Raw genomic sequence first — 72089 nt, 5'->3', positions numbered from 1 at the left:
CGGAAGACGCGAATGGTATTGAGTTATCTGCATTGAACTTGTAGTTTCTCGATTAAACAACTTGATTTTTGTTCTTTCTAAAGCTTCAGCTCATATATCAGAAATCAAACGTTTTTTGACAGCTTGCACCTAGAATATAAAGATGCATCAACTTCTCTTTGTTTACTTTAAACCTCTTTTGGTTCCATTAAATTGTTCGTTGATGAACGAGTAATTGAGCTGAATCTTTAGAACTGAAAGATAATTGAACTGAATCTTTAGAAAGAACAAAATCAAGTTGTCGTTTAAAATAGAAACTACAATTTCTTTAAATTTTTTCAATAATATTTTTTGATCAGTGTTTGAAAAAATTCTAAATGAATGTCGAAGAATTCAATAAAACATTGCTGATAGCAAAAAGCTCGGCGAATGGAAGAGATTGTCCGCTGAATGTCACAACAAGCACTTATGAAAGAAAACAAATGCAATTACTGGAAGCGATTATCCACGACGTCATAAAAATCTATATTCTATTCAAATGTTTGTCTTTTATACCAGGATCATATGGAAGTGGTTTACAGGAAGTGCTTATCCGCTGAAAGTTTGCGGCAATTATCAGAATTGAGAACCAATGAGTTGCTTAACGGATATAAAGAAGAGAGTTGATGTTTGTTAAACCCGTATAATAGCAAACTGAGTTAATTTGACGGTCACCAAATAGAGGTGAGAAACTCAATTAAAGAAAATTAGAACTAAAGAAAAATATAACTAAAGACCTTGAATTTTTGCAGGGAAATAAAAAATTAGATGCATAAAGCTTTTCTGTTGCAGATCGTTCTTTCAATGGGAGCAAATATTTATGTGCCTATACGGAAACACAAAATCAATCAAGTATATTGGCTCTGACCGAAACTTTTTTGGAAACGAAGTCTAGCTTGTTTGTTTTTTGCGAAACTAAATACAAAAATATCGTTAGATGTAATGCGGGAGATTAAATGAATGGAGGGGAGTGGCCCTAATGTATTCAGAGTGTAATCAATTGAAATTAGAGCATCAGACATACTGGAAGATCTTACAAACTCTCACTGTTAGGATCCTAACAGAAAAAAAGGGGTCTTTCCCATTATAGCCCCCCCCCAGCTTTGTGGTCAGATAACCTATAGCCCCCCCCAATCATGGTAAATATACCATAATGGGGGGGGGGCTATATTTTCATGGGGGGCTATAATGGGAAAGAACCAAAAAAGGCTTATTAGTAACTGTATTGTACAAGTCACCTTAATTAGAAGGTTCATGTTTTTTCGTGCACTTATGAATCATTTGATTGTTGTGGGAAAACCAAACGCAGATCCTATTTTATGTGGCGACTTTAAAATCAATGTAGCAACAAAGTCGAAAAAGAAAGGGAACTCATTGAACCGTTGCGAACCTTGAACTTTACACTGGTAAACGACAAATCATGAAGCACTAGGGGAATGAAATAATAGATCTTATTTTCTTCAATTTCAACACATTTTAGAGTGCCCAGGTCTCAAAAATAGCCATAAGTAATCATTATAGTATCATTTTTAACTATGGTCTGTTTTCAAGTGTTAAAGCTAAGAAAAGGGGGAGGGGACTCAGGCCAGGCAATGGAGAAAAATTGATTGTAGAGAGTTTCGACTGGACTTCAACTGGGAGCTATACAAAAAATAAAAGCTGATGAGCAGCAATTGAAATACCTTCCAATTGAAGAAGCATTTGCAGCACTTCATAACCAAATCACAGTCGTTCTTGGTCAATTTGTACCTCAAGAAAATGGTGAATAGGAAGTAAGTTGAAAAAAACATGGCTAACAAACTAAAAGAAATCAAAACCATGGGAAAGTATATGAAATAAGAAAATCGTATATAAAAATAACTATATAAAAAAATTTGGTCAAATCATTTTTGAGGAAAGCTCAAGCAAGTTTTTACGAAAGTTCATTTGGCAAAAGTAAAGACGATAACAAACAAAATTTTCATAGTTATCAAGACGATACGACAAAAAATGAAGATCGCACAGGAAGCCAAGATTTAACCATTGAGGTAGAACAACTGAAAGCATTTTTTGTTGGAATAGGACTTAGCCTATCATCAAACTTAAAATCACGTGGTTGCCATTCTAAAATGCCATAAAGCCTCAATTCAATTACTTTTTCTGGAAGCAATTCAAGTGAAGTCTAGAATATATCAAAAAATCTGAAAAACAAAATTTCCTGTGATAAAAAAGGGCTTTCGAACAAATTTCTAAAGGTCATTAGTTTTGTGGTGTTTGCATTGGAGAAAGTTTTTCCCTTAGTGCCTGTTCTTGGAAAACCTTGAAAATTTTTTACAAAATATAACGCAGTACGTTCAAATCAGAGATGAATGGTCAACTGAAAAAAAACACTCTGTTGTTCATCATCTATATCAACGATCTACTTGACGTGCCTGAAAACAATCAAGCTGTGCTATTTGCCGATAATACAAACGAATTCGGACAATTTGTTGAAACCGAACTAGAATCAGATGTGTAAAATATCAAAATGCACGTGTAGTTTTTGAACGTGAAGTTTTAAACAGCTCAAATTGTGCAAAGTGTTTCGGTATGAGGCTAAACTCTGAATTAAGTTTGAAAGAAGACGTCTCTTCTGTGAAAACTAAGTGTAATAGGTTTGAGTCATCCAAGATCCCATCTCAATTTAAGTATCCTAATAAAAATCTGTAAACAGGACATACAACCGCTGTATAAATATGGTCTATTGATTTACAGAGTAGCAAATAAAAATCATTGGAGTCGTACAAAATCAGCAAAACGTTCTCCTGAGAATTATCTTTCGTAAAAAAAATGAGAAGAGGTTGGAAGCTTAGGAAGTTAAAACCAAAATTGCCTCAATTTTTGAACTTAACAAACTATCTTCATCTTAACAAACTATCAAAATCATTAGCGCGCGTGCTTAGACAAAATAATCAAAGTGACTTAGTAAACGATTTCATCACACAAAGAGATTTATAAAAATCACTCTTAAAAGAAAAAAGTGTGAGGGAATTGACATCTTTATGTAAACTTAAATAAACAACAGTAAAGGAATCTGTGTTAGAATTCGAATAATATAAAATAGATTCATCGAACAGGATAACCGAAAGTTTGATAGAGATTCAAACAACTGATTCTCAAATGAACAGCATTTTGCATAATCTACGAGACAAATATATCATTTTCTTCAAAATTGTTTTGGAAGGAATTGAAGCTTGTTTTATTGGATAAGTGACTGAGTGGTGTTTCTTGTCTGGTTGCGGGGTATATCCCTTATTTGAAATGAACTGGAATATCGAACGGAAAATCTGTCCTCGCGACACAAGAATCAGGCTGCATAGTCTTATTGTGCTTGCTCAAATTTAGTGCTCAAAAATTAATTGATTATTACCTTAACAGAAAAAAAAACTCTTGAGCCGCTCTGAGAACAAATTTATTATCTTCGAAATTTATTAATTTCGAAACGCTAATGCCCATGAAATTTGCAAAGTAATACTTTGTAAATATTTTTAAGTGCTTTGATGTAGCCATGTCTTCATAAGACTGGCGCGATTGGTTTTGTTTGTTTCTCTCAATTTATCAAGCTGACGAGCCAGAAATATACACTCATTGAAAAGAAGATATCGTAAGCGCTTTTGTCTTTTATGAACGGCAGAGATTTTGCCAATTCAAGAACTGTTTTCAATAAAAGAAAGTTTTAAGTTTAAAAGTCGAGAAAAAAATCATATCTCGAAAAGAGAACAAACCGCTACAAATCTGCAGAGGTTTGTTCAGAATTATTGAAGGCACTTGACTTATCGAAAAATCAATTGTCCAATATCCCATGCTGGGGTACTTAGAAATTGAAAAGCCCATTATTGTAAACATCGTTCTTTGCCTTTTTAGCAGAAGAATTAGCGTTTAGGTTTTTCACTATTCATCCGCTGCTTTAGCTTTTCTTTTGGACCAAATTTTTTTGGACAAAATACAATAAAAAAGATTCATCAAACAGGTAACAGTATAACCAAAAGGTTAAAAGAGATTCATACAACTCAATCTCAAATGAAGAGCATTTTGCATAATCTACGAGACAAATATATAATTTTCTTCAAAAGTGTTTTGGAAAAAAATTAAGCTTGTTTTATTGGATAAGTGACTGAGTGGTGTTTCCTGTCTGGTTGCGGGGTATATCCTTTATTTGAAATGAACTGGAATATCGAACGACAATCTGTCCTCGCGACACAAGAATTAGGCTGCATAGCCTTATTGTGCTTGCTCAAATTTGGTGCTCAAAAATTAATTGATTATTACGTTAATAGAAAAAAAAGCCTCTTAAGCCGCTCTGAGAACAAATTTAATTTTTTGAAACGCTATTGCCCTTGAAATTTGCAATGTAATACATTGTAAATATTTTTAAGTGCTTTGATGTAGCCATGTCTTCATAAGACTGGCGCGATTGGTTTTGTTTGTTTCTCTCAATTTATCAAGCTGACGAGCCAGAAATATACACTCAATGAGGAGAAGATATTGAAAGCGCTTTTTTCTTTTATGAACCGTAGAGATTTTTCCAATTCGAGAATTGTTTTTAAAAAAAGGAAGTTTTAAGTTTAAAAGTCGAAAAAATAATCATATTTTGGAAAGAGAACAAAACGCTACAAAGTTGCAGACGTTTGTTCAGAATTATTGAAGGCACTTGATTTATCGAAAAATCAATTGTCCAATATCCTATGCTGGGGTACTGAGTAATTGAAAAGCCCATTATTGTAAAAATCGTTTTTTTGCCTTTTTAGAAGAAGAATTAGCGTTGAGGTTTTTCACTATACATCCGCTGCTTTAGCTTTTCTTTTGGACCAGATACCTTTGGACAAAATACTGTAAAAAAGATTCATCAAACAGGTAAAAGTATAACCAAAAGGTTGAAAGAGATTCATACAACTCAATCTCAAATGAAGAGCATTTTGCATAATCTACGAGACAAATATATAATTTTCTCCAAAAGTGTTTTGGAAGAAAATTAAGCTTGTTTTATTGGATAAGTGACTGAGTGGTGTTTCTAGTCTGGTTGCGGGGTATATCCCTTATTTGAAATGAACTGGAATATCGAACGGAAAATCTGTCCTCGCGACACAAGAATTAGGCTGCATAGCTTTATTGTGCTTGCTCAAATTTAGTGCTCAAAAATAATTGATTATTACGTTAATAGAAAAAAAAACTCTTGAGCCGCTCTGAGAACAAATTTATTATTCTTTTCGAAACGCTAATGCCCATGAAATTTGCAATGTAAAACTTTGTAAATATTGTTAAGTGCTTTGATGTAGCCATGTCTTCATAAGACTGGCGCAATTGGTTTTGTTTGTTTCTCTCAATTTATCAAGCTGACGAGCCAGAAATATACACTCAATGAGGAGAAGATATTGAAAGCGCTTTTGTCTTTAATGAACCGCAGAGATTTTTCCAATTCGAGAACTGTTTTTAGTAAAAGCAAGTTTTAAGTTTAAAAGTCGAGAAAATAATCATATTTTGGAAAGAGAACAAAACGCTACAAAGTTGCAGAGGTTTGTTCAGAATTATTGAAGGCACTTGATTTATCGAAAAATCAATTGTCCAATATCCCATGCTGGGGTACTTAGAAATTGAAAAGCCCATTATTGTAAACATCGTTCTTTGCCTTTTTAGCAGAAGAATTAGCGTTTAGGTTTTTCACTATTCATCCGCTGCTTTAGCTTTTCTTTTGGACCAAATTTTTTTGGACAAAATACAATAAAAAAGATTCATCAAACAGGTAACAGTATAACCAAAAGGTTAAAAGAGATTCATACAACTCAATCTCAAATGAAGAGCATTTTGCATAATCTACGAGACAAATATATAATTTTCTTCAAAAGTGTTTTGGAAAAAAATTAAGCTTGTTTTATTGGATAAGTGACTGAGTGGTGTTTCCTGTCTGGTTGCGGGGTATATCCTTTATTTGAAATGAACTGGAATATCGAACGACAATCTGTCCTCGCGACACAAGAATTAGGCTGCATAGCCTTATTGTGCTTGCTCAAATTTGGTGCTCAAAAATTAATTGATTATTACGTTAATAGAAAAAAAAGCCTCTTAAGCCGCTCTGAGAACAAATTTAATTTTTTGAAACGCTATTGCCCTTGAAATTTGCAATGTAATACATTGTAAATATTTTTAAGTGCTTTGATGTAGCCATGTCTTCATAAGACTGGCGCGATTGGTTTTGTTTGTTTCTCTCAATTTATCAAGCTGACGAGCCAGAAATATACACTCAATGAGGAGAAGATATTGAAAGCGCTTTTTTCTTTTATGAACCGTAGAGATTTTTCCAATTCGAGAATTGTTTTTAAAAAAAGGAAGTTTTAAGTTTAAAAGTCGAAAAAATAATCATATTTTGGAAAGAGAACAAAACGCTACAAAGTTGCAGAGGTTTGTTCAGAATTATTGAAGGCACTTGATTTATCGAAAAATCAATTGTCCAATATCCTATGCTGGGGTACTGAGTAATTGAAAAGCCCATTATTGTAAAAATCGTTTTTTTGCCTTTTTAGAAGAAGAATTAGCGTTGAGGTTTTTCACTATACATCCGCTGCTTTAGCTTTTCTTTTGGACCAGATACCTTTGGACAAAATACTGTAAAAAAGATTCATCAAACAGGTAAAAGTATAACCAAAAGGTTGAAAGAGATTCATACAACTCAATCTCAAATGAAGAGCATTTTGCATAATCTACGAGACAAATATATAATTTTCTCCAAAAGTGTTTTGGAAGAAAATTAAGCTTGTTTTATTGGATAAGTGACTGAGTGGTGTTTCTAGTCTGGTTGCGGGGTATATCCCTTATTTGAAATGAACTGGAATATCGAACGGAAAATCTGTCCTCGCGACACAAGAATTAGGCTGCATAGCTTTATTGTGCTTGCTCAAATTTAGTGCTCAAAAATAATTGATTATTACGTTAATAGAAAAAAAAACTCTTGAGCCGCTCTGAGAACAAATTTATTATTCTTTTCGAAACGCTAATGCCCATGAAATTTGCAATGTAAAACTTTGTAAATATTGTTAAGTGCTTTGATGTAGCCATGTCTTCATAAGACTGGCGCAATTGGTTTTGTTTGTTTCTCTCAATTTATCAAGCTGACGAGCCAGAAATATACACTCAATGAGGAGAAGATATTGAAAGCGCTTTTGTCTTTAATGAACCGCAGATTTTTCCAATTCGAGAACTGTTTTTAGTAAAAGCAAGTTTTAAGTTTAAAAGTCGAGAAAATAATCATATTTTGGAAAGAGAACAAAACGCTACAAAGTTGCAGAGGTTTGTTCAGAATTATTGAAGGCACTTGATTTATCGAAAAATCAATTGTCCAATATCCTATGCTGAGGTACTGAGTAATTGAAAAGCCCATTATTGTGAAAATCGTTTTTTTTGCCTTTTTAGCAGAAGAATTAGCGTTGAGGTTTTTCACTATACATCCGCTGCTTTAGCTTTTCTTTTGGACCAGATACCTTTGGACAAAATACTATAAAAAAGATTCATCAAACAGGTAAATGTATAACCAAAAGGTTGAAAGAGATTCATACAACTCAATCTCAAATGAAGAGCATTTTGCATAATCTAGGAGACAAATATATAATTTTCTTCAAATGTGTTTTGGAAGAAAATTAAGCTTGTTTTATTGGATAAGTGACTGAGTGGTGTTTCTTGTCTGGTTGCGGGGTATATCCCTTATGTGGAATGAACTGGAATATCGAACGAAAAATCTGTCCTCGCGACACAAGAATCAGGCTGCTTAGCCTTATTGTGCTTGCTCAAATTTAGAGCTCAAAAATTAATTGATTATTACCTTAACAGAAAAAAAAACTCTTGAGCCGCTCTGAGAACAAATTTATTATCTTCGAAATTTATTAATTTCGAAACGCTAATGCCCATGAAATTTGCAAAGTAATACTTTGTAAATATTTTTAAGTGCTTTGATGTAGCCATGTCTTTATAAGACTGGCGCGATTGTTTTTTTTTTGTTTCTCTCAATTTATCAAGCTGACGAGCCAGAAATATACACTCAATGAGGAGAAGATATTGAAAGCGCTTTTGTCTTTTATGAACCGTAGAGATTTTTCCAATTCGAGAACAGTTTTTAAAAAAAGGAAGTTTTAAGTTTAAAAGTCGAAAAAATAATCATATTTTGGAAAGAGAACAAAACGCTACAAAGTCGCAGAGGTTTGTTCAGAATTATTGAAGGCACTTGACTTATCGAAAAATCAATTGTCCAATATCCCATGCTGGGGTACTTAGTAATGGAAAAGCCCATTATTGTAAAAATCGTTTTTTTGCCTTTTCAGAAGAAGAATTAGCGTTGAGGTTTTTCACTATACATCCGCTGCTTTAGCTTTTCGTTTGGACCAGATACCTTTGGACAAAATACTATAAAAAAGATTCATCAAACAGGTAAAAGTATAACCAAAAGGTTGAAAGAGATTCATATAACTCAATCTCAAATGAAGAGCATTTTGCATAATCTAGGAGACAAATATATAATTTTCTTCAAAAGTGTTTTGGAAGAAAATTAAGCTTGTTTTATTGGATAAGTGACTGAGTGGTGTTTCTTGTCTGGTTGCGGGGTATATCCCTTATTTGAAATGAACTGGAATATCGAACGGAAAATCTGTCCTCGCGACACAAGAATTAGGCTGCATAGCTTTATTGTGCTTGCTCAAATTTAGTGCTGAAAAATAATTGATTATTACGTTAATAGAAAAAAAAAACTCTTGAGCCGCTCTGAGAACAAATTTATTATTCTTTTCGAAACGCTAATGCCCATGAAATTTGCAATGTAAAACTTTGTAAATATTGTTAAGTGCTTTGATGTAGCCATGTCTTCATAAGACTGGCGCAATTGGTTTTGTTTGTTTCTCTCAATTTATCAAGCTGACGAGCCAGAAATATACACTCAATGAAAACAAGATATTGAAAGCGCTTTTGTCTTTAATGAACCGCAGAGGTTTTTCCAATTCGAGAACTGTTTTTAGTAAAAGCAAGTTTTAAGTTTAAAAGTCGAAAAAATAATCATATTTTGGAAAGAGAACAAAACGCTACAAAGTTGCAGAGGTTTGTTCAGAATTATTGAAGGCACTTGATTTATCGAAAAATCAATTGTCCAATATCCTATGCTGGGGTACTGAGTAATTGAAAAGCCCATTATTGTAAAAATCGTTTTTTTGCCTTTTTAGCAGAAGAATTAGCGTTGAGGTTTTTCACTATACATCCGCTGCTTTAGCTTTTCTTTTGGACCAGATACCTTTGGACAAAACACTATAAAAAAGATTCATCAAACAGGTAAATGTATAACCAAAAGGTTGAAAGAGATTCATACAACTCAATCTCAAATGAAGAGCATTTTGCATAATCTAGGAGACAAATATATAATTTTCTTCAAATGTGTTTTGGAAGAAAGTTAAGCTTGTTTTATTGGATAAGTGACTGAGTGGTGTTTCTTGTCTGGTTGCGGGGTATATCCCTTATTTGGAATGAACTGGAATATCGAACGAAAAATCTGTCCTCGCGACACAAGAATCAGGCTGCTTAGCCTTATTGTGCTTGCTCAAATTTAGAGCTCAAAAATTAATTGATTATTACGTTAACAGAAAAAAAACTCTTGAGCTGCTCTGAGAACAAATTTATTATTCTTTTCGAAACGCTAATGCCCATGAAATTTGCAATGTAATACTTTGTAAATATTTTTAAGTGCTTTGATGTAGCCATGTCTTCATAAGACTGGCTCGATTGGTTTTGTTTGCTTCTCTCAATTTATCAAGCTGACGAGCCAGAAATATACATTCAATGAGGAGAAGATATTGAAAGCGCTTTTGTCTTTTATGAACCGTAGAGATTTTTCCAATTCGAGAACTGTTTTTAAAAAAAGGAAGTTTTAAGTTTAAAAGTCGAGAAAAAAATCATATCTCGAAAAGAGAACAAACCTCTACAAAGTCGCAGAGGTTTGTTTAGAATTTTGAAGGCACTTGAATTATCAAAAAATCAATTGTCCAAGATCCCATGCTGGGGTATTTAGTAATTGAAAAGCCCATTATTTTAAACATTGTTTTTTGCTTTTTTAGCAGAAGAATTAGCGTTCAGGTTTTTCACTATACATCCGCTGCTTTAGCTTTTCTTTTGAACAAAATACCTTTGTTTTTTTAATTTATGGTTGATAGTTATGATTTTTTTTAATAACTAACCTGTTTTACAGTAAGTAATGCCAAAAATGAAAGTCCGATTTTTTTTATGAAGACAAAAAGTATCTCGAAGTAGTGAACTTAGGATCTTAAGTTGAAACGGCGATATTTATGAAGAAAACTTTGTAAAAGTTTTTGGTGAAGTGCTACTGTTAAATAATTGTCCCTCATTTGAATTTAGTCGTTGCTTCAAGTTTGTTCAAACCACAAATTTTTGTCTGTGTATAAAAATCACAAATCTGGGTACAAATTCAACCTTCCCATCATTAATGATGATCATAAACCAACTCGCCAATCCTCCCAGTAGACATCAATCACGCTCTCAGGTTGGAAAACAATGTATTAAGTGCAGAAGACTGCACTAGTTCTTACCATATATGGAAAGGGGAAAGAGTTATTCATTACAAACTCAAATCAGCTAATGTATATTTAGAGGGATCTGTAAGTTTTCATACTGATACGGACTACAAATACGTGTGAATTTTTGTCCATTGAGGCCATTCTGATTTCAACTTTTCAATAATTAAAGTTTTTGTGACTCATGCTCGAGACCACGACGTAACTTCTTTCACAGAATAATGCAAGAAATGACAGTTCGAGGTGTTATGAAGACAACAAATTGTCGCGTAGAGAAGAAAATGGTCAAAGTCAACACAGACGGCATCATCGAGGACCTATAAGTAACAAATCTCTTTTTTATTATGTGTGGCCAAAACTGCACTTCTGAGGAATTTTATTAGCCCTAAGCAGCTATTAGATTTTCCTTTCAAAGAATTTAGAATAAGGATTCAAAACCACATTTTTCCTAAAAGATGGAGTACAACGGCAGAAAGGGCAAAATTTCTGTCCGTTATCCAAGGCGTAGGAGAGTCTGATGACGATTCCTCAGAGCGTTTTAGAGATGAAGCACGCTACTGTGACTTTGAAACACTTAAAACAGCAACCAACACCGTTATGTTTGTAAAGATAAGGTTTAACGTAGGATTGAGACCCTGAGGCAAAATTAAGACTTCTAGTGGGCATTAGAAAATCAACGGCGTCTCTTTCTGAAGTGACAGAAAATCTACAGTTCAAAATTCAAGGAATGCCTTCTGCAAGTTCTTCACTAGGTAAAAAACCGCAAATAATGTAATGGGATGCAACTTCAAAAAGACCTTAAGAAAACCAAATGAGAAACTCACTGGTAATAAAAGCAACGGTACCTTGTACGGACTCCGAATTAAAGACACACCAAGACAGCAGATTTCACATGCTGATGTTTTGAGCAGACTTGACTTTGACAATGGCCAAGGCAGTGGTCGAGTCTGTTTTGCCTGAACCATATCTATTTTGTTATGTTCTCTATTTTGTCATCTATTTCGTCATGAAAGTTTTAAATTATTAATTCATGTAAGCTGATAAATATTTGGACGCATTTGTAAGTTTTCATACTGATGCGGACTATAAATGCCCGTGATTTTTGTACATTGAGGCTATTTTAATTTCAATTTTTTAAAAGTTAAAGTATTTGTGACTCGTGCTCGAGACCACCACGTAACCTGTTTTACAGTATAATGCAAGAAGGTACAGTTCTAGGTTTTATGAAGACAACGAAATGTTGCGCAGAGAAAAAACATGCGCAAAGTCAACACAGACGGCACCGTAGAGGACTTATAATTTACAAATCTCTTTCTTAGTATGTGTGACGAAAACGACACTTCTGTGGAAAACAGCTACTAGATACTCCTTTCAACGAGGTTAGAATAGAATTTCAAAATTACGTTTTTCCTAAAGAGGAAGTTAAACGGCAAAAAAGTCCAATTTTGTGTCCGTTATCCAAGGCGTAGGAGAGTCTGATGACAATTTTTGAGATTGTTTTGGAGATGAAGCACGCTACCGTGACTTTGAAACACGTAAAACGGCAACCAACACCGATTAGTTGGTAAAGATAGGGTTTAACTTAGGATTGAGACCCTCAGGCAAAATTAAGACTTCTAGTGGGCATTAGAAAATCAACGGCGTCTCTTTCTGAAATGACAGAAAATCTACAGTTCAAAAGTCAAGGAAAGCCTTCTACAAGTTCTTCACTCAGTAAAAAAAGGCAAAAAAAGACCTTAAGAAAACCAAATGAGAAGTTCACTTGTAATAAAGGCAGTAGTACCTTGTGCAATAGATGTAAAGGCAAGCCACTCAGCAACAAGTCATGTCCAGTTTTGAACAAGAAATCTAGGGGCACGTTGCTAAAATGTGCAGATGTAAATCCCGGCTTAAATCAGTTAAATTTGGCCTACACAAAACTGCGAGGAAGGAGGGAAGCTAGTTGGTCCATAGTTGTTCGAAACGGAGACGGGGACGTACGATACCGGTGCCCATTGTACAGTAATCTCTTCATTCGCTTACTAAACTTTAGTTATATGGGGACAATTAGACGTCTTAAGGCTTATGATGGTCATCAACTAACGCTTTTGGGATCACTAACATGCGATGTTGAGTGAAATGGAAGTAGTGTGGGCAACATCAACTAGCAGTTGTGCAGTCTGACAAAAAATTTGGGTTACATAGGAGAGTCCGAATTTCAACAAAGGTTTGACGAGACACTGCCTGCGTTCAACGGGTACAAATCACACGTGAAACTCATACCGGGATCACCCATCATTCCTCTACCCAGCATGATACTTCTACCCTTACAAAACAGGGTCAACGAGAAACTTAAGAAAATAGTACGACAGGGTATCTGGAGTCAACTGCAACCTGGTGGGGTGACAAAAGCATCACCATTAATGTGACAGTATAAGAAAAATGTATCTCTAAGACTGTTCGTGGACCTGAGGGTTCATCATTATGGCAAAGCTATGGACGAAGATTATCCAGTCCGAGACAAAAGGAGACCATCTTCCATAATCTCTACGGGTCTTCATACTTTGATAAAATCGATCTATCAGACGCATACAATCACTTTGAGATTTGACGAAGCGAAATATGCATAATCAACAAGTCTCAAAAATTGTTTAAGATGGGCTGGCTTTTTCACGGCTTAAACTCTTCATCAATCTTCAAGACTTGTATCGAGTCAACCCTCAAAGGTGTCCAGGTTGTGGTCATTTTTCAAAACAATGTACTGGTATATGGAACAACGAAGGAGCATTATAAGAAAGTGAGCGCTTGCAGTCAAAAATTGACTACCTGATCGAAGTTTTATAATCAACAAAACATGCAACTCAAAACCAGCTCAAGCGTTAGTTTCCTTGGTTGCTCTGTTTCTAAAGAAAGAAAATCACCCAATCCAAAGCATGTTGAGAAAATTAAAAAACGCGAAATCATCATCAAGCGTGAAACAACCTGTGTGTTTTGAGGGCTGACCAATTTCTTTTTGGTCGATTTTTACCAAATATTGCTGCGAAAATGTTACCTTTGAACGATCTTCGAGCAGAGGAGTTTACAAAAGAAGCAGCTGTTAAAAGAGACGCCTCGAAAAAACAAAAGGTTGAGTCTTCTCATATACATGTCCAGAAGAATGTCACCAGCCGATTCCAAGTTCCCCAAAATAAGCGAGCGCAACTTGGAATTGTTTTTGCAGTCACAGGAATTATACAATTCAAGTTCGGAGGGAGTCTCAGTTCACAGGCTGACCAAAATCCTCTGAAATATCTCTTTGCACCAGACCACTTCTTAACGGCATCAGCAAGAATCACGAGATGGACAATAGCGATGATGAGATTCGACTCCGAAATTAAAGACACTCCAAGACAGCAGATTCCCATGCTGATGTTTTGAGCAGACTTTGACAATGGCCAAGTCAGTGATCGAGTCGGCTTTGCCTGAACCATATCTACTTTGCCACGTTCTCAGCTCAGGTTGGAAGAACAATGTGTTAAGTGTAGAAGCACTAGTTCTTGCCATGTATGGAAAGGGGAAAGTTATTAATTAATAACTCATGTAAGCTGAAATATATTTACACGGATCTGTAAGTTTTTGTACTGATACGGACTATAAATGCCCGTGAACTTTTCTACAATGAGGCCATTTTGATTTTATAATACTTAAAGTACTTGTGACTCGTGCTCGAGACCACCACGTAACTTGTTTTACAGTATAATGCAAGAAATGACAGTTCTGGTATTTATGAAGACAACGGAATGTTGCGCAGAGAAGAAAATGCTCAAAGTCAACACAGACGGCACCGTCGAGGACCTATAAGTTACAAATCTCTTTCTTAGTATGTGTGGCCGAAACTGCACTTCTGAGGAAAGCAGCTTTTGGGTACTCCTTTCAAAGAGATTGGAATAGGGATTCAAAACTTCGTTTTTCCTAAAGAGGGAGTAAAACGGCAAAAAAGGCCAAATTTCTGTCCGTTAACCAAGGCGTAGGAAAGTCTGATGACATTTTTTCAGAGTGTTGTGGAGATGAAGCACGCTACCGTGACTTTGAAACACCTAAAACAGCAACCAACACCGATGAGTTGGTACAGATTAGGTTTATCTTAGGCGAAATTAGGACTACTAGTAGGCATTAAAAAATCAATCAATGGCGTTGTTTTCTAAAATGACAAAAGGTTTACAGTTCAAAAGTCAAGCAATGCCTTCCGCAAGTTGTTCTTTTGGTAAAAAACGGCAAATAAAAGTAGTGGGATATAACTTCAAAAATACCTTAAGAAAACCAAAATAGATTTTCACTGGTAATAAGAGCAATGATACCATGTGCAACAGATGTAGAGGCACGCCACACAGCAAGAAGTCAAGTCCGGCTTTGAACAAGAAAAGCAACTCCTGTGAAAAGTAGGGGCACGTTGCTAGAGTGTGCAGATGTAAATCTCGGTTTAAATCCGTATAATTTGGCCTTCGCAAACTTGCGAGGAAGGAGGGAAGCTAGGTAATCCAAAATTGTTCAAAACGGAGACTAGCACGTACGATACCGGTGTCCATTGTACACTAATATCATCATTCGCTTAGTAAACCTTTGTTATAAGGAGGCGCTTATGAGGCTTATGATGGTCATCAACTAACGCTTCTGGGAACGAATCTGTTGCGTGAACCAGAATGACACCTCTACCTTTAGAAAACAGTGTCAAAGAGGACCTGAGGGTTCATATTTGTGGCAAAGTTTTGGACGAGGATTATCCAGTCTGAGACATATGGAGACTATCATCCATAATCTCCACGAGTCTTCATACTTTGACAAAATTGATCTATCAGACGCATACAATCCATTTGCGATTTGGGGATACGAAATATGCACAATTAACACGTTTGTCAAAGATTGTTTAAGATGGGCTGGCTTTTTCACGGCTTGCACTCTTCATCAATCTTCAGGAATTGCATGGAATCAACCCTCAAAGGAGTCAAGGTTGTGGTCATCTTTCAAGACAATTTACTGGTATATGGAACAACGAAAGAGCATTATGAGAAGTGAGCGCTTGCAGTCAAAAGTTGACTACCTGATCAAAATTTTATCAACGAAACTTTCAACCCAAAACCAGCTCAAGCGTTAATTTCCTTGGTTGCTCTGTTTCTAAAGAAAGAAAATCACCCAATCCAAAGCATGTTGAGAAAATTGAAAAAAATGCGAAACCACCATCAAACGTGAAACAACCTGTGTATTTTGAGGGCTGACCAATTATTTTTTGTCAATTTTTACCAGATATTGCTGCGAAAATGTTACCTTTGAACGAAGTTCGAGCAGACGAGTTTACAAAGAAGCAGCTGTTAAAACAGACGCCTCAAAAAAAACAAAAGGTTGAGTCTTCTCATCTACATGTCCAGAAGAATGTCACTAGCCGATTCCAAGTTCCCCAAAATAAGCGAGCGCAACTTGGAATTGTCTTTGCGGTCACAGGAATTATACGATTCAAGTTCGGAGGGAGGTTCAGTTCACAGGCTGACCAAAATCCTCTGAAATATCTCTTTGCACCAGACCAATTCTTAACGGCATCAGCAAGAATCACGAGATGGGCAATAGCGATGATGAGATTCGACTCCGAAATTAAAGACACACCAAGACAGCAGATTCCCATGCTGATGTTTTGAGCAGACTTTGACAATGGCCAAGTCAGTGATCGAGTCGGCTTTGCCTGAACCATATCTACTTTGCCACGTTCTCAGGTTGGAAGATGAGTGTAGAGCAATGTGTTAAGTGTCGAAGCACTAGTTCTTGCCATATATGGAAAGGGAAAGGTTATTAATTATTAACTCATGTAAGCTGAAAAAGTTTTAGACGGATCTGTAAGTTTTCGTACTGATACGGACTATAAATGGCTGTGAATTTTTCTCTAATGAGGCCAATTTGATTTAAGTTTTTTAATGTATAAAGTACTTGTGACTCGTGCTCGAGACAACCACGTAACCTGTTTTACATTATAATGCAAGAAATGACAGTTCTAGTATTTATGAAGACAACGAAATGTTGCGCAGAGAAGAAAATGCTCAAAGTCAACACAGACGGCACCGTCGAGGACCTATAAGTTACAAATCTCTTTCTTAGTATGTGTGGCCGAAACTGCACTTCTGAGGAAAACAGCTTTTGGGTAATCCTTTCAAAGAGATTAGAATAGGGATTCAAAACTACGTTTTTCCTAAAGAGGGAGTAAAGCGTCAACAAAAGGCCAACTTTCGGTCCGTTATACAAGGCGTAGGAAAGTCTGATGACATTTTACAGAGTGTTTTGGAGATGAATCACGCTACCGTGACTTTGATACACTTAAAACGGCAACCAACACCGATGAGTTAGTACAGATTAGGTTTATCTTAAGTTTGAGATCCTCAGGCAAAATTAAGACTACTAGACGGCATTAAAAAATCAATCAATGGCGTCGTTTTCTGAAATGACAAAAAGTTTACAGTTCAAAAGTCGAGCAATGCCTTCCGCAAGTTCCTCTTTTGGTAAAAAAACGCAAATAAAAGTAGTGGGATACAACTTAAAAAAGACCTTAAGAAAACCAAAAGAGAAATTCACTGGTAATAAAAACAATGATACCTTGTGTAACAGATGTAGAGGGACGCCACAGAGCAAGAAGTCAAGTCTGGCTTTGAACAAGAAAAGTAACTCCTGTGAAAAGTAGGGGCACGTTGCTAGAGTGTGCAGATGTAAATCCCGGCTTAAATTTGGCCTACACAAATTTGCGAGGAAGGAGGGAGGCTAGGTGGTCCAAAATCGTTCAAAACGGAAACTGGCGATACCGTGTCCATTGTACACTAATATCATCATTCGCTTAGTAAATCTTTTTTATATGGGGACGCTGATGAGGCTTATGATGGTCATCAACTAACGCTTCTGGGAAAGAATCTGTTCCGTGGAATGGAAGTAGTGTGGGCATCAAAAACTGGCAGATGTGCAGGCTGACAAAGAATTCGAGCTGCTTAGGAGAGTTCGAGGTTCAAAAAGGTGTGATGAGACACTGCCTGCAGTTGAGGGGTACAAGTCACACGTGATACTCGTACCGGGATCACCCATCATTCTTCTACCCAGAATGAAACCTCTACCTTTAGAAAACAGTGTCAAAGAGGACCTGAGGGTTCATATTTGTGGCAAAGTTTTGGACGAGGATTATCCAGTCTGAGACATATGGAGACTATCATCCATAATCTCCACGAGTCTTCATACTTTGACAAAATTGATCTATCAGACGCATACAATCCATTTGCGATTTGGGGATACGAAATATGCACAATTAACACGTTAGTCAAAGATTGTTTAAGATGGGCTGGCTTTTTCACGGCTTGCACTCTTCATCAATCTTCAGGAATTGCATGGAATCAACCCTCAAAGGAGTCAAGGTTGTGGTCATCTTTCAAGACAATTTACTGGTATATGGAACAACGAAAGAGCATTATGAGAAGTGAGCGCTTGCAGTCAAAAGTTGACTACCTGATCAAAATTTTATCAACGAAACTTTCAACCCAAAACCAGCTCAAGCGTTAATTTCCTTGGTTGCTCTGTTTCTAAAGAAAGAAAATCACCCAATCCAAAGCATGTTGAGAAAATTGAAAAAAATGCGAAACCACCATCAAACGTGAAACAACCTGTGTATTTTGAGGGCTGACCAATTATTTTTGGTCAATTTTTACCAGATATTGCTGCGAAAATGTTACCTTTGAACGAAGTTCGAGCAGACGAGTTTACAAAGAAGCAGCTGTTAAAACAGACGCCTCAAAAAAAACAAAAGGTTGAGTCTTCTCATCTACATGTCCAGAAGAATGTCACTAGCCGATTCCAAGTTCCCCAAAATAAGCGAGCGCAACTTGGAATTGTCTTTGCGGTCACAGGAATTATACGATTCAAGTTCGGAGGGAGGTTCAGTTCACAGGCTGACCAAAATCCTCTGAAATATCTCTTTGCACCAGACCAATTCTTAACGGCATCAGCAAGAATCACGAGATGGGCAATAGCGATGATGAGATTCGACTCCGAAATTAAAGACACACCAAGACAGCAGATTCCCATGCTGATGTTTTGAGCAGACTTTGACAATGGCCAAGTCAGTGATCGAGTCGGCTTTGCCTGAACCATATCTACTTTGCCACGTTCTCAGGTTGGAAGATGAGTGTAGAGCAATGTGTTAAGTGTCGAAGCACTAGTTCTTGCCATATATGGAAAGGGAAAGGTTATTAATTATTAACTCATGTAAGCTGAAAAAGTTTTAGACGGATCTGTAAGTTTTCGTACTGATACGGACTATAAATGGCTGTGAATTTTTCTCTAATGAGGCCAATTTGATTTAAGTTTTTTAATGTATAAAGTACTTGTGACTCGTGCTCGAGACAACCACGTAACCTGTTTTACATTATAATGCAAGAAATGACAGTTCTAGTATTTATGAAGACAACGAAATGTTGCGCAGAGAAGAAAATGCTCAAAGTCAACACAGACGGCACCGTCGAGGACCTATAAGTTACAAATCTCTTTCTTAGTATGTGTGGCCGAAACTGCACTTCTGAGGAAAACAGCTTTTGGGTAATCCTTTCAAAGAGATTAGAATAGGGATTCAAAACTACGTTTTTCCTAAAGAGGGAGTAAAGCGTCAACAAAAGGCCAACTTTCGGTCCGTTATACAAGGCGTAGGAAAGTCTGATGACATTTTACAGAGTGTTTTGGAGATGAATCACGCTACCGTGACTTTGAAACACTTAAAACGGCAACCAACACCGATGAGTTAGTACAGATTAGGTTTATCTTAAGTTTGAGATCCTCAGGCAAAATTAAGACTACTAGACGGCATTAAAAAATCAATCAATGGCGTCGTTTTCTGAAATGACAAAAAGTTTACAGTTCAAAAGTCGAGCAATGCCTTCCGCAAGTTCCTCTTTTGGTAAAAAAACGCAAATAAAAGTAGTGGGATACAACTTAAAAAAGACCTTAAGAAAACCAAAAGAGAAATTCACTGGTAATAAAAACAATGATACCTTGTGTAACAGATGTAGAGGGACGCCACAGAGCAAGAAGTCAAGTCTGGCTTTGAACAAGAAAAGTAACTCCTGTGAAAAGTAGGGGCACGTTGCTAGAGTGTGCAGATGTAAATCCCGGCTTAAATTTGGCCTACACAAATTTGCGAGGAAGGAGGGAGGCTAGGTGGTCCAAAATCGTTCAAAACGGAAACTGGCGATACCGTGTCCATTGTACACTAATATCATCATTCGCTTAGTAAATCTTTTTTATATGGGGACGCTGATGAGGCTTATGATGGTCATCAACTAACGCTTCTGGGAAAGAATCTGTTCCGTGGAATGGAAGTAGTGTGGGCATCAAAAACTGGCAGATGTGCAGGCTGACAAAGAATTCGAGCTGCTTAGGAGAGTTCGAGGTTCAAAAAGGTGTGATGAGACACTGCCTGCAGTTGAGGGGTACAAGTCACACGTGATACTCGTACCGGGATCACCCATCATTCTTCTACCCAGAATGAAACCTCTACCTTTAGAAAACAGTGTCAAAGAGGACCTGAGGGTTCATATTTGTGGCAAAGTTTTGGACGAGGATTATCCAGTCTGAGACATATGGAGACTATCATCCATAATCTCCACGAGTCTTCATACTTTGACAAAATTGATCTATCAGACGCATACAATCCATTTGCGATTTGGGGATACGAAATATGCACAATTAACACGTTAGTCAAAGATTGTTTAAGATGGGCTGGCTTTTTCACGGCTTGCACTCTTCATCAATCTTCAGGAATTGCATGGAATCAACCCTCAAAGGAGTCAAGGTTGTGGTCATCTTTCAAGACAATTTACTGGTATATGGAACAACGAAAGAGCATTATGAGAAGTGAGCGCTTGCAGTCAAAAGTTGACTACCTGATCAAAATTTTATCAACGAAACTTTCAACCCAAAACCAGCTCAAGCGTTAATTTCCTTGGTTGCTCTGTTTCTAAAGAAAGAAAATCACCCAATCCAAAGCATGTTGAGAAAATTGAAAAAAATGCGAAACCACCATCAAACGTGAAACAACCTGTGTATTTTGAGGGCTGACCAATTATTTTTGGTCAATTTTTACCAGATATTGCTGCGAAAATGTTACCTTTGAACGAAGCTCGAACAAACGAATGTACAAAAGCAGCAGCTGTTAAAACAGACGCCTCGAAAAAACAAAATGTTTTCTCACCTTCGAGTCCAGGAGAATGTCACAAGACGATTCCAAGTTCCCCAATATTGAGCGAGCGAAACTTGGAATTGTCTTTGCGGTCACAAGAATTATACAATTCAAGTTCAGAGGGAGGTTCAGCTCACAGGCTGGCCACAATCCTCTGAAATATCTTTTTGCACCAGACAAATTCTTAACGGCATCAGCAAGAATCACGAGATGGGCAATAGCGATGATGGGATTCGACTCCGAATTAAAGACACACCAAGACAGCAGATTTCACATGCTGATGATTTGAGCAGACTTGACTTTGACAATGGCCAAGGCAGTGGTCGAGTCTGTTTTGCCTGAACCATAGCTATTTTGTTATGTTCTCTATTTTGTCATCTGTTTTGTCATGAAAGTTTTAAATTATTAATTCATGTAAGGTGATAAATATTTGGACGGATTTGTAAGTTTTCATACTGATTCGGACCATAAATGCCCGTGATTTTTTGTACATTGAGGCTATTTTATTTTCAATTTGTGGTATTTGTGACTCGTGCTTGAGACCACCACGTAAACTGTTTTACAGTATAATGCAAGAAGGTACAGTTCTAGGTTTTATGAAGACAACGAAATGTTGCGCAGAGAAAAAACATGCTCAAAGTCAACACAGACGGCACCGTAGAGGACCTATAATTTACAAATCTCTTTCTTAGTATGTGCATCGAAAACGACACTTCTGTGGAAAACAGCTACTAGATACTCCTTTCAACGAGATTAGAATAGAATTTCAAAATTACGTTTTTCCTGAAGAGGAAGTTAAACGGCAAAAAGGTCCATTTTTGTGTCCGTTATCCAAGGCGTAGGAGAGTCTGATGACAATTTTTGAGATTGTTGTGGAGATGAAGCACGCTACCGTGACTTTGAAACACGTAAAACGGCAACCAACACCGATTAGTTGGGAAAGATAGGGTTTAAATTAGGATTGAGACCCTCAGGCAAAATTAAGACTTCTAGTGGGCATTAGAAAATCAACGGCGTCTCTTTCTGAAATGACAGAAAATCTACAGTTCAGAAGTCAAGGAATGCCTTCTGCATGTTCTTCACTAGGTAAAAAACCGCAAATAAAAGTAATGGGATGCAACTTCATAAAGACCTTAAGAAAACCAAATGAGAAACTCACTGGTAATAAAAGCAACGGTACCCTGTGCAACAGATGTAGAGACGAGCCACACTTCAAGAAGTCAAGTCCGACTTTGAACAAGAAAAATAACTCCTAGGAAAAAAATGTTGCTAAAAAGTTCAGATGTAATTCCCGGCCTCAATCAGTTAAATAAATTTGACCTACAGAAAACTGCGAGGAAGGAGGGCAGCTAGTTGGTCCATACTCGTTCGAAACGGAGACGGGGACGTACGGAGCTGGTGCCCAATGTACAGTAATATCTTCATTCGCTCAGTGAACGCTAGTTATATGGGGACAATCAGACGTCTTGAGGCTAATGATGGTCATCAACTAGCGCTTCTGGGATCACTAACATGCGATGTTGAGTGGAATGGAAATAGTGTGGGCAACAAAAACTAGCAGTTGTGCAGGCTGACAAAGAACTCGAGCTGCTTAGGAGAATTCGAGGTTCAAAAAAGGTGTGATGAGACACTGCCTGCAGTAAAGGGGTACCAGTCACACATGATACTCATACCGGGATCACCCATCATTCCTCTACCCAGAATGAAACTTCTACCCTTACACAACAGTGTCAAAGATAAACTTGAGACAATAGTACGACAGGGTATCTGGAGTCATTTGCAACCTGGTGGTGTGACTAATGCATCACCAGTAGTGTGACAGTGTAAGAAAAATGGATCCCTAAGACTGTGCGTGGAACTGAGGGTTCATATTTATGGCAAAGTTATGGACGAGGATCATAGACATATGGAGACCTTCTTTCAAAATATCCATGAGTCGTCATACGTTGACAAAATCGATCTATCAGACGCATACAGTTAAAATAAGATTGACGAGGATACGAAATATGCACAAGCAATACTTGTCAAAGATTATTTAAGATTGTTTAAGATTTGAGATTGTTTTTCCACGGCTTGTACTCTTCATCAATCTTCAAGAGTTTTATAGAGTCAAACCATAAACGAGTCAAGGTTGTGGTCATCTTTCAAGACAATGTACTGGTTTATGGAACAACGAAGGAACATTATGAGAAGTAAGCCCTTGCAGTTGACTACCTGATCAAAATTTCATCATCAGCAAAACATGCAACTCAAAACCAGCCCAAGCGTTACTTTCCTTGGTTGCTCTGTTTCTAAAGAAGGAAAATCACCAAATCCAAAGAAAATAAAAAATGCGAAACCACCATCAAGCTTTGCCTGAACCATATCTATTTTGTACAAACCGACCTGGTGAACCAGTCAGCCATCAAAACAGCTAGAATCGAGTCGACTATTCCACGATGTGATCAAAAGAACAAAAAAATGGTAACTGAAACATTTCTTTGAAGTTGAAAAAGGGGCTGAAGCAACAGAAAGAGGTCCTGACCATCCACAACTGGATCATTTTTCGTGGTTTTATACCTCTCAATCGTCGCAAACTAGAACTGTGGTGAAAGCTAAAGCTAAAAACACGAACCCATGAAAGATTGCAACAGAAAGAGCAGTCCTGATGATGGCCTAGTGGCCCGGCATCGATATATCCGGTAGTTTATAGAATGCCAAGAATAAAGGCCTAGCCAGAAGCAGATTTTCGGGAGAGACTTCATATAGACTGCGGTTTTGTTAAGAACCAAGGTATTATCCTGGTGATAGTAGATACGGGATCGGGTTGGAGTGAAGCCTTCCCTATAGCTTCCCGAGCAGAGAAAATTTATTTGAGTCAAATCTTTGGGATACCGGAAACGTTAGGATCGGACTATTGTCCCGAGTTTGTAAGTGGTGACCTAAAACAATACTGTTAATTAATGGGATTAAAATGATGGAGACGCACATCTACCATCCAAGAGCAATTGTACTTGCTGAGCGTGTGGTCGAAACAATGAAATGGGCTATTCAAGTCTGAAGTCCAAATCTGATTGTGTCATTTGGGGATTTCCTACAGTGAGCGTTGATGAAACTTGGGAACAATTCCAGGAAATGGGGCGAATTTCTGTGTAATTACAGCTGGGAGGGAACGTAAGACTTATATCGGTCACTAACTTGGATCTGTGTGAACCAGTCCCCCTCAATACGACGAGCACTTCACCAACAATTCCAGCCACCTTTTCATCTGCAACGGCATGATTTGATCAGGGCGGATTTGATCAAAACTTCTTTGATCAGGGCGGATAATTCAAACAAGACAGCGCTTGTATATAACAACCAAACTGCACAGTTGGCACCTGATGACATCAAGACTGAATCTACTGATCAGCATTCTAACGACTCACAAGCTGAGAGTAGACGAGGCGGTATAGTTGTGGCATCAAGTAATTCCACTGCAGAATGTTCGGTAACTTAAGAGAAACATCCTTCAGGGGCTACAACAACTTCGGGCAGACAAGAGAAAAATCCGAAAAAGTTTTCAAAAGCACTCCCTAAGAACTTGCTAAAAAAAGAGGGCGACTGTGATATTTTGAAAAGTCGAGAAGTATCTGAGTATCTAGGTTCTACTGTAAAATACCATTTTTTATTCAGTTTTGAGAAATTATTCCTTTTTACCTAGTAAGACACGATTTTATTGCGCATGCTAAAATCCATAAACCAACAGGTTATGGGCCCAGCAGGTTTCTAAGTTACAAAATTAAATTATAAAACCAAATTAATTTTTTGACGTCATAATCCTTTCCTGCTGAGTATTTTTCTCTATCCACTGTTTTGCCTGCTTATTCTACGATGAATCAACAGACAGTGAAGCTGCTGACCTACACATAAAAGGCATGGAACTTTCTAATGTAGTTAGAACAAAGTTCTGAAGGATGCATATGAGAAGGCAGTTGCTGACATCACGGAGAAACGAAGCAATGTGTGTTGTCATCTGGCACTAACTCTAGATGCAACAACTCTCATTCTCATCAGAAATGATTGTGTTGGAGATCACCACGGCATTGGAGATTGAGCAAAGGCTTGAAAGTTTGTGCAAGAGATTTCAGAGTGTGGGTACGCCAACAGTGATACTTTTGGTGGCACGAATGGCTCGGCTACAGCTTGAAAATCATCAGAGGACCGGAGTTGCTCACAAGGCTGCAAGAAGCATAGGAAGCAGTCTCAGAGGCATTATTCAGCGTCTTGATCCTCAGTGGTCTGCCAATGAGGTACGAAAGTTTAGTTTTACAGGAAAGCTGCAACTCGACAGCCAACTTCCCAGAGTTGATGAAAATGCTGCTGAACTTTGATGAGAACGCGGCAGAGACAAAAGGTACAATGTGGGTCAGTGGCACTAACAGAGAAGTGAGATATGAAGAAGAGAATTAAGAATGGAAATTGCTGTGTGTGGGGTCACTGCACAATTTAAGAAGAACAGCAGGAGGAAGAAGACAGCGCAATACTGCAAGTGCGTTGAAAAGGATCACATAGACAGGGTAAGCCAGAGACAAAGAGATGCTAGCAGACATGAGTCAGTGGCCTTGGTTCTGACATTGGCTACCCCAGAAAAATTTTACTGCCCAGTAAAATTTGTCTGGGGTAGCCAAGGTCGGAACCATCGCCACTGACTCATGTTTGCCTGCATCTTTGTCTCTGACATGCCCTGTCTAGAAAAGCCCTTATCCAGTAGAAAACGGTAGGCATGCCAGTGGACAGTGGTGGTAGAGATCACATAGTGACAAACACCGATCCGTTCCTGGGATTTGTGTCCATTCAATCAGTTGTGAAAAATCCCAACGGAAAGGCTTCAAGAGTTGAGGGCAGAGGTTGTGCGAGGATGAGTAAACCGTCAAAAACAGGGTAATTCCAATGCAAGCTCAAGAATATTTGAGTGGAGACATAGCTTCTCTTTCGGGAAAGGAAACAGCTGCATGAAAAATAAGAAAAGAACTTGGGTAAAACTAACTCATGAAAATGATTTGTTTCACCCTGCAGTGTTATAGATTTCAGGAAGAGTTCCAGCAGCGTGAAACTTGACAGTGCAAGGAAGTGGCACAGATGATTGGCTGAGTTGAATCACGTGATTGTGGTCAGGGAAACACCAGAGACAGTGGGGGGAACTCGAGGTTGTTTGCTATGTGTGCGGGTTGGCCCAGTTTACAGACTTTAGTACCCAGAGTGACAGAAACCCAAGCAGTGCAGAAACTGGAGAGGGTGTTACGACCTCATGGGGCCATTCAGAATACAGTCAATATCAGGATTCCGTTTATGCATTGTGTTTTCAGACCGGTACAAGATGTTTGTTTTTATGGAGTTGTTTAAGGCAAAGAGTGAAGCACTGGCTAGCCTGAAGTAGTTTGTGCTCAGTGTGACGACAACCAGGAAGCTTACACAGGACAAGGCTAAGGAGTTTATCTCAGAGCAATTCAGTACGCACTGTCAAGACGGCGGTGTTGTGCACGCCACAGTAGAACGAGTTAGCTGAGAGGTTCAACAGGGTACTGCTGGAGATGGCAAGATGTTTGGTCATTGACTCAAGAGCTCCCAAGATGATGTGGGGAGCAGCAATTTTAAACGCAGCGAGGATCAGAAACTTATTCGTAAGACGGAGAGAACAGATGCCCAGAAAAGTTGATGCACGTTAAAATCTACGTCAGCAAACTTCAACCCGACACTGGAAGGAAAGTTTTTGGGTTACACTAAGGGTGACAATGAATACTTCGTGTTCATACCCAACTCAAGTAAGCTAATGGCAGTGCGAAATTTGATCACCATGAAGCCAGAAGGGGCTTAATCCCTGTCAAAACAGCGAGGCTTGATCTACTAGATGAGAGGACGCAGCAACGGGATCTGGCACCAAGATGATGATTAAGACGCTGGCAACAAAGAAATGGGTCACATCTACTGCATTAGGAGTGTACTGACAGGACGCAGGTACCGTGAAAACTCAAGAAACGACTCTGGAACCAGATGCCTTTGATTATGACGACGTAGCACTAGATGAACTACAATCGACTACAACAGGCTGGTAGCTCTGTAGCAAGTGGACAGAGCATAGCCCAGAGAAGGAACATGAGAAGGGAGTGTTCGCCAGTTGTTTTGGAGAAGTAAGCAGCCATCTTGTTGCCACTGAGGATGTCTATGTAGAAGCCAGAAGAGTTTACGAAAACCATGCAAGGTGATGATTTTGACCAGTGTCACCTGGCAATGCAGTACGAGATCAAGGAACTCCAAGACAACGAGACTTGGGACCTTGTAAGACCACTCACATACAGAGACGTCATACGAGGCAAATGGGACTACAAAGTGACATTGGGTCCCAGTGATCAAGTCGACAAATACAAACCACGCTTTGTGGCAAAAGATTTCAAACAAGTGGAACGACTGGTCCATTTTGAGGCTTTTGCGCCCACCTCTGAGCCGGAAACATTCAGGATTCTACTTCAAGTATCACCGAAGCAGAACCATGTGATGCACCAGTTTGATGTCACGACTGCTGTCCTGCGCTCCCCAGTAGAAGTAGAAGTGTATCTGGAACAATGTGTGAAACGAGGATCAGTGGAAGAGAATTTAGCACGCGGACTGAATAAAACCTTTTATGGTTTGGAGCAGGCTGCTAACAACTGATGCAAGTAATCGGTGGACTCCCTACTGAGACAGCTGAGACAGGGCTTCAGCAGAAGCAGGAGACAGAAGGACACACCTTCATTTTGGTGTAGTTTAACGACATTAGAGTAGCATCAAGAAGCTTGACAGTTATCTCCGATGTCAAGAATTCGCATAAGGCAACATTTCACATGGAAGACAGAGGGAGAATACTATGGTACCTGGGCCTCAAAATCAGACAAAGGGGGCAAAGTAAAAGTTGACGAAAATCGCTACATAAACAATGCTCGAGTTGTTTCAAATGGATCAAATCAAACTGTATGGGCTCCAGCTGACTTGAACTAGAGGAAATTTCAGACAGCAGGGAACAGAGACGAAAAATTGGATCAAAAGATTACAGAAGCTTGGATGGATCACCTCTTAATTGGGCGGAACATATGAGGCCTGACAGTGATCACAGTCAGTATTCTGTTCAGACACATGAATGGACCTAACAATCAAACCTGGCTATGCGGAAGAGCACTATTTAGATATCGACAAGTTTCACGGTTTAGAACTTCCTTACACACAAGAGACTATTGATGATATAGTGGGGGAAAATGATGCAGACTGGGCTCGTGATGTAAACGACAGAAATTAAACGACTGTGTACTATTTCAAGCTCAACGGACGCGGCGCAGCACTCAGCTGGGATGTCAAGATGCAGGCCACATTTGCTCTTCCTTCGTGAGAGGCAGAATACCTGGGCATGGCAGCAGCAGTTCAAGAAGCACTGTACTGGAAGCAAGTTCTATTGAATTTTGGTATCCAACAGAAACATCCAATAGCAATTGAGAGGAGAATCAGAATTGTATTAGACTTTGCCAAATGCAGTCATGCGCAATTGGAGCAGGCACATCAAGACTAAGTTTCACGTCATTCTGGACAAGACAGAAGGTGGGGCTATTTCATTTCACTAGTTTCCTCCTGACAAAATGGCGGCGAACACTTTCTGGAAATCTTTAAAAGTATCGAAGGTGAAAACGTTCAGAACCGTTTTGATGGCAGCAGGAGCAGATTACGCAATCAGCTCATGTTGGAGTGGGGATGTTAAAATTTCCGTTCAAAATATAGTCTTAGCTATAAATTTTAAAAAGTTTAACTTGCCTCTTAATCAGACAGGAGCAAATTGTATCAGGTCAATAAATTGATTATAATAAATTTCAAATGATGCTGGGAATCAATATTTGGTTCAGACTAATAGTTATAGATAGTTTTTATTAGATTTATTTTTATTGATATAAGAATCTTCCCAACATGTATTGAATGATTATGTTAGTGCCGGAAAGGGGAATGAGTTTTTAGAAAAATGCAAATGCATTCTTTATAGGGCATCCCTTGCGACTGATTTCTAGAAATTTTGCAGAAGCAAACCATATTGGGTAACCCCTGCTACCCCCGCTATAAATCTTGCTGCTAAGATAGTTTTGTATCTTGACTTTTTCGCACTGAAAATGGGTATATATAGAGCTTATTTTTGAGTTCCTTTTCACCCCAAAGTCGAATCAACATCTTCAGCTATTAATTAAATCTCTCCTGTTATTCTCTAAATTCTACTGTAAAATATTTTGTTTACATCTCAATTTTGAGAAGTTACTTCTTTTTAGTTAAAACGTTTTTATTCCGCTGGCGAAAGTCCTTAACCCAACAAATTGGTATATAACTAAGCTGAGAATATTGACGAGTGCGGTAGTAACATAGTGCCATTGTTCATTAGCGAGTTTATTTGTTTCAACTATTAATGAATGTTTCTTATAGATCTCGGTTCTCGACCAGATGCAACCTCTCAGATGCCAAAAGCTAAATTTAGGCGCAGTGACAGAACCTCGTTGCAAAGGCAGAATTTGCCGTCAATTGTATTTAATTTTCACACTTTATCATAATACGTGGGAAAAACACTTTTAATATACAAAATTTAAAAATACTGGGTTAAGAGTTAACATTTTTAAAATTAATTGTCCATTAATTATTTTAGTGTCTCCTTTTTTAAATTACTTTTTCATACTTTTTGTCTTCATTTTGTGAGTAATTTCCCAACAACAAATCTCCTGCCAACAATTTTTAAGCGGATTTCACTTAAGTTAAATTACTTTATATTTTACTAAATTTAAATGAAATTACTTTATATTTTACTAAATTTAAATTAAATTAAATTAAATTACTCCTAAATTACGTTAAATTTGTTAGCGAGGGTTTATGGAAGACAATTGTAAGCGGTTTTCGCGTTCTTTGGATTCGCAAAATATGTGACTGATTGTATGACAAAGCTGCATGTTTTATTGACAAAATTTTGCATTTAAACTTTTGTAACCATAGCTCCCAATTACGATTTATGTAAAAACTCCTTGGCAAAAGTTTGGTTTTCTGCTTCACAATTTGGTATCTTTTAGGTAACTAATATTTGAAGGCCTCGAAATGAGCTAGTTGTGCAATTTGATACTTATTCTGCTTTGGTGCTGCATTAGATTCCACTGAAATGGCTGTTGTTATGTACTGATTACCCTTGATGTACATATGCACTCCTTTGTTACAGAAAAGACAAAAGAAGTAATGGTTAAGTGACTCTGCTTGATCGAGAACCGTGAAGCAGTTCGAGATATTAGGTCAGAATTTCAAAGTGACTTCTGCAGAGTCACGTAACTTTGCTTAAAACACGAAACGCGCACGTTTTAAAATGACGAAAGTCAAAGGAAGTCAAACTTCTGGCTAAGTAGCAACTTCTGGCATTTCGACTTCTGGGACTGCAGATTTTCGGCATTTTAAAATGTGCACGTGAGTGTTTTAATTTTCATTATAACACGTGTTATAATGAAAATTGTTTTGTATTTCCTGTAACAAAGGAATGCAGAGCGCAAATCACAACAGCACAAATCTCTTAAACTTCAAAAGTTCACGAGACTCGATCACTCACCAAGCATACGAATGCTTCTAAAGTGCCCTCAATATAAATTAGGGGCGTTGCAAAAACGCCTTTGTTTCCTACATCAAACAATTTCTCAATTGACTTATCGAATGCTTCCTTTAACAAGGTGGAGAGGGTGTTGAAAATTCAGCACTGACTGTTTCATCTCAATCTGTTCACTGCTTAAAAATTGATTGTGCTGGTATCTGTTTGAAGTGAGAGTTGGCAAAAACAAAGTGATGGATCGATAAATTTGTGATTGAGGATCTTTTTTCAGCTGATTATTTATTGTTATTGTTTATTGTTTACATCAGAAGGAGATGAGAGAAATGTTTGGAAGAATTGCGTTTAAAAATTAATGGATCGAGTCTTGATAGAGTCTCCTCAGATACGAATTGAGCAACGGGGCAAATAGCGTGAATACGGACGGCTATTTAAGAGTTTACAAATAAATTATGTGTAGTAGGGGACAAGGGGGGACAATGGGTGCTCAGAGGCTCCAGGAGGGGGTGGGGCGGAGATGCTCGGGGGAAGGGGGGGGGGTAAGAGCTTTAGAAAGATTGTTTAGAATTGAATGAAATGCGTTTAAAAGTAAAGTGCTGCTTGTTATGGTTATCGATGCGTTTGAGGTTGTCATTTCCAGTGGCTGCTATTGAAATTTGTGTCAGTCCTTTTGGCTTATATTGCTCTCTTTGCCGAATGTGTTCAGGTAGAAAAAAATTAGTTGAGAACAATTCGCTCCAGTCATTTTAATTTTGAACGCAATTGAGACCTAAAACTCGTACTGCGGGCAGTGTTTCATAATTTTTGGATACTTTTGGAGACTTTACTTCCAGTTTTCACTTGAATATGGAACATGTTTCAGATGTTTGTTGAGAAAGTGCTGTTTTGCAATTGGGTAGAGTTCAAATTAGAGAGTGAGCGAATGAGAACAGCCAAGAGATGAAAAATTTGTTGATACCAAATGAGACTTTTCTCAATTTGCTACAGAGGAAAAATTGAAAGACATTATTTTTGTTTTGTGAAGAATCAAATGTCTGTCCAATTATGGCACAGTTATGGAGGATGACTTTGAAGTTAAATTGAGTGAGGTGGTGTCTAGATGATAATAGCTAATGCATTTATAGGGTCTTATGGTTGCTTATTGACATTGTTATATCATATTTTTAGTGTCTGTACAAGTCATGCCCATTTGCAGCTGCTAATTTTTCAACTGTTCCTTCTTTTCCCTCTTTTTTTCTCTCCCTCTCCTTTCCACACTTTTCATATTATTTCTCTATCTCTCAATCATAGCCTTTCAACCATATACTTTAATCCCTAATTGTTAACACCTTTCTCTCTCGTACACAAGTGCACCACATTTTATTTATCTTATACTTTTTTCTCTCTTTTCTTCCCAAAAACAACAACAACAACAACAATATGCTTTCTTAGCACTGTTGTTGTGGGTTTTTGTTGCTTATTTCAGACTGGGTGAATTAGGGTAATAGTTTCTTTATTTTTGGCGCCTGGCAAGGTTAAAATTTGTTTTAAAAGCAATAAGCAACAGAAAAAGGAGGGCACTGAATTTAAAGGTCATAATTGTAGCTTTTCTTGACAGTGACACGGTTTCTTCTATTAATTATCAAATTTGAATTTTTTGAATTTAAAGCATAAGAGTATATTTCCTTGTTAGACAAAAATAGATTTCAAGTGTATATTTTTGTTCACCCATATTTTGGTTTGAGGCAAATAGTTCAACACTAACTTTAAATCTAAGGTAGTTGTAAAAGTGAAATCGGCCATCATTAATTCATTATCTCGCGCTTTGCAAAAATGTTGCTCCAATGTTTCGTCTCGTGCGCCTATAAAATTTTAATCCAAATCTACAAATTAATATTTATACTCATATTCTTGTTTTGCCATAATTTAGCTGAGAGCCAAAAGGGGAAATCAAATTTTGAGCAATATAGAATCAATTTCCGAAAATATTGGCTGAGACCAGCAATAATTTAAGTTGAGCTAAACATAGTTGAAAGTGCACTTGTGTATGATATTGGGGTCATAATTTGGGGGCCGGATATTTTTGGGGATTGACTTGACAGGGGTAAGCAAGAAACGGGGTATATAATAGCGATATATATTTAATCAAACTCAACTTGAAAGGCAACAACGCAAACAATTACACACCAGACCAGCAGGAAAAACTATCTTTTCCTATTAATTCCATATCTACTCTTCTTTTCATTTCTTTATTTGCAGCCACCGCTTCTTAGTTTTGCAAACTTCTCTCTTTCTCTCTCTCCTCGCTCACTCCCCCCTCTCGTTGTTCTCCTTGTGTGCTCCTGGTTTGTCCAACTTGTGCTGGAGAGGTGATTAATTTCACAGTATCATAATTGAATTTGTACACAAGATGGTCACCTCTCACCCTCCTCGCCTAGTCCCCTTATCACTGCCATCAGGCGGGAGGGGTGCAACCTCTTCTCTATCTTCACGCCGTCCCATCAATTGCTTCACGCCTCTTATAGCCTGCTTCCTCTTACTCGTAAGTGTTTCTTTCATTTATGTTTATTTTATGCATGTATAAATGTATGTAATTGTCAATTAGGTACCTAAATTATTATCACCAAAAAATCAGGAACAACTGGAATTGGTCAATATATTTACTGGATGAATCTTAGAGGTCACTCTAAATCTGTTTTTCAGAAGCTCAGTTGTGAAGTTTGAGAATAATTGGCGACGTTTCGAAACACCCGCAAAACCAGCTGAATTGTAGTTTTATAAGATGTCTAAGAGCCAACTTTTTTGAAAGCAAAATTTGAGTACTGATAAAGGGGCACAATTCTGGTTATTCAAAAATAGGAGCATTTTCAAAGTTAATATTCATACAAAGAGATTTGGTACCGCTAACTTGCCTTCGCTAATAATCTTTCAAACCCGTTCGTACACACTCTTGGCTCAATTATCTAACAAATCACCCTGATTGACCACCATAAAAGAAACTTACCAACTATAAAACGCCATATATGGATTTTATGGAAACTTACTAAACATACAATGATCATAAAATTTTTTGAGTTTGGCTGACAAACAGTCCAAATGACCACCTGCAGTTCTAAAACAACGTTTCTGCGCATGAAATTTCAATTTTCTGTTCTTTACTTTTATGGTGCCGTACTTACTATAAAACGCCATAAAAATATTTATGGACCGTTTTATGATTACAAATTTTTCATTAAAAATGCTGTAAAATGTCAATTTTTTTTGGTTATTTTTCAAATCATTTCGATAGCCCCTTTTTGGATTCATTAAAACTCAAAAAAAGATAAAGTTCACTTCTGTGGTATCTTAGTTAACATAAAACGCCATAAAAAAACGTTCATGGACCGTTTTATGTTTGCCAATTTTCGAAAAAATATGATGCCACACAAAATATCCAGTTGTTTTTTTTCAGATCAGGTCCAAGGCCAAGTTTTGAATTCATTAAACGTCAAAAAACACATAAAGTTCACTTTTATGGTATCTTACTTAACGTAAAACGCCCTAAAAATACTTAGGGACCGTTTTATGGTAACCAATTTTCCATAAAATTTTAAAAATAATTGAAACTGTCTTCTTCTGTTAAACGGCTGTTAAACTCCAAAGAGAAGTTTTTTTGCGACAACTTACTTACAGGCAAAAGTCTTTATGGTGACTTAACTATTATACAACTGACGATATCTTTTTATTGTAGAGTTTTTGCCATTGTTCCTCCCAATGTATTATCACATTTCTGAATCAAATGGTTGCAACATCTGACCAATGAACGATTTTTTTCGTTTGTGTTGTTTTTGAATGCTTAAATTGGCTTTGTCCGTTTTATGGTAAGTAAGTTACCATATATGGTCCGTTTTATGGTAAGTAATGCAAGCAAGGACAGGAAATAATGAAGAATTCATGATTTGGAATTTAAGACTCGATGTGTTCTCAAATTGACTGGTTTATGTACCGGTGACATAATACCACTCCGGTCAATTTTCATTTCAATAGAATTAACAAAATTAACTGAGCAACAGATAACTGATGAGTTAAGAAGGAAACTAACTTGAATTCAACTTTTCCAGCAGAAAGAACAATTATTCACTCAAGTATACAACTAGTATTGGAGACCAACAAAAATGAGATTCTTAATTCCCTTGCGATCCTATTTTGAATCAAAATTTTAAACACTAAATTTATTTGAAAAAGTTTTATGCCTCCAGCTTAATTAGCGCTTTTTTTTCAATTAGGTTTTGGAATTTAGCTTCATTAATTGAGTGAAGAGATCAATTTTGCAATTGATGTGAGTCATGCACGCTCGAATTTTCGTAAATGATTGACTAAAACCTCATATACGCAGTGAAACTTGACGTCAAAAACACAAAGTAAGTATCAGACAGTTAGAATTCAGCGAAGAAATCGTTCTTTGACTTCTTTTTGCGTGATCCGATTGTCGCAACAAAAATCGGAAGAGAACACATTGGAGGTAGATTAGAACACAGGTGCCAAATTATAATTTAGAGGATTGCCTAGAAATATAAAATTGAAATATGAAATATAAAAAATGTTTACACGTGTGAAAAATGAGAAAATAATATAGAGGATGAAAGAGTTTTTTCGTAAAATAATTGATGTGAGTGTTAACAAAACATAGCAAAACACAAACACACTTAAAATGGTAGGCACTTATTATCGTTATTTATATAAATGTTCAAGCATTTTTGTCCCAACTGCAATTAGCTATAATTTGACTTAGAATAATAGCATGAAAAAACAAAACAAAACAAGATTAAAAAGTGATGGAAATTTTTCAAAATTAAATGCCGAATCAGTCATTAGTTTGGCTACAGAATGGAACCAAATTCCACTAAGACTTCAATATCAAGCCCATAGGAACTCCTATTTTTGAGAAGTAGAAAAACGGAGCACAAAAAAGAGATGCGAAAAAAAGTACTATTTTTGGAAGAGCAATCAACTAAAAAAGTAAATGAAATTTATCAAGAATAGATGGTGTCAAAGTTATAAAAAATATGAACTCAGAAAGACCGAAACAAACAGCCTCAAGGTCTGTATTATCGATTAAAGCAAATGCCTCTTCAGACCAATAGAATACCTGCATCACTTTTGGTATCATATGAAGAAATTCAAGAGAACAACCAGCGAAAATAGAAATCAAGTCGCCCTATGTTAGAAAAATTATTCCAAAGAATTGACAACCGTTATAACTGAACAAAATTACGTTAAAGTTTTCACGAAAAATTTTATAACTTTGATAACTTTGATAACTTTGATGGCTTTGATAACTCATTTCGAAAAGATCGAAATTCAAAGAAGCCTGTTGTTTGAAACCTTTCACATTTCACGTTCTTCCTATTGATACCGCTCACAGCTGTAGTATAAGCATAGATCGGACAAATTTGGCAGAATAAAAAAATATGATCCATACTAAGTGTGGTCGAAACAATATTTTTTTCTTTTTTTGCGACTATACACCATAGTTTAGGCAATAAAGTTTAAAGTGTTGATATTCCCCAGATTTTATTATTAAACACACCTGAAGTTTTTGTATGTAGCAATTTTGCTTAGTGATTTAGCACAAATTTCGGTTTAAGTAAGCAACAAGAACAGTGTTATGGCAAAATTTCTAAACTTCACAGAACTGCGAAAAAATTGCGAAAATTGTTTCACTACTCTGAGGAAAATCAGCTCAGAAACATTGATAAATGTAGTATAGGAAATGAACGCGAGTCAAAAACCAACCAAAACAAGAAACGACATCCAGGTATACCAAATTTTCGTCTATCTTTTTGGTTTTCCGTTTTTGCCAGAACATCTTAATTGCTCTATCAAAAATTTTTGTTTTCTTGAAAAGAATTCTAAAACTAATATTAGTCTTTCTAAGTTTTAATAGGAACTTAGAAACTTTTATTTATTCAAATGGTACGTTTGTCATTTTTTGTAGTTTCTTAAAATTGGCGAACAATTAAAAGTTAGTTGTTTTTCCTGTAGCGTATTCGTTTTTGTCAGCTGTTTCGAAGTCCGAAAAAAACAATTTGGTGAAGCTCGTGCTTCCTGTGATTTTTTTGTTGATGTGATTGTCCTATCTAGACGGGATCTTTTGTCGTATCTTCCTAATTTTGATTTTTAAATTGTTCAAAACCGGAAATTTTTCGTATACTTTTTGGTTATTCAGATTTATTATGTTATCATAACATAGCACACAAACTCAGAACTGTGGATCATAGTCGTTTTAATTGTTTTGCTTTTGTAGTCGCTGTGTAGTTCATTTATTAGCTCTCGTTGCGATGCCAATATTTGTATAACCTATTGTTGAAAGGTAAGGTTAAGGCCTAGATGTTACAACGAAATCTGCTGAATTATTGCGATGTTATCTCGCTCTATTTTCACCATCGTTGTAATACAATTTTTGGCAATAAAAAGGTATGATAATATTGTAGTTTTATCACGGCAACAGTATGATAAGGTTATGCAACTGATCTAATTGCACTAAGGGTTGATTAAGTACATCACGCTGTTCTTATAGCTCTCTCTCGAAGTTATTCACCAACTCGGCTTTTCCCAAGATCTTGATAATTTTCGATGGCTATAACAACGGTGTGGTAATATTGATTTTGTTGTTTTACCGGTAATATACAAACAACTTTGTTTCGTTTTTGAATATTAATGAAACTGACAGCTTGAGATTACTTGTTCCGGTTTTGGATGCTAAAGATTTTAAGCAGCTGTAATTGTAAGAAGAAAACATAAGTGACTACATTTAAGTTAGTTCTTTTTCCTAGCAGGTTGGACTTACTTTGTAGTTTTTTTAATGTAATAATTTTTCAAGCGGGTTATTTTTGTAGTGTTTTTTTTTGTATTTGAGCTTTGGAAGCTTGTGAAATAAAACATTTTTGCATGCAAAAGGAGAATTTTTCACTGAATAAGTATGTAAAACTAATTTCCATCGTTCTTAGAATCAGTTAATGTTTTGCCCCTTCTTGATTTATTTTTTTGGCCTAAAGTCAATCAATCAGTACTTGAAAATTTCTGTTTGCCTTGGATTTATTCTCATATGATGAATATAATGCAGTCTTTACTTGCATTTGGTTGTCTCGCCATTTTCGGACTGCAATATCTTCAGTTTCAAGTTGAAGAGTAATCTTTTTCTTTATAAAATAGTTCTTTATTTTCTATTAAGAGGAGAAAAAATAAAAGTGAATGTTTTTGCCACATTATTTTAAACTGTTTACGCAAATTCATTTTACTAGACAATTTTTCAACATTTTGATAACTGTTGTGCTCCATATAAGAAAACGAGTTATTTTTGTGCGTCTTGAGTAGTGATGTTGTGCCCTGAATATACAGCCAAAATCTGACAAACTCAAATTTGGAAAAAATTGTTGTTGAAACATCAGACTTCTTGATGACTTTGATGTTGCCATCTTTAAAAGACTATTTGCTTATTTTTTTTGGCTAATTTGTTTTGTTACTGAATTTGAAAGCATCGTGCTTAATGCAGTTTAACTGAAATTTCTGACATATGGCTAAGAGGATTTCAAAAATTTATTGAACTCTCGGGAAAATAAATCCCACGGTAGCACATACAATATTTCGAGGTGTCTTTAAAACGACTTCTTGGTGGATGGTTTTCTGTTTCCGTTCAATTTTTCTTGATATTTTATTTGTCTAAAAACAGTGATTCGTCTAAAAACTTTGTATCAAAAGTACTCAAAAGAACGAGACAAAAAACCGCTTCCTAATAAATTAACCGTTTGAAAAATAATTCCGTTTTAGGTTCTCAAAAATGAGAAAAAGAATAAAAATTTGAAAAAAAACATTCGTTCTTCATTGTGTTTTATGTTTTAAATCTTTTTTTTTACTTCATTTGACTTTCTCAGGTAAACGTTACAGCTGTTCACTTATACAGTTTTCCGTTTCTTTGCTTAAATTGCAAGAAACCGTCTTCAAACCACATTCAAACCAAAATGCTGCACTTTTTTTTCCTTTACTTTTACATATTGTTCCTTACATGATTTTGAAAAAATTTAAATTGATGGCGAGAAATTTTAGGGCATTTTTAATTTCAAATTCTTTATTTGATTTCATTTTCTGAGAAGCTTTCCTCTTTTCACAAATTTGATTCCCTGAGCTTAATGACAATTTAAGGCTTATAACGGAAGCCATTTTAGATTCATTTAGGCCAGAGGAGCTTAAATCAGTCAAAACAATCAAAGAGCAAATTTAGGAGATCTCCTGAGAAAGTTGATTTATTTTTTTTTTCGTTCTTGTTTTATAGTTTCGACGTTTGTTTATATCAATTGCGGCTTTTTTCTTCGTCTTGTCAATGTTGAGCCAAAATTGTCAAACTGCAACTAATGTAAGGGATTTTTATCAAAAATTCCGATAAAAGTAGAGTGCATTAAACACTGTAACTTCTACTCTGTTTTTTAGTAATTAATTGATATGGTGCTCGGGATATAATCTTTCGTGTCAATTTTACAAAATTTGATTTTCTTTCTTTCTTCGGAACTAGTTGCATTGATATAAATTTTTTACAAGTAAACAAACTGTAAGACGCCATTCGATTTGTAAACCTGCAATTTGAGATCAAAAAGTGAGGTTTTCTAAAAGCACCTTTTGTTGCAATGAGTTATTGTTATTTTTTTCTAACTTTTCAAATGAAAGAAAATTTTTAGTTATGATTTAAATTGTTAGAAATTATGTGTTGTCTATTGTTTAAGGTACTGATTTTTGCGATTTTTTTTAAAAAAAGACATCGTTTTTCAAGTCAACTCAAGAGTTTGAATTTTTTTTGTTTTTCAAAGAAATAAAGAACGTTTGTTTTTGGGGCAGCTTTTGGGGCTTATTTCAATTTCCAAAAAATAGAGATTCTGTAGATTTCCCAACTTTTCGATAAATGTATTTTTCTTATTTTATTTGAGATTTGTTTTACATAAAGAAACATAAGTAACAAATAATTTTTGACTTTTTTTCGAAAACTTTTGGTCATATAGTTCGTTTATGATTTCACAATTGGTGAAATTTTAAGTTGAAATAGAAATTCAATCTTCTTGAGAATTCAAAATGTCTTCTCTGCCATCGAACCATTAATCTGTCCTTCCTTTTAAAACATTTGTCAAAAAATGAATCAAGGGTAGACTCTAAAAAATTTACTGTAGACAAAAGAAGCCCGCCTCGCTTATGTATTCCCCACATTTTGTCGGAAGTAAAGGTTGATTTTAATTGTTTTACATCCTCAATACGTTGGTAATCGAACTTGATAATACGGTAAGTGAGACAAATGGAGAGCATGAATCAGTCCCAAGAGCTTAAAAGTCAGAAAAGTTGATTGAAGTTAAACAGCAAGACAATCACGAAGATCTTTCAGTCAATTTCTAACACACACATTAGTTTTCCAATGGATTTGATCTGTTTTAAATCCAATATAGCGATTACGAAATTGTTCAATTGATTGAATTTGACGATCGTCAGCCGGACCTTGCTCACAGTGAGTTTCAGCGCTGTACCATTGAATTTCAGTTGTAACCATAACTGAATCAGACAAATAGCAGCATAAATACGTTTGCCAGTCTGCCCAGAGTCGATTAGGAAACATCCCAGTCTGTCCTTCCTCTTCGCAGCCTCATTTACATTATAGGTCAACACTGCACAGAATGTTTCACATTTCTCACATCATCAGACTGTACATACAAAGAGCTGACGGACTAGACATAGCACATAATGAAAATTTCGAATAACTCGATCACATTCATGAGTATTTTGAAATGGCGATACCCTCCAAAACTATTCTAGCTCCAATTATATTGGTGCATTCACATCTTTCGGGTGAAAGCGGTGGAGGCCGGCGGAGGTCGTTGGAGGTCGGCGGAGGTCGGCGGAGGTCGATGGATACTTAATTACAAGTATGCACATATTGAAAACAGGATGTTAATTAACATGCACATGAATAAAAGGATTGCCTTACTCATCATGTAAATGTCAACTGCATAAATGATTGCTGAAAGTAACCCTTTTCATGGTATAAAGTGCCATGATCTCGATACAGTCATGATAAAAATAAATTATGTCTTTTTCCTGATTCAACGCTGAATTTTAAATTAGCCCAACTCCGGGTGTGAATCAAGAATTTTTTCTCGCGTAAAAGTGTACGATCTGTTCTGTTTTGCCCCCCCCCCCCGTGTTTTTTACGCCCCCGTTACAAATTATATGTTGTTTTATAGCACTTTACGATGTAAAAAACAGCACGTGTGCCAATGTGCGTAAAAGATATAAGCCCACTAAGCTGGGGGGGGTGGGGGGCAAAACAGAATAGATCCAAAATGTTAATCAAAAACTTTTTACTTTTTCTCGGCAAGCTCAAATCAGAAGTCGTAAGATCGAAATTCCACTGTATGCGACTGTCGGATCTTTTCCGTTTGTGCCTTTCCCAAGCTTAGTGGACGCATATTATTAACACCCCCGACAAACCTGTCATTTTTTACATAATGATTTACTGTGTAAATATCCATTTGTACTGAATTATTATCTTATAGTTCTCGAGACTACCTCCTTTCATTGGAGAAATTTTACTTTGTAAAATTGTATGAGACAATTTTATGGACCTAAAAACAGCAATGAGCTGCTTGTTATATAGTAATAATGTCCATCTTTCGCTTTTTGTTCCGACCCCACTTGTGGGGAGGAACTATATCCTCAATTGTTTTTATATTCAGTAAAATTTTGACCGATATATGTATCGTATAGAATTGCGAGTGGTATCAATAGAAGGCCCCTCAGGCTTAGAGTGTGAAAATATAATTTTTCGATATTTATTCTTTTTGAGGCGTTGATGAGGTTTGAGGTTTTTGTAAAGACGTCATTTCTGAATATAATTTTGTTCACAATCTTGGACTCGTTTGTTAATTTCTGCCAACTTTGTTAACAGCCAACAATTTCTGCCAACAATTTTAACTTTTGTGGATTAAGAATCCCTAAGCGGTTTCGAGATCTTTCTTTTTCTCATAGTGGTTTTTAGAACAAAATAGATATAGATCTGGATCTAGATATTTCGTTTTTTTTTAATAGCCAAAGCCTATTTTATTATTTGCCGCCATTTGACTTCTCTTCTGTTTTTCTCGTGCAACTTTTAGGCGAATAATACAAATTTTAATGCATTTTATCTTATGGTGTAGATACGAGATTGTTTGAATTGATCTGCGTGCAATTAATAATTTTGTTGGAAACTAAAGCTTTCATGATTTCGTTGGAATTTAAAGTTTTCATCATCACTAAAGTTTTTCATCAAGTTTTCATCAAAAGTATTCATCACCGAAATGTCTTTTTGATATCAGTTATTGAGCGAGAGGAGCTTAGCAAGGGCTGCAGCTCTCTCAGCTTTTCGATTTTCGGCAAGACGTTGTGTTTTAAACGATAAACGTTGACTTTGAGTTTTGACTGTTTTTGATTTTTTTTTGTTGTCCTCCCTTTCAATCTCATTTATAAAATTATTGAGATAAAAATCGGTCACCCTTGGATCTGCATTTTGTTCTGATGATAGCTAATCATCAATATTAAGTTGGCGTTTTTAAAATTTTATAGAGTTTGGAGAAATTTTGTGTTGTGTCTATAATTGGTTTTGCACTTATTTGGTTTTTTGATTAGATTTGATTTTCTACAATTGGATATATCAGTTTTCAGATTGCTTAGGAGATCATCTGTTTTTGTCTAGAAGGGTAATTGAAACTTTTGAATGTGCTTATTTGACACAGAATGCATATGAACTTCGTCTAAAAAGACAATTAAGCGGAACATGTTTGACCATTAATATTGTTCTCTTGACATGTAATTTAATCTCATATGTTGCTTTATACTCAACCGTGCTTGATCAATCATAGTAACCCCATTATTGAGTTCATTTGCGAGATCGTGTTCGTTTGTTCAAATTTATGACATTTCAGTTCTATGATGGATCTTTATTCTTCTTGCTTTTTATTCTTTTGCTTCTTTGCTTGATAACTAATTTGTCAGAGGAAGCGCTCGTTTAATTCCACAACCAATCCTGACATACCTCACTCATGACTTTGTTTGTGTTTATCTAGATTGGGTGACCTCTATTTGAATTAGCAGTCGTATTGTATTTATTAAAAGTGGGCGCAGACTTCATTTTTGTTTACGTCTGCACTCACTTATAAATCTAATTTCAGTTTTTAGATACCAATCAAATCTGACTAGAGGTCAAAAAATCTTTATAATAAGGAAACTTTTACTTTATATTGTTAAAAATTAGAGTTTGAATTGAACTTTCAAATTGTGGTAAGCGTTGATTTCTGTATATCGCTTTTGTTGTTTGTTAAAAAACGTACCGAAAATATGTTTACTCTTTATAATTGAATTTTTTTAAAAAAACTTTGCTTTTGATTTGATTCTTTCATTTTATTTATATTAGTATTCTATCTATTGAAGTGGAAAAGAAATTAAACTCAACTTGTGTTAGCCCTTCTTTACATACACGTCTCTTTTATAAGAACCTATCTTACTTACACAACAAAATTAATGGCTCATTTATTCTGATGTGAGAGTTGGTTTGTGAGCAACCACGCATTTTGTTCACTTTGATATTGTGCATTTTTTTTTTTACTTTTTCGTACATTGTTTTGTCACAATTTCCCAATACGTAGAGCTCTTGTTTTGCTAGTCTTTGAGTTTTGTTAATTTTTGAGTTTTCCATAAGATTTTTGTTTTCGGCAAGTTTCTTAAAGTCTTAGTAATGAAATAGTAGTTGCTCATTGATTGCTGCAGTGACCTCTAAATGGTTTCATTTCATAGCTAAAAGTATTTTTGACGGGACAACAAACCAAATACATAAGTGATATTTGAGCTCCGACTTTTTTTGCTTTTTTGCATTTCTTTTCAATCATGTTTTTGAAAAAAGTTTTGATAGGTCAATAATGAGACCTATCTGATGTTAATTTTTTCTCTTCGAAAACTAATCAGCAATATAAAATTGAACCCTTGAAACTATTTGTTTGGTGAAATTAGTTGCTCATTTGATTTATTTAATTAGAGTGTTTAATCCAGCGAAGCAAAGACATTTGATCTCATTTTCCGATAAAAACTTACAAATTTTCAAACTTACAAATTAAATTGGCAACAATGATAAAGTTACATTTGACTTCGCTAAAGAAAAAAATTTTTGACTTTGATTGAAATTCATCATATGAATTATATTTCAAATTCTGCCTGCGTTCATTCTGTATGCTCTTATACGTTGTTACACTGCGTTAGAGCAGTTCGTTTATGATTTGACAGCTGCAATCAATTGATCGTTCCAGCTAATGAAATATAAACAGTTTTTTTCTTAAGCCAATTTTTCATTTCGAGATGTAGATTTTTGAACTCATGTAGAAATTTGTACGACGTCTTAGAAATCTCGGCTGGAGAGCGAATAATTTGATGAGTGCTAATGAGACAAGGCGGCTCGGTAATGTGCGATGGCACATAAGGTTCCGACCCCGCTCATCCACAAATTTGGCATAATTGTCTACCAAATGAGGAACAGATAGAAGAACCCAAAAATTATTTTTTGCGATTCCCAAAAAAGCCCAAGTCTTTTTCAACAAATTCTGTATCAAATATAAGATAGCCTCCAAAGCAAATAACTCAGTGGAGTAAAAGTTGATGCATTAGATTGCTGTAATATGTCAATATTAAAAAAGCGAGTCAAGACGAAAAGCAAAATCAAACAACAACAACAACAAACATTAATTTGTTGTTGTTTACATCAAAAAATTTATGTCCCTCTTAAAAACTAAATTTAATAACAAAATCAACATACAGTCAGATAAACCCAAAACTAAACAAAAATAACTTATAAATCCCCAGAAAACATATGCGACCAGTCCATAAAAAGGTTTGGTAACAATTATAAAAGAAAGAACAAAAACAGTAAAGTAAAAAAATTAACCTATTTTTTTGAAACAGTTAACTTCAAAGTAATAAATACCATTAGGAATCAATTAATATTACCACAAATTTACGGTTTTTACTACTTCTACAGAAGGGCATTAGGACCTGTCCTTATTCATTTTTTAAAGCGGCTAAAAAGAACAACAAAGAACAAACAAAATTTCAATTGAAACTTGCCAGAAAACGCTGTCAAAACCGTCAAGCCAATTTTTGGCACTCAAAATACATTTGATTGCGCCTTCTTCAAACAGCTATAATTTAGTACGTGGCTATTCATTAGTAAGACTAGGTAACAAGCAGACAAAAAAGCGAAGAGCTAAAGTATGTAATTTTTTTTCGAAATAAAATTACATTTAATGTCATGAAAGGCATTAATAACAAAAAGAGCTATTTAAATAGGGTCGTTTATTCAACAAAAGGCCTCAAGACCTGTAATTATCCAGAATATTTCTTGCATCTACAAAAAGAACGTCAAATATGACAAAAATCACATTAGTTTACTTTTTTTTTGTGAAAAACCGGTGTCGAAGCCAGTAAGGTCATAACAAATTCTTTAAAAGATTTTGGGACACCAATCCCTCTTATTCCTTTGACACCCATAATGTTATATTTGACCTGTAGTTAACTAACGAGATTAGGTAACAAAAAGAAACATAAAAAGAACAAAATTGCGAAGTTGAAAAATTTTTTTTTTTAAATTTTGGAAAACGATTGTTTTGATCGTCATGAAAGCCATCAGCTATCTACTAATATCAGAATATCGGTTCTTCTACTCTTCTATGAAAAGCCAATGAAAGCTATCACTATACAGGAAATTTCATACGACCGAAATGACAAAGTATAAATGACAGTTAGAGACAAAATTAAAAAATTCAATTGATTTCTTCAAGAAAGAGGCGTCGAGGCCGTTAAAACGATGATGTATATCTTTCAGGAATTTAATATGTTCAATTGTGCTTTATTTTGAATGCTAATAAGGTGACATGAGAACTGTCAATAATGTGATAATGTGACAAAATTAGAAAACGTGAAAAATCTGAAATCTTGTAGTATCAAAGCCAGAAAACAATAACTTCAGGCTTAAAACTGCAACCGAGAAGAAATGTTTAAGTAGAAAAAGTAACAGTAGAAAAAAGAAGCAGTCTTTTTCTGCTGACACTAAGCTGGAAATTGAACAAATTAAAAAATATAGGAAAAGTTAATTAAGCCATTATTTATTGAAAAGTCGATTATTTTTTAAAAAAGAAACGACCATAAACTTTCAATTAAAAAACTAAATGCATTAGCTTGGAGCTGCGTAGCAAGCGAATTGGTTGGACCTATCTTTCCTGAGCTTTGGTTTGATATGTTCTGTTTTTTATTATTAAAAAAAAGTCTTTTTTTTTAAAAAAAAGACCGACTGATTAAAACCGATTTTTTTTTGGATTGTAACAGTCCTAGAATGGCAAAAAACAAGCCCTAAAATTACTTATTGTCCCTAAGGATTAACTGATTTTTCGAATGTTGTAGACATAGATAATTTGTTAGTTGAAAACTCAAAATAAATTCTGCATTTTTGATAATCAACGAGTAAAGTTGGCAAAAAACGGCAAGGTTTTAACTACAGTGCACTCTCAGCGGACTCTGAAGTAGAAATAGCCCCCCTCTGAGTCTACAAAAATTTTTTGAGTGTTGTTTGGGGATGTACTGTCGGCAAATTTAATCAAAGTGGACTAAATTAGCTTATTTCGTGCTGTTTTTGATGAAAAAGTCTAAATTTTGAAATGTTTATCCAGATTTTTTGACCAAAAAAATTAAATCAAAACAATCAACAATGCTTATTCGTCTTCAAAAATAAAATCAACGACACTATTCTTAAAAATTATAACAAATTTTAGCAAAATTGACAGAAATTCCGGAAAATGTGAATAAAAACAACGTGAATTCACTCTTCTTTTCTCAGAACTTTAAACCTCGATAACTCTCTGTAGAAATCGAAAATTAAAAAAATCTTTTTAATTCCATATTCTACGCTGGATGAGCTTTCTAATGATACCAGTCTCAACTCTCTACGATGAATATATCGAGCGGCGAAAATTCACGGAACAAAAAAAAACCCAGTTGAGTATATAGTTCCTCCCCCCTCAAGAGGGTCGGAACAATAATTCTTAAGAAACTTGCATAATCCTACATAAAGAAAAAGGATTTAAAATTTTTTGTGCACTCCCCTTTCAGTGCTGTCTCGTAAATCCGTCACAAAATAATTTAAAATATTTTTTAACTCATATAATTATATAGGTTTATATTTGACAACTTTGTTGAAAGCAAAAACGATAGTTCCGAGGGGTGGTAAAAGTATGAAATCAATATTTAATTGAAAGTGGGGCCAACCCTTCTGTTTTTTCATGAATACGCGATCAAAGCTACGTAAAGCTATGCTCAAAGAATGAGTTTGCAAACTTTTTCTAAGTTTTGAAAAAGTTTATATTCTAATTTGCTCCTCTTAATTAAAAAAACGTTTAAATTTTAATCTCTTCCTTCCATACAATCAGATCTGCAGGGTAATGTCTTGCCAGCTCCGATTAGAAGATGCCACACTTATGGGCATCTTATAAGACCATGTACGATGAAAACTCCTCGAAATTAAGTGAATCTAACATACCGTTCGGACCACTCAGGATGAGGTTCAGAGCGAAATTGTCTCTGATCAGATTGGCTCAGACAAATGTAACCCCTGACCAAAGTGACCTCTGATCAGACTAGTGTGCGCTCGAAGCCAACTCTGATCAGACCGAAATTACTAATATTGGACCATTTCCAAACCATCTTCCAGACTAAAATGCACTCGAAAAGTTATCCCCGGCCGTCATTAGTATGGAAAATCTCTAATTAGACCATATTACCAGCATTGACAAAAATCTTTTTCAGAACATCGTTCAGGTCATCGTTTGTTCAAATAAGCAATATTAATTTAGTCTTTGTGAGGATCGAAGAAGTTTTTGAAATAGTTACGCAGCTAATTTAATTAGCATCTCAAGGTAAGGAACGTAAAAAAGGACAGAATAAAAATGGCCAAAATAGTCGTTATTTTTGGTCTCACCAATGCAAAAGCATCAATGAGGTTATCTTTGGTCTGATAGGCTTTGATCAGAGGCGATAAAAAGCTTCTTTCCAACAGAATACGTTAGTTATATAGGACAAACAAATAAAATGACTATAAACAATTGTTTCCCAAGGGGGACACATGATAGCGCTTCTTGGATGAGCTTAAATTTGGGCTGACCTTTATACCTTGTTCAAGTCAAGCAATTCTCCGAAAGTATTGTGAATTTTTTGTGAACAGAACTGGAGTTGTAAAATTGTTCAATTTTTAGCTAAAACAACGTACCAAAACTTGAAAAGTTTTCAAAAAGATATCTCAAAACAACTTCAAAACCAAAGCTCTGAAAATTTTTTGGCAGATTATTATTTCGATTAAACTCACCAGTATCCAAAGTCACTTTCTTGTGGGCATAAAATAAAAAAGATCCAATTGACCAAGTCATAGACAGACATGTATTGTTGTTGTTGTAATTTATTGTCATTTTGAAGCTTGGATTGTTTGTGAGTGAATTATTTGCTTCCCGGGTTGATGTGTCACCGCCATTCAACGCAGAATTATGTAAGATAAGCGTTGAATGTGGAAAATTTTGTAAGATAAGCGGTGAATGCGGTGAAATTACATAAATCAGGCGGTGAATGCAGTGAAAAAAACTTTTTCAACTGGTAGCGGTGAAATTACATAAATTCACCGCTTAACTGAGTGGTGAAATAACATAATTTCACCGCTTAGAGAACGCTTCGAATTGTTTTTTGTCCTACGAAGTTACGATACATTTATTAAAAGACGGAAGAGCACGGAAAATTCACCCACGAATAACCATACATCTTTTTGAAACTTTTTTGAAGCGGTAAATTTGTGTAAATTCGCCACTAGGGTGAACAGTGAACTTACAAAAAATCACCACTTTTCACCCATAAAATTTGAAATTTCACCGCTAATATTACAAAAATTCAACGCGCATGTTTTACAGAAAGTAGAGTGAATTTGATTTAAATTCAAAACATATGCTAGGGTTTAGTGAGAGGTGGTGCAGTGCAAGAAGAAGTGGCAGACATGCAGGAGGTGAGAGGTTCGAAGCCCTGTAAGCCGGGTAAATCGCAGTAAGCCGTTAAATGTGGATACTTGTTGTAAGTTCACCGCTTACTCTAGCAGTGAAATTATATTATTTCACCGCATTTCAGCGCAAAATTATGCGCGAAATTTATGGCGAAAAAAAACTTTTTACCGCTTATCTTAGATGTTTTTCTAATTTTTCCTCGACCCGGGTTGTTCGTGTTGCAGATGAGTGGGGAAAGTCTTGAGTGTCAACCAGGCAGCAGTGACGCCTCTCTCTGCAGATGTATGAAGAAGTTCAATTCATTCAGCGTCTGTGCAACGTCAGTTATTCTCATCATTTATCTCATTCAAAAAGGAAACTGTTCTTTTCTTTTCTGTTGTGTGATAGCCAGTGTTTGATTGAACTAAGATGCTGGTGTCTTAATTTAAAATGCAGGTCATATTGGCAAATTAGACTATCATTTGCGACTTTAGCGGGAATTGGCAACTAAAGAGTTCACCAGTACATATGTTCCAATATTTCAGAGTGTTCAAACGCACTTCGAACTCCTTCCCTTTCAAATTGCCCAATCAGAACCCCTCAGGCACCAAGCGAGATCTTCCCATGAGACTTCTGGGCCAGGATGGGAGTCCAATCAATGATCCGTCGTCTATCCTGGATGATCTAAGTGTCCCCGAATCGAGAGATCTCGACAGCACAGATTTCACTGAGGACAACAGTATTAATTCTCTGAGAGACATCAGTAACATCAATAAAAACAAGAGGGCAAAAATTAATAAAACCAACATTGTCAACAAAAGACATGCGTGGCATCAATTGACGTACAGGGAAACAAGACAATATTGATACAAAATAAAATGATCACAAGAGCTCTAAGAAACCCCACTGAAGCACCAACAGCAAATTATCCAAATTGAGAGACCTGATGCCACAGCAGTTCAGAAGTGAATTGTGAGAAATTTGATGTTGTTTAATTAATTCCGCAAAATCTATAAACAAAGTCTTATCAAAACTGATTTTCTTACCAAACTCTAGATTATGACATAGACCTCTCAGACGGAACTGACTCTGATCAGACTGATGTGCGCTTGAAATGCGGTTGAAGCTGTCTCTGATGAGACCTGACTAGACCGAAGTTACCACTGGTCAGACCGAAATCAGACCATTGTCCAGACTTTTGTGCGCTAAATTTTGTGCGATTTTTGCGTGTGACCGATTCCCAGACCCTGTAATTTTGTTCTGGAACCACACCACTTGAGTCTGATCTGAGGTCACTTCTGTCTGGCACCTCGACCCTGGGCTATATTCTCAGAGCGAGGTTCCAGACTTACACAGTCCAGATAATCTGATTAGGGATCACAATTTGGATAGCATGATCAGGAAAGGGCCTGCGAAAGACAGCAAAAATTCTAAATCTCAGAAATATAATTGAAGACGCCTGCACTCCTTGAGCGCAGCGCAAATGTGTTTGACACGAGCCGATGTTGGTATGCATGTTTTATTATTCCACGTTTCGACCTAAGTTAGTCTTGTCAGAGCAGGCTTAATGCTCTTTTTTCAATCTTGAAGGTTAGTCACAGGTCGTTTCGATATCTTCAAAACTTTGATGCTCAAAATGATGCACAAATTTATAAACGTACCTCAGAACTTGTCAAGCAGAAGCTCTTGTCAAATTATGTCCTGTAAATATGAATAAAAACATGCAAAAAATTGAGAAAAATAAAAATTTGGTGAAAAGGACTTCAGTAGTGGGGAAAAGGTGCTATCCAGACCAAAAACTCATCCTAACGGATATTCGTTTTTGACTGGATAAATGCACCTTTTCCCCACTACTTCATATAACCTTTTGTCTTATTCACATTCACCACTATAAATACATATTACACGCACATAGCTAGTATAATTTATGTATTTCATACGCTAGTTTTAAGCCTAATTTCATATCTAATATGCCAAACTGAATTCACTTCTTTTATATTTAAAATCTATCCTTTCTTGTCTCTTTTAGTGCAAACCATTAGTGTCGAGTTAAGCTGGTAATTAAATGTTATCAGACGGATCCGTGAAGCGGTTTCACCGATAGTTCGGGTTCTATCCCCACAGACTCCGGTGGACGTATCCCAGATACTAGTATAAAACTAATCAGTGAAACTGCTTCGCAGATGAGACCGTGTAACAAGCACGTAAACAAATTTGCGACAAAACTTGAACAAAAAAGAAAACTCTAACAAAAATTGAAAATGTTAAAATATTAAAAGTTTTCATATATCCCCCTAATCAATATTTAATCAATCTAAAACTAAAACTTTCTGTCTCACTTGGCGTAGTTGTTAAATCATCGAGTCTAGTTAAGTTGCTTTAGCAAACGGAAGGCTTGGGGTTTCTTTCTCACTGACTCCAGTGAACGTCCCCCGATCGGCGATGCCGCCTTTCAGGATTTGATGTGAATTACTATGAAACTAAGTGAGATAAAAAACACAAATTCACAGTTCTTAAAAAGGATGATCCCTGCTGTTAGACTGTATATGGGACACACGGTGATGGGTATACAGTCAAAAACACTAAGATCGGTGGAAACACAGTGATTAGTGTTTTTCAGTATAACTAGTGAGATCGTGTAACAAGCACGTAAAACCAAACTTGCAAAAATTGATGAAGCCACTTCTTGGATAACTTGAACAAAAAGAGCACAGTCAAAAACACTGAGATCGGCGGAAGCACAGTGATTAGTGTTTTTTAGTGTCTTCTTGAATATTATACTTATAAACATGCTCCCTGAATTGGTTTCTATTATGTCCATATCTATATCTATGAAGATAAATACATAGTCTGCAGTTCCTATTTCTAAATCGATATAATGATATATGTTTATAAACATTACACATACTACATACTAGATATTGATCAGGATCAGAATAATGACATCCCAAATGTTCTATATAATCTTTAACTTTAACCATATTTTTACATACATAACAAGAATATTCTAATTCTTTACAATTATTCTTTACAATCATACAAATATAAAGTTACTGTGAATTGCTTATATAAGACGAGAGAGTCGCGAAGCGCTCCCACCGGATCAGAAGAAGAAAAGACTACTAATATAAACTTTAGAACTGATGAATATATGACTAAAGATCATCGACTGGATCTAAACCAATGGCATGATCATGTTAGAGAAACGTATGAGGGTTACGGCTACGATTATGAGTTTATTGGAATAACAGACATGCATATAAATATAGAAAGGACTAAACCATCATTAGGATCTTATACTGAACTACCACCAAATCTAAGAACTAGAACAAAAGCTATTTTAAATATTAAAAGTAATAAATTTAATTGCTTAAGATTATGCATTACAGCTGCATTGCATCTTGTAACTGAACATGCAACTAGAGAAAATAAATATATTAATAATCTAGTCGATGACTGGGAATATAATGAAACCACATATGATTATATAACAAAAATCCAAAACAAATATAATATCAATTTTTGGTTTTACAAGTCTGCTCAAGATAGTAACATAGCCAAAATAGAACGCTGAGAGAAATGTTCTAACTTTGTAAAAGATAGACAAAATGTTTGGATCCTAGTCTGGGAAGAACACTGTGCCCTAGTTAAAAATGTAGAAGTATTACTAGAAAGACCTAATACTAAACATGCAAAATTCTGGTTTTGTGATAATTGCACCTATCGGTTTTGCTCTCAATATAAATATGAAACTCATGAATGTTGTGTCCAAATCAAACCAAAGATTGTTTGCCCTAAGTTAAAACAAATAAATTTAAGAATCATTATAAACAACAAGAAGAGAACAATGTTATATTTAGTGATATTGAATGTTACATGAAAGGAACAGATGAAAAAATTGGTAGCAATACATATAAGATATCTGAACATGTACCTATTGCTATTGGCTATAGTTGGCATAGCAAAGATGAAGTGCTTAGCAAAGATGAAGTATATAACAGTTCCACGAAGTGGTTACACCAATCAGGGAACCTGCTTGGCTTGCCACGAGCAGAGCTCGTTGGTTTACCACAGACTCCGTCTGTTCGCAGATCATACTTTGGCCCAGACTGCATCAAAGATTATGTTAGAGATTTATTAGAAATAGAAACAAAACATAGTGTTAAGATAAAAGAAGCAATGCTATTCACAGAAAACGATAAATTGTATCATGATACCAATGATATATGTCACATTTGTAATAAAAATTGTATTAATAAAGTTAGAGATCACTGTCACCAAACAGGTAGATATAGAGGCCCAGCATGTAATATTTGTAACTTAAACTATAAACATCAAAACTTCATTCCAGTAATATTTCATAATGGAAAAGGCTATGACTTCATTCTATTATTTAATGGGATATTTGAACAGAATAATAGCAGGAGAAGAATTGATATCTTGCCTAGTACTAATAGTAAAGCTAGAATGTTTAGAGTGGGTATTTTAAAGTTTATAGATAATTACACTTTCTTGACAATGTCTCTTGATAAAATAGCAAAGGTTTACAACATAAAAAATAAAACATTTTATCCTAATGAATACTTTAAAGATAAGAATAGGTATAATAATCAACTGGGCAATCTATCAATTCAAGCCTTTAGATCATCACTAACAACTATGTTAACAACCCAAGGTGAAGTAGATGATTTTAATAATTCTAACAGTAATAAAACAGGTAAAGAATTAACATTAGAATATATGGAAAATGATATATTCATACTAAGGCATTGCTTCAATCTATTTGTTAAGTTAAACATGAATACATATAAACTCAATCCTCTACATTATATTAGTCTACCAAGCTACAGCTTCGATTGTTTCCTAAAACTAAGCAAAGTTGAATTAGACACAATACAAGATGAGCAAATACTAAAAGACTTCATTAGTTCAATGAGAGGTGGCATATGTAGTGTTATGGGTAACAGATATATTAAAAGTCAAAATGAAAGCTATAGTCAAAATCAAAGTCAAAGTCAAAGTCAAAGATCAATGGCAGAGCATGGCGAAGCATGGACGAAGTCCCATCAGAGAACCTGCTTCGCATATGACCGGAGGTCCATCTGGTACATCGATGCCAATAACTTATACGGCTATGCACTAATGCAAAAGCTACCATATAAAGATTTTGAGTACTCCATTACAACACTAGATAAAAAATTAAAAACTTCAGATGATAGTGAATATGGCTATTGGCTTGTCTTTGATTTAGAATATACTAATGAATGTAAAGAGAGAACTAGCAACTTCCAACTACTACCACATGGAAGAGAATTAGAGAATAATAAACTGGGATACAAACAAAGACCCCCAACTTCATCAAAAAGCAAGAAACTAATATTAGATCAGAATAACAAATATGAATACCCAATACACTATCGGATGTTAAAGTTTGTTGTTAAGATGTTTATAAAGGTTACTAAAGTCCTTAGAATAATTAAGTTTAAACAAGGTTATATAATTAGAGACTACATTGAACTTTATACTAAAATGAGAGCTGAAGCTAAAACTGAACAGAGAAAGATATATTTAAGTTAATGAATAATTTATTGTTTGGTAAAGGTTGTGAGAATCCATTAAAGTATCTAGAAGCTAAGATTCTAACCGATGATTTTGAAATACTTAAAGCTGTTAGTAAACCAACATGTAAAGATGTAATTAGATATGAAAACTAGACTCTAATAGACTTCTATAAAAAGGAAATACAATATGATAAGCCTACATATCAAGGCTCTACTGTATTGGAGTTAAACAAACTCCACATGTACAAATTTTTATTATGATGTACTAGAACCATCACTTAGAGATTTAATGTTACATTATATGGATACTGACAGTTTTATTTTAAGCTTTAGCCAGGGTAATGTTGACAACGGGCACATGGACTTGTCCAATCTAGATATTCCCATAAAAACAAACAATAAAGTCCCCGGCAAGTTTAAGCACTAGCTGGGGAGTAAAATAATAGAAAAAATTATTGTAATAAAACCCAAGACTTATAGTATAAAGAATTATGGGGCTAAAGAGAAAGGAATAAAGAAAGAAAGTAATGGAAAGCATGAGGAATATTATAGTGCTCTAATAGATAATAAGGATAGGATAGTAGAGGAAAGCAGGATTCAAAAATTAGGAAGTTGTATGGTCACAAATAAGATAAGTAAAAGAACTTTAAGTAATTTTGATGATAAAACATTTTATGTAAATAATATAAAAAGTCATTCCCTAGATAAGAACATGTATCTATTCAAAAGAGATCTAGTAAATAAAATCTGCGAACAGACTTCGTCTGTGGCCAGCCAAGCAGGTTGGGGGAAGAAGGCCAAAGGCCCTTCCATGAATAATGATATCGAAGAATTAACTATAGATAGCAATAAGAATTAATAGAAGCAGCTATTTTACTATATAATGAGTTATCATAATTAGTTATTTTAAATATAACTATAGATCTAATTCATACTTAGTATAATATTTTTATATGAAAAATGACTAAAGTAGAAACACTTAAAGAATGAAATAGTCTAGAAAAACAAAACAGAAGAAATAGATTAGAAGATAAATTAAAACAACAAGATTATTATGGTGAAATAGAAGAGTTATTTGATCCTTCAACTAAAACACTAAATGCAAACAATGAACACAATCTAGCATTAAGTGAACAAACATTAAGGGCAATAGATTGGCAAAATCAAGAGTTAGATAAACAAACTAAGATGATCCAGCAAGCTGGCTCCCAGTTTAATGAAGCGTTAATGAAGTCCAACGACAAGGCCGTAGAGAAAGCTCGAGATAAACCAGGACTTTTAGTAGATAAAGACACAGCTCAAATTATTAATTTAGTGTCAGTTCAATCTAACCCTCAATTAAAGTTAAAGTTCGGAAATTTAGATATTTGTGAATTTGAAATGAATGGTGTTAAACTAATGTATCAAGAAAATGCATTTATAGTTAAGGATAATATATATGAACTTTCAGATGAGTTTGTAAACTTTCTTACTAACCACATAAAAAATATGGTGAAATCGAGGAAGATGAAAACAAAATTAAAAGGTTTTTATTTGATATTAAATATGATTTAGGAAAAGTGGATAAGAAAAGTGCTAGGTATAGAGCAATAAAACGTATAATAGGGGTAAAAGATGATGTATAAGGTAGGGGATTAAATAGCAACCTTAACCCACAAAGTTGCCACCACTACGTGGACCCAAATAGTTTAATAGAAAGATTAGAATTACTAATACTAGAAACAAAAGCTGGTCATGATGGATTATATGATGAAATTCTAGATATATCTAAGCAACTATTATATATGAACATAATTAATGAAGAGCAACTAGATAATTTTGTTTTTAACTATGGTAAAAAAAAATGATGGATAAACAACAACAACAACAACTATTAGCAAAAGAAGTATTCAGTCCTCAAATAACAAAGTTCAGAAGAGAAAGAATAATACCATTACATAAAGTTGAAATATGGTCAGCTGATTTAATTGATAAGTCATCTCTAAGTAAATACAATAATAATTATAAATATATATTAACAGTTATAGATATATTCACAAAATATGCATGGGCTATTCCATTAAAGAATAAATCTGGTTTATCTATAACTAATGGTTTTAAAATAGTATTAAGTGAACATCCACAGCGTGGCTCTGAAAGTCAACATAGTTGCAGTTCCACCCGTCGAAAACCAGAAAAGTTATGGGTAGATAGAAGTAATGAGTTTTACAATAAAACATTTAAGTCTTTACTTAAAGAATATGAAACAAAACTAAATTCTACATACAGTGATTTAAAAGCTGTGTTTATAGAGAGATTTAATAGAACATTATTACATATAATTAATAAACCAATGTTCATCAATGGTGATTGTAATTGGGTAAATATACTAAATGATGCAGTCATAACATATAACAATAACATTCATTCAACAATTAATATGACACCTGTTGATGCTTCTAATAATCCCGATGAAGTTAAATACTCATTCATTTATATGAATATTAAACCTAAACTTAAATTTGGTGATTATGTCAGAAATGCAGATAAACGTAATATCTTCTCTAAGGGATACACTTCTAATTGGAACAGAAAATTGTTTAAATTCAATGCAGTTCTAAAAACACAACCACCAACATATAAAATAGAAGATATTAATGGAGAGATAATAGAAGGTAAATACTATGAACAGGAACTAATAAAATCCGAGTTTGACTTTGAATCTAATAATAAAGTTTTAGAATCATTAAATATATTTCTTAATATAAATAATGACAAGAAATAGATTTAACCAAGCGAAACATTGGGGAAACCACTTCGCGGATCATATGGGGAATGGAAACAACTTAACACTAAGCAAGGTTCGTGGGTTATTCCTAGAAGATAATGATAGTATTGATATGAAGGATACCTATAAAATTACGAATGTACATCCTCCGATAGATGAAAAAGATGTTGTTAATAAAGAGTATTGTGACAAAAACTTAATATCCTCTTCTAATAAATTAGACATTTTAAATAGAAACATGACTGAATTAAGAAAGGGTGACTTTGATAAAGTTACAACTAAAGCATTACAACTAAATGAAACACAAGTTAAAGATGAACCAATTAATGAGTTTATTGAATCAGCAAATGAAGTCACAAATACTGTTAAGTTTTGTAATAAAGTTGCTGCTGATACTATCTCTAAATATAATCAGTGAAAACATGAGTTTGATAATAATAAGTTTAATCGAAATATTACTAACATACATTTAGATGATATGTTTTCTACGAGTCTAAAAAAATTTAAAGAAATTAATAAAAAGACTAACTCTGCTGTTGATGAAGCACTTATAAAGAATAAAAGGACAATAGTACAATATATAAAGCTATACTTTCACAAAGTAAGTTAATTGACAATAAAGAGCAAGAAAAACTAGAGAAGCCTTATGGTTTTAAACAAGAAGAATTATTGAAAAAATTAGAAAGAATTTTTACTAACCAAAATAACCGAAACTATGACTAACCCAACAGCACCGAGTGAGAGATTACTATATCCAGATTTGTCATCAGTATCAGAAAGATTGATAAATGAAAAGATCTTAGCTAATAATAAATTTAATAACAACATTAACATTATAAAAGATATTAGAAATTATTATGAAACTGAAACTAATAACTATAATAAGAAGTTAAGTAGATATTAAAACTATATTAACATAGCTGAGATAACAGAAATAGTATTATCATCAATAGCAACAACGGCAACAACAAAATCAGTTGCATTAACAGGTATAGGGTTACCTTATTCTATACCAACAGCTTTTGCTACGGCAACTTATTCTGGTTCATTATCAAAAACAATTAATACTAAAATAAGAGATAAAACTATAAAGTATTCACAAATGTATATTTAAAGTAAACAATTTAGTGATAAGTTTAATAGACTATGTACTAAGTCAATAAATGATAATAAAATAGATAATGATGAATACAAGGAATTAGTTAAGGTATATGAGGATTATAAGAAAAACAAGAAAAACAAGCTGAGTATTTTTTAGATTAAAGTTAATAGTGTTTAGTAATCATAGTATGTTTAGTAATAATAATATTAGTATTAATATTTATTGATAATCATAATCATAATCATAAACATAATATAATCATAATCATAAACATAATATAATCATAATCATAATCAAATAATTATCTTTTCTTTGTACCTAAGTATAAACCTCTTCCTTTTTGTACTACCTTCATACCTTCACCAGTAGTCGCAAATTTAATTAAATTAGGTGTGGCTGATAAATCAGCTCTAGGGTTTCTAGATGCAGCTGCACTTCCTATATCACTTGATATTTCTAATGCTCTTACAGGATTATTAGCAACTTTCTTTCAAAAGTTAACCGTAGCTTTACCAACACTTTTGAAGAAATCTTTCAATCCCTCAGCTTCTATTGTTGCATCAGATACTGTCATTGATTCATTCCTTCTACATATAACACAATTACCCTTTAACCTTTTAGTACTTTTTGAAGTAATAAAACCTCTTATATTATTAGTACCACTATAATGTCTACCACCAACACAATATGAATTAGTTTTGAACTTGTTTAAAAGACTCATTTCTATATATAAAAAAATTGGAAGTTAAAAAAGTATAATCCCTTTGTCGTTATTAACCCTACGGGTTCCCCCCGCGAGCGAAGCTCGAAGCCTAAGCCCAGGGTTAAACCTAAAGCCAAAGGGGCTTCGCCCTTGGTTCCCCAACCCAAACCCCAAACTAAACTTGAAACTGGAGGCTTAGCTCTAGAGAATAAAATGAAAATAGATAATATTTATGCTACGGGTTTTGTTAAGACTTGTAGGAAATAGTTATTAGGAACTGCTTCGCAGATAATTATAATTAAGAGATTATATCAACCATCTTATTACCATCACTATTCACACTAATAACCTTTCTAGTTAATACTAATGCATGACATATAACATCAGCAACTCCAGCTCTAATTTTAAAATTAAGTTGTATTGGTTGTGGACCTATATGATCATTTTGATATCTAGTATCAAATACATATATTCTATAACTACCTTTGAATGTTCTATGATTTAATTACGGTTTTATATTATGTGGTAGCCCATTATAATCTTTATTAAAGCTAACAATCTCTTTAAAAGCCTCATTACAATTATTAGCACCACAATTAAAATTCTTTCTAACCTCGGAATAAAACTCGCTACCAATCTTACAATAACATTTAGTAACATTCATTATATGAAATGTACTTGCATCATGAGTTTGTTCATTAACATTATTATTCTCAAAAGCAATTATTATACATTGAGGTCTTTCGATACCACTTTCCATACCTAGATCAAACAAGAAGTTAGTAGAATTGGGTACATTCCTATAAAATGTCTTTCTTTCATAATAGCTAAAGTCTATATTATTCTTTTTACTTATAAGCTTTTGCAAAATAATTCTATTGTCCTTACTAAGATCAATACTGGGCACACACCATGATATATCTCTAATATCTATATTACCATCGTTAGCAACAGCACCAGCACCAGCATAAATTCTATATAGAGACCTATCATTATTATTATTTTTTTAATATTAGTTTAAATCCTAAACTATATATAATCTTTTCTAAATCATTTACGAAACCAAATTGATCACTCATCATAATCATCATATACATATGACCTCGTTCTGCAGCAATATGGTCAACTTTAAGTTGACTATCTCTATTGCCTTGACTTCTAACAAAACCACTCTCATATTCATCATCAGTACAAGTTAATAACTTATACATCAATAGATTGGGATGGCAATGATCTATATATTCAATGGTCCTACCACCACTAGTTTCAAGCTTAATTGAAATAAACAATGCCATCATACCATAATTAACTAATCTAATATTAGCATCATTAGCAAATACACCACCAGCATCATCTGATACAATGAACTCTATCTCTAGATATGAATCATGTAAATTTAAATGATTCTTTTCTCTATTGAGTATGATATTAATGTTAGTATTGATTGTATTCATTGTCGCTAGTTTATTTTGTGTATATTTTATAATCTTATTTTTGTGTATATCATTATTATAACCATAAGTTGTGTTCAAATCAAAATCCATTTTTATTAGATAAAAAATGACAGACAATTTAATCTTAAGGGAACTACAAAATATACATGAAGCTTTAACTAAAACTAAAGAAGAACACACAATTAACTTCAGAATGATAAGGTCAACAGAAAAGTTCAACTTTAGTGAACCTATACTTAATACAACAGAATTAGGTATTAAGTTTCTAATTCTAATTCTAATTCCAACACCAACTCTATCAATAATTTTAACCTTACATCTGTTCTTAATTATAATTTTAAAGGAATCCCATTGTTATATTCAACTATTACACCGGGTTCATATGAGTTAACCGACATAGCAGAACTAATAAAAGAAGAAACTGATGGTAATGTTATAAAAGAAGCTGATAAAAATACAATGAAATCTAAAATGGAAATCAAACAAGGAGCACTTAGCTTTGATGTAGAAAACTCAATAGCCTCATTACTAAGATTTAGTCAAGTAGTTAACAAAAAAGGTAAATATTCATCTCAGAAAATTGTTGATTTTATGGGTTTTAGTACTATTAACAATCATTGTAATGTGATATCTGGTGTTAAAGATAATGAGAATAACACAGACATACCATATACTTTTACTCTAACAGAACCATCACGTTACTTGATAAATATTATACCGACTAATATCTTATATCAAAAAGTAACAAAGGATAGAATAGAATATATAGAGTTTCTTATCAAAGACGAGCATGGAAGACCTATAGACTTTAATGGTGATGTATTAAGTTTTACTTTACATTTGAGTTAGACTTTGACTTAGAGTTAGTCATAGACCTAGACTTAGCCTTAGACTTAGACTTAGTCATAGACTTATACTCATACTTTTACTTATACTTAATTATAAAACTCCGACCCCAATTAATTCTTAGTTTACCATTAATATTTTTATTTTTAGTTATATCAATGACAATATAATTATAAAGCTCTTTCCATACCTTATTACATATATTAGCAAAATCATTATAACTAAGTTCAATATTATTAAAGAAATCTTGATATATTGATGCTAGGACTTTACCTCTCTGTTCAATTAAAATAAATAGATTACAGTTCTCTCTAACACTATGCCTTTCCAGAGAGAACAGGTTTTGATTAGGATATATCATATTGCAATTATTATGTCTACCTCTACAAAAGTATTCATTAATAACTGGTTCTTTGGCTCTAACATCATTGAATATCATTAGTTTCTCTAAGTCTTTGGGTAGTTTATCAGGAGATGGTAAATCTTTTATATCTTAAACAAATTCTATAGTTGCTTTATGGGTCTTCGACCATGCTTTGCCATCGTTTATTCTTTCTAATCCATTGTATTGACACCAGTAGGTCCAATGATGTAAAGCTTATCAAAATATATACCAGCTAGAATTAAATTTCTTAAAAAGAATGTCTTACCACATTCACTAGGACCAGATATTATACATCTAAAGTTATCTGGGAATTCGGCTTCAGTAATTATATTATCATCAAATAGCCATGATTAAAGATTTTCATTTATGTTTACAGAGATATTGTTACTAAGACATTCTTTGTTGTTAGGTTTACCCCTTTGATTGGACTTCGTCCATGCGTCCCCATGTTTTTCATGAAATAGATGTATAAAATTATCATCTGTGAACGAGCTCTGCTCGTGGCTAGCCAAGCAGGTTCCCTGATTAACATTATCATTATCATTAACATTATTATCAAAGCTACTCCGTAGATCATTATCATTAAAATTATCATTATCATTAATATTATCGTTAATATTATCAATATTAGCAAAGCTACTTCGTAGATCATTATCATTATCATTAACATTATCATTATCATTAGCATTATTAGCAAAGCTATTTCGTAGATTTCATTATTATTATCAGATTTCATTATTATTATCATTATCATTATCAATAACATTATCATTATCAATAACATTATCATTAACATTATCATTAACATTACAACCTAAACAAAAACACTCATTATACATTTCTGGATATTGATTAACTAGAATATTCAAAGCACGGTTAATTCTAAATCCTCTATCAATAAGATAGATCATATATAAACAAAAAGCCCCACAATAGGTTTCTTGATATTGTTGTATTCTCTCATTAGAGCCTAGATCAACATATTTTTCTAAAAATAACGGAGGAGTTTCGGCACCAAAACTATCAAAGTAAAACACAGGACCAACTTCTCTTCTTATAACTAAAACCCAATGTGTACCATCAGTTGGATGTAAACTTACAATAATGTCGCAATTAATGTCATTGATCTGCGAAGCAGTTTCCCCGATAGTTTTTGTAGTTTGATCTCTCATTACTATCTCAATTGGTGTTAGACTTATATCTTTACCTATATCTTTTATTCTGATATCGCTCAAAGCGCTATTATCTATACCAAATTTATTCTTGAATTCCTCAAAAGTTAGGATGAACATTTTCATATGATAAATTTAATAAGTCTAAGTCTAAGTCTAAGTTTAAGTCTAAATCAAGTCTATATTTTATATATAAAAATGGGGACAGGTAGTGTAATTTTATTTTTATTTTTAATATTTATGATTTGTTTTATAATATATGATTCAATACCGAGTAAATATACAAAACTAGAGGAAAGCTTTGGTGGATTTATGAATAGGAGTCTAGTTAGATTTGAATATGAAAAGTCACCATTACATACTATTGTTTATGGTGGAACTGGCACACGGAAAACATATTTTTTAGACAATACTTAATATTATACTCAGTCCAAAACCAAGACCAAAACCAAAACAGGGACCAAAACCAAAACCAAGACCAAAACAAAAACCAAGACCAAGCTAAAAATATTGTTATAGTGTGTAAAGATGACAGAGACTGGATAGATCCTGAGTCTAATAAGTTTTTTACTGGGTTTAATAAATGTGATATAAATATGATCACAAAAAAAAACAATATGCATAAATTTCAAAATTGTGCAATAGTACTTGATGATATGGGTGATAGGTTAAATAAGGATATAGCTTATTATTTTACTGAAGGTAGACATTATAATATTCAAATGATTGTAATGTGTTATAAACCAGCTCAAATAATTAATACAGCAAGAATGAGTTGTGATACTATTTATTTAACAACTTATAATGGACCTGATCTATTTAAGAACTTTAATGAGATATAAAAATGTGAACATGACTTTAGTAAAATAGTCAGTGAGTTAATTAGTATCCATTATAATCGTACAGATGGAATGTCAGATGAACTTCGTTATGGTATAGTTAAATATAATAAGAAGGAAAAAACTTTTATTATTATTAATAGTAATAGAACAATGATATATGATTCAAGAGTTGGTTTCCTTGATTTAAAAGCTCTTAGTTTAAAAGATGAATTAGAAAGAGAAGATATAAATAAACCTATAGCATATATGAAACCACTCATGATAAATGCAACAGATAGAAATACCATTAATCATGATAATTATCAGTTCTATTTTAATTAACTTCTTAAATTAAATAATATTAAAATTCAAAATGATGTTTTAACAAAAGAGATGGTTACAGGAAAAGGTATAAACTATTAATCAACAACTGGTGGAATTATAAGCTCAGGTTTAATTATAATTAGTTATATTTATCCCGATATGATATCAAGAAATGCTGGGGGTATAGCAATGGGAGCAAGTACAATGTTAAATAGAGTAAATACATTGGTTAAGGGGACTTCGTCCATGTTTCACCATGTTGGATATGGAGAAGAGTTGGATAATGATCTACAAACAGACTCCGTATGTGGTTATCCAACGGATGAAGTCCGTGGCAGGCCAAGTGGTTATACTGATCTGGGAACTAGTTGGGGAACCAAGACCGAAGGTCCTTACACTGATCTACGAAGTAGCTTTGCTAATAGTGAAACATGGGCGAAGCCCAATCTGGGAACCAGTTAAACTAATAGTGAAACATGAGCGAAGCCCTATCTGCAAAAGACAATACAAGAAGAATTTGTAAATGAAGAGATGGGAGTTATAAATAGAAAGGGAGGAAAGTTTTTAACCAGACTATATGGAAATAATGAAGAATTTAGAGAAGAGCTCATAAATTTTATTAGAGATAATAAAGAAATAGACATTGAATTGATTTTAGATAAAAGATGTAAAACTGATACACTCAATACGTTGGGAAATGAATATTTAACAGCGTGTATCACATCTAAAGATAAAGCTAAAGATTTAATTGAAATCATGGCTATATATTATCTGCGAACTGATTAGGTAAATATTATAGTTTACCCTATTATAAATGCTTTTATTAAGTTTCGAGTGTAACTATAAATGTGGAAACATTGCTTGTTTGAAATATCATTATGAATCATGTCATAAAGATAAAACTGATAAATGTATGTGTGGTAATATAATACTAAGTGGTATTTGTGCTAATAATTTTTCTCCATGGGGTTGTTCTTTAAAAAATGAATCTAGTTCTATTTCTAGTTCTAGTTCTAGTTCTAGTTCTAGCTCTAGTTCTGGTTCCGGTTCTAGTTCTATCTATGACTCTAACTCTAACTCAGACCCTAACCCTAACCCTAACCCTAACCCTAACCCTAACCTTAACCTTAGCCCAGAAGTCTTAACTAGAAATTGTAATAAATGTAATAATATAAAACCACTAACTGATTTTGATGAGAGTAAGTATACATGTAGAAGTTGTACTTCAGCTAAAATTAATTGTCCATATTGTGCTTCTGTTGTGAGATATGATGGGATACGGGCTAAAGTAAAGAAACAACATGCAGATGTAGATATACCTAAAGGATTTAGTAGAAATCTGTGTGAGAAATCAATTAATCCTAGTTGGCAAAGCAAGACTGTAAGTCCTTTAGTTATTAGCCAAACTGAGGAAAGTTGTTCGTCTAAATATTATAATTTTGTATCATTTCTTATTAATAATGGCTTAAATATAGAAAAAGTAAAAGAGAATATAAATTTATTGAAGAGTATAGACAATTTAAAATAAAAAATATAGAAAAGTAAAAAAAATAAAAATTCATTAAAAATTTATATAATTTTAAAATTTATTTAAAAAAGAGGGAAATCGCTCTTTAAGCGCAAAAAATAGTGATTTTGTAATGGGGCATCACTCCGATAGGGGCGATTTCGCTCTTAAAGAGTGATTCGCTCTTAAAAGAGGGATTTCGCTCTTATTTTGAAATTTGCTTTATTTTTTAAGTAAATCATTGAATTTTGCTATTACTTTGGACTTTAGCTTAATTATGACTTATCCAAGTAGTAAATTAAAAACAAGGATCTCAATATTATATAAATATTAGCAAAAAGTTAAAATTTATAAAAGATTTAAGCTGGCTTTTTAGGCTTAAAACTAGCGTATGAAATACATAAATTACACTAGCTATGTGCGTTTAATATGTTTTTGTAGTGGTGAATGTGAATAAGAGAAAAGGTTAGGTGTAGTAGTGGGGAAAAGGTGCATTTATCCAGTCAAAAACGAATACCGTTAGGATGAGTTTTTGGTCTGGATAGCACAATTTCCCCACTACTGACTTCACAGATAACCAAATACTTACAACAAAAACAATTAGAGGAATATTGTACAATCTTCAAAACAAAGTGACCTTTTATTTTTCCGACCCCTCTTGAGGGTGAGGAACTATATACTCAAATGGGTTTTTTTTGTTCAGACAATTTTGACCGATCGATATATTCATCGTACAGAGTTGTGAGTGGTATCAATAAAAAGCCCTCCAGCGTAGAATATGGAATTAAAAATATATTTTTTTTGAATTTGGTATTTTACAGGGAGTTATTGACTTTGAATGTTTTGTGAATAATAGACGAATTTCCGTTGTTTTTTTTTCACATTTTCCTGAATTTCGTATAAAATATCGTCAATTTTGCTAAAAATTTTAAAAATTGTTCACAACAGTACTGTTGATTTTAACTTTACTGACAAAAAAATATTGTTGACTGCTTTGATTTAATTTTTCGGGCTAAAATTTTGGTTAAATACTTCAAAATTCAGAAATTTTCATCAAAAATTGCCCGAAATAAGCTTCTTTAGTCCAATTTGATTAAGTTTGCCGGAATTACACACCCCGAAAACAACAAACACAATCTTTGTAAACTACATGGGGATCTATTTTTGCTTCCACCTCTGTTGACAGTATTCTAGAATAAAAATTGTGCCTTGTTTTGCTCAATTCACTCTATGTTTATCAAAAAAACCCAGCATTTATTTTTGATCTTTTAACGAACAAAATATCTAGATCTAAAGCATTTGAAACATTTGAGTGTTCTAAATGAACAAAAAACAATAGCGGGGTTTAATTTTGTGAAATCGTGGACTGTTACAATCGAAAAAAAAATAATTCATTGTAATCAGTCGGTCTTTCTTTCAAAAAGAATTCGAGATTTTTTTATGTTAAATGAAGAACAAACAATTCACATCGAAGCTCACTGTTGATAGGTCAAAATGGCTTCCTGAACAGTTACCCTTTAATGTATCTATTTTTTACTCGAACGATTATGGTCGTTTTGAATTTTAAAAATATTCGCTTTTAATATAAACAATGGCTTATTGATCTTTGCCACTTTTTTTCTCTTAATTTGGTCAACTTGTAGCTTAGTGTCAGCGAAGAAAGAATGCTTTCTCTGCCTTTTCGTTTCACTTAGTTAAGCTTTGAGGTTTTATGCGCTAAGTTATGGCTTTGGGCTTTGATACTACTAGATTTCCCATTTTTTTTGTTAGGTTTTGGCCCCTTTTTCAAGCATTTTTCCTCGTTTTCTCACATTATCACGTTATTGACTTTTCACATGTTACATTATTGGTGATCAAACTAAGGTACAATTGAACATATGAAAATTTTGATATGCATAGATTATGGTTTTAGCGACTTCGACACCCTTTTCTCGCGGTAATTAATCCAATTTTTTACAATTGTTTTTAACTGTCGTTTTTACTTTGTCTTTATTTTACTTTTTTTTCGTATTTAATTACCTGGATAATAAAAGGCCTCGTTGCCATTTGATGAAGCCATAAATGAGGGTTAATTCTGATTTGAGTAGACAGCTGATGGCTTTCATGACTTTGAAAACAAATGTTTTTAAAAAAATTAACGTTTTTTAACTTCGCATTTTTTTTCTTTTTTGTGTATTTGTTACCTAGTCTCGCTAATCACAGGTCACATATGACAATTTTGTTGTCAAGAAAAGGTGCAAGGTAACAAAATCTCATGTGTTTTCAGAGATTTCGTTATTTATGAACTTGCTGGCTTCGACACAGGTTTTTTGCACAAAATTTAAACTAATTTTTGATTTTTGTCAATATTTAACGTTCTTTTTGTAGATACAAGACATATTCTGATTAAATATAGGTCTCAAGTCCTTGCTTTGGATGAATAGACTAACTTATTTAATTTTTCATTTTGTAGCTAATGACTTTAATGACTTTGAAAACAACTATTTTCGAAAAAAAGTGATAATTAATTTAGCCCCTTTTTTTTCTTTTCTTGGTCCACTTGTTACCTTTCTCATTAATGAGAAGGCCTATACCACATTTTTGGCGTTCAAAAAAGGCTCAATTGAACACATTTTCAGGGGTCAAATATGGCTTTACGGCTTCGACAGCGTTCTCTCGCAAATTTTAATTGATTTTTTTGTTGTCTCTATTTGTTGTTCCTTTTGCAACCGCATAAACTAGTCTTAATGCACTCCTACAGAGGCGTATTTGATCACAAACACGTTGGATGTTTTCAATTGCTATCTATTGGTTTTCATTCTTTTGAAATTAATTGCTTTTAAAAATATGATTTAATCTTTTTTAACTTTGCTGTTTTTTTGTTCTTTTTTGTCTCATTGTTACCGAGCCTTATTATAGAATAATCTCATATTTTTTCTAATGAAGTGCAAGATGTTTTGTTTAGTTTCAGTTTTATCTGACGCTATTTTGACCTTGTTAATAAGTTTTTTTAAAATAGGCATAAAGTTTTGGATGTAGTCATTGTTTGTTGTTGTTGTTGTTTGATTTTGCTGTTCGTCTTGACTCGGTTTCTTAATATCGGCATATCTCATCAATCTAATGCATCAATTTTTTTTACTCCATTGAGTTATTTGCTTTGGAGGCTATCTTTTCGTTCACACACCATTTTTTTTTTGAAAAATATTTGAGTTTTTGGGTTCTTCTATCTGTTCCTCATTTGGTAGACAATTATGCTAAAATTGTGGATGAGCGGGGTCGGAACTTCATGTGCGAGTGCACATTACTGAGCCTCCTTGTTTTTTGTTTATAATTAATGGTAAAAAACTAACATTTTTTTGAATAAAAATTTTTCGCTGTTGAGTAAAAATCTCTAGCTTTTTCGTTGAAAGATTCGTTATAATTTTTAAATTTCAAATTCAACGCAAATTTTAACATATTTCCCTAAACTAATTTCCGTCTTGTTTTCCCTAAAATCTTGCTCGATTTGGATCAGAACTCACCGCCACTTACGGCATGTTTGTTTTAACTTTAGAATCGTTAGAATCTTTGCATAGCATGTTTCTTGTTTTTTTTTGTTTTACACGTGAGTACAAGGGAAACCAAAATTTTTTCTAGAAAATAGGTAACAAACCAAACAGTTGAAACACGCTCTTGCAAATTTTAAAATGCCACATTTCTGCAGTATCAGATTCTTGAGTGACAATTAATTTCCTATTATACAGTGCCACATTCTAAATCTGCCTATATTTTAAAATGCTTGTTTCGAATAAGGGGACTCGTGACTCGAACTAACGCGATTTAATCAGATACATCGGTACTATATGATTCGAGATGGCGCCACAAAAGCAGAACCGTTTACCTAACATCTGGCGGGTACACACCCCCACTCCGAGGCAATAGTTGTCGAAGAAACAGCTCGACGACTTCAGAATCATATTCCGACCACTTCATCCCCTGTGCATACATAGCATACAAAACATGAACTATAAATTTGAACTATGATGTTGAATTATTGACTAAACTAACTTCAAAATTATCACTAAAATTCAAGTGGACTAGAAATCAGTTTGTGTAATAGAGCGAGAAGCGCACTGTGTTTGGATTGCAAGTTATTGAGTTGTAGTTCTTGTTCACTTTTTTCAAGCGCCATCGTCAGTCGAAAATTTTCTTCTTATAACTCATACAGTATTCTGTCATGTTCCAGCTGCTCCTCATGCAGCTGGAAACAAAAATATTGTTCAAATTGATATTAATCAACGCGAAAGTGGATTGCCAAAAAAAAATTTAAATAACCCAAAATATAGGTTTCCTTATAGACTCTCGTCAGACCCATATTGATTGTCGACAGTTTGCCATAGACCTGACAGAGCGGCTCTGATTGACTCTGATCAGACCCTCTTCAGTCACAGAAAAGCGACATATAAGACAAGCGACATATAAGACAGTACCGCACGTGGCGCTTCATTTATTCCCTGCATTTGACAATGTATTTTCTTTGGGTTCCATTAAATGTCTTCTTGCTTCTCTCACTGGGAGTTTTTGTTACATTCTCATTTTGTTCAAAGATGTTTATGAGTTTTTGTTACAAGTTAAATACTTTTTAAAATCTCAATAATTGGACGTCTCCAGTTATAAGCATTGAAATTACATCACGTTATGGAGAGTTTATATATCACATTCTTGGCGTCCAAAATAAAGCACAATTGATAATATTAAAATCCTTAAAGATATAGATTCTGGTTTAAACAGCTTCGACACTACTTTCTTGAAGAATTTAATTGAATTTTTGAATTTCGTCTTTAACTGTCATTCTTACTTTTTCTCTTTAGTCGTATGAAAATTCCTGTACAATGACCCGGTTTCATTGGCTTTTCATGGAAGAACAGATGAGCCGATATTCTGATATTATTAGATGACTGATGACTTTGAAAACAATTGTTTTCCAAAATAAAATTTTGTTCGCAATTTTGTTCCTTTTATTGTCTGTTTGTTACCTAGTGTCGTTAATTACCGGCCAAATATAACATAATTGTTGTCAAGCGAAGATATTGTCTCACAAATCTAATATTTTTAAAGAATTCTTTCTGACTTTACAGCCTTAGACACGCTTTTTCACAAGAAAATTAAATTAGTTTTTGATTTTTGACATATTTGACGTTCTTTTTGTAGACGTAAGACACATTCTGGATATTTCCAGGGCCCTAGGGCTTCCTTTGGAATAATAAACGAAACTATTTATTATTTCATTTTGTAATTATTGGCTTTCATGTCTTTGGAAATATTTTTTTTTCGAAAAAAAACAAGTATTATTTACTTTCGCCTTTTTTTCTACTTTTCTCTACTTGTTATCTAGTTTCAATAATGAGAGGTCAATTTATAAATAAATGTTGTTTTAAGAAGGTGCAATCGAACATATTTTGAGGGCCAAAGTATGGCTTTACGGCTTCGAAAGCGTTTTCTGGCATGTTTAAAATGATTTTTTGTTCGTTGTCTATTTGTTGTTCTTTTTGTAACCGCATAAAAAATTGAATACCGACGGTTCTCAATTCCTGTCTGTAGAAGCTTTGGTAATTGTAAACCTATGAGATTTTTTATTTGATTTCAATGGTTTTCATTACTTTGAAAATAATTGTTTTTCAAAAAAAAAGAATAAGCGAAATTTTCAATTTTACTCTTTTTGTTCTTTATTTTATAATTGTTACCAAGCCTTATTATGAAACGATCTCATATCTTTTCCGATGAATTACCAGTCATTTTGTTTACTTTCAGTTTTATCTGACGCTATTTTGACTTTGTTTTTAGGTTTTTTTTAAAAACGGCCGTAAAGTTTTTGATGTAACTCATGTTTCTTGTTGTTGTTTAATTTTGATGTTCGTCTTGACTCACTTTCTGAATATTGGCATGTCTCATCAATCTAATGCATCATTTGTTTTTACTCTACTGAGTTATTTGCGTTGGAGGTGTTCTTTGTTCATACACATTTTTTTTGAAAAATACTTGATTTTTTAGGGTTTTCTATCTGTTCCTTATTTGGTAGACATTTATGCCAACAATGTGGATGAGCGGTCGGAATTTAATGTGCGAACACACATTACCGAGCCTCCTTGAAATACAGGTGAATAATTTGAAAATTTATCCACGAAGTCTTTTAGAGTTACTTGGTAACTGAAGAATGTTATTAAATTACCAAATTGATTGACAATTGAGTGACTAAGTCGGAAACGTGACAAAGTACTACGAATTTTCATGTAAAAAGAGGTCATGCGTCTTTTTGTTCGTTTTTCAAGAAATAATGAATAAAGAATAATTTGCTTATTAACTATTACAAAAGTTTTTAGCCAATTTCTTATCGATATGAAAAAAAGTCGCTCTGTTAGTTTTTAAAAATATGACAGCCACTTGAATAGAATAAAAGCTGACTAAACAAACAACGAGGGGTATAATACGTATTAAGATAGGGAACGACTAAAATGTTTGGCAATTTTTTGGGGCCAACAACAACGGACACCAGAATAAATTGAAAAAAAATGACTTTTGCCCGAAAAAGGGGGACAAAAAGCACATTTTTTGAAAAATGTGCTTTTAAAATTTTATGAGCAAAAAAAAGTAGTCAGAAACACCTTTTTAGAAAATAGATTTTTTGCCCTCTAGGGCGACATCAACTTTCTAAAGTTTTTAGAAAAATGGGGTGTAGAAATTTTTTGTCATTTTTTGTCTTTAATGAATGTGAAATGTTGTGAATGCAAAAAGTTGTCGGAGACATATTTTTCAAAAATCGAAGTTTTAGCACTCTAGAGGAACATTCTCTTGTAATTCTCTTGAATCACAATTTTTGGATGGTAAACACCATTAGACATCCCACTGCCAGACCTCAAACCATCCGCTAAACACCAGCCAAATCTACTCATCACGCACACACACACACACCCCACACAAACACACACGCGCGCCTAACACCCAAACTAAACCCCTGAACCCTAGCCTA

The 72089-nt window shown here is 34.4% G+C and overlaps 1 protein-coding gene across 1 annotated transcript; it reads left to right on the top strand.

Annotated features, from left to right (window-relative positions):
- The first annotated feature begins 31724 nt into the window (after positions 1 to 31724).
- LOC142339711 (uncharacterized) lies at positions 31725 to 49499 on the top strand. The gene is made up of 4 exons (XM_075389930.1): positions 31725 to 31826; positions 32528 to 32906; positions 48708 to 48802; positions 49008 to 49499. Exons 2-4 carry the CDS (start codon positions 32775 to 32777, stop codon positions 49327 to 49329), a joined length of 549 nt encoding a protein of 182 aa, XP_075246045.1. The 5' UTR covers positions 31725 to 31826; positions 32528 to 32774; the 3' UTR covers positions 49330 to 49499.
- Positions 49500 to 72089: the final 22590 nt, after the last annotated feature.

Source organism: Convolutriloba macropyga, chromosome 5 (genome assembly GCF_964194025.1).
Source record: "Convolutriloba macropyga chromosome 5, txConMacr16.3, whole genome shotgun sequence".
Taxonomy (NCBI): Eukaryota; Metazoa; Xenacoelomorpha; order Acoela; family Convolutidae; genus Convolutriloba; species Convolutriloba macropyga.
The sequence above is the reverse complement of the archived record's forward strand: the minus strand, read 5'-3'. Positions and strand labels throughout refer to the sequence as shown.

Bases quoted from the DNA above. Each gene is read 5' to 3' on its own strand.
- LOC142339711 (XM_075389930.1), top strand. From the start codon at position 32,775: ATGGTCACCTCTCACCCTCCTCGCCTAGTCCCCTTATCACTGCCATCA. The intron at 32,907-48,707 runs GTAAGTGTTTCT...TTCGTGTTGCAG, and splicing joins TAGCCTGCTTCCTCTTACTC to ATGAGTGGGGAAAGTCTTGA. The intron at 48,803-49,007 runs GTCAGTTATTCT...CCAATATTTCAG, and splicing joins TCATTCAGCGTCTGTGCAAC to AGTGTTCAAACGCACTTCGA.